Below are 56938 nucleotides of genomic sequence, written 5' to 3'. Positions count from 1 at the left end.
TCTTTAAGACAACATCCTTTGTCATTAGCAGGTTAGATAGATTTTATTTCCTCTATTACAAATAAAATGTCTTGCTGAAATAATTTATGATAAATATTCCAAGCTATTTGGACTCATAAGCCCAGTCTGCCATTTAATGCTAAATCCCTTGCCTCGTTTCACATTACTTCCTAATTTTCTTAGATCAGATTTATTTATTTACCTCTTCAATTTTACATATCTAGGGTATCACTGTTCTAACTACTGTACACTGGAATAGCTTGGCTAGACACATGATTAGTTGTTGAGAAGAAGCGGCACAGTGGCGCAGCGGTAGAATTACTGCCTTACAGCGCCAGAGACCCAGGATCAATTCTGCCTATGGTTGCTGTCTGCAGGGAGCATGTACGTTCTCCTTGTGACAGAGTGGGGTTTTTTTTTGGGTGCTCCTGTATCCTACATTCCAAAGATGTGCAGGTTTGTAGGTCAATTTGCTTCTGTAAATTGTCCCTAGTGTGTAGGATAGAACTAGTGTACGGGTGATCGCTGGGCGGTGCGGACTCGGTGGGCTGAAGGGCCTGTTTCCACACTGTATGAGGCCTGAGGTCCCACATTACCAAGTTCAGAAACAGCTACTTTCATACAACCTTCTAGTTCTTTAACCGATCTGCATAAGCCTAATCATAACTCAACAACTATGGGGCGTCTATTGCGCTACCATAGATTTGTTTCTAATTGTGTTTTAGTAATGATGTCTTGTTTTGCACAATCTTTTTCTGTTTGCTACCTTGTATAACTTAAATTATGTTCTGTGTGTTGTCTGAATCTCTGCTGCTGCTGCTGCAAGCAACCCTTTCTTTGCAACTGGAGCTAACCGCACTTGTGCATATGACAATGAATTCGACTCGAGATCATCCACTCAGCACTTCTAGCTGAACATGGTTGTGAATGTTTCAGTCTTATCTATAATACATACAGTTTGGGCCCCATTATCATAGAGGATGAGCATAAGATGCAGAGGTTCAATATTTCCATGCATGCATGTACTGAATTCCTAAACATTCTGAGAGCTGTTGACTGTCAGTTCTGCAGATGTAATCCTGTGTTGGCAGAGCATGAAGATGCAACATTTCCCCAGCATTTCACTGAGGGGTTCACAGAACCAACATGTGCCAGTTTAGATCTGATGAAGACAAATTTCCTCAAGCACTCCACCTGATGCCTTTCAATTTATGAATACTTTTTCAGGGCTTTCTTGTCAAAAGGAGACTGCAGTGGTCACAGTAGTGATGTTAATGTGACTACTTATATGTTTATTTAACTCCAGGGAAAAGTGTGAATGAAAATTATGTCATTGCAATAATGTGTCATAATCACCAGACTGAAAATTCCAGCCACTGCATATCAGTGAGAATAATTCAAATAAATGCCAAGGAATCAATTATCAATGTGTCTAAATTCTGCTATAGATATGTTTTTATTATTATCAACAGCTAACTAAGGTATCAATTTTGAAAGATATATCAGAAAAAGTACAATAGATGTAAAATTGTTGACCATGTTGATGCCGATCCAAGAAACACAATTAATAAGTTGATAATGTGTAGGAAAAGAACTGCAGATGCTGGTAATTTTGTTTGCCTTTTAAATCTTGTATTTTAATTCACATTGTGTGACAAAAATGTTTGTGGATCTCACAGAAAATACTTGTTTAATATGCTTAATATATTTCTGCTTTACGTCAAACATGTTCCCATCAATTGTCCAATAGCAACTGTATTGATAGGAAAGGTCTCTGTTAAGAAGGTGGATCATATTCAACAGTGTTTTTGTGATGATCAGCTAGTTATGAATGTTAGTGGAGATATGAGAAGATCTTGTGCCATGTTGCATTAGAAATGATCTTTAATGATAGGAAACTTTAGGGAGGAGAGAAAGAAAATATATATTTTTGCTTCATTTGTAGAAAGCATAGGTTTTTTTAGTTTCGAATGGTTGTTTGTTGGGTCTGCCTGTTTTGGGAAATTTTCATCAATGCACAGAATGACGGTGGAGATTATGATTTTCAATGTGTAGGGAAGAACTGCAGATGCTGGTTTAAATCGAAGGTAGACACAAAATGCTGGAGTAACTGAGGGACAGGCAGCATCTCTGGAGAGAAGGAATGGGTGACATTTTGGGTCAAGACCCTTCTTCAGACTGATGTCAGGGGAGTGGGCGGGATAGAGATAGAATGTAGTCGGAGACAGTAAGACTGGTGGAAGAATTGGGAAGGAGATGGAGAGAGAGGGGAAGCAAGGGCTATTTGAAGTTAGAGAAGTCAATGTTCATACCGCTGGGGTGTAAGCTACCCAAGCAAAATATGAGGTGCTGTTCCTCCAATTTGTGTTGGGCCTCACTCTGACAATGGAGGAGACCCAGGACCGAAAGGTCAGGTTGGGAATGGGAGGGGGATTTAAAGTGCTAAGCAACTGAGAGATCAGGTAGGTTAAGGCGGATTGAGCGGAGGTGTTCAGCGAAACGATCGCCGAGACTGCGCTTGGTCTCGCCGATATACAGGAGTTGACACCTGGAACAGCGGATACAGTAGATGAGGTTGCAGGGGGTGTAAGTGAACCTTTGCCTCACCTGAAAAGACTGTTGTGGTCCTTGGATGGAGTCGAGGGGGGAGGTAAAGGGACAGGTGTTGCATCTCCTGTGGTTGCAGGGGGAAGACCTGGGGAGGGGGTGGTTTGGGTGGGAAGGGACGAGTCGACCAGCGAGTTGCAGCGGGAACGGTCTCTGCGGAAAGCAGAAAGGGGTAGAGATGGGAAGATGTGGCCAGTTGTGGGATCCCGTTAGAGTTGGCAAAAATGTTGGAGGTGGCAAATATGTTGTATGCGACAGCTGATGGGGTGGAAGGTGAGGACAAGGGGGACTCTGTCTTTGTTACGAATGGCGGGAGGGGAAGCAAGAACGGAGCTGCGGGATATCGAGGAGTCCCTAGTGAGACCCTCATCTATAATGGAAGAGGGGAACCCCCGTTCCTGAAAGAATGAGGACATCGCCGATAACCTGGTATGGAAACCCTCATTCTGGGCGTAGATGTAGTGTAGACAGAGGAATTGGGAGTAGGGGATAGAGTCTTTACAGGAAGCAGTGTAGGAAGAAGTGTATTCTAGATAGCTATGGGAGTCAGTGGGTTTGTAATAGAATTAATTATAAAACATAATTTTCAATTGCAAGTTCTCCGAATTGCTGCATTTTGTTCAGATATTGAACAGCTTTGATTTTCCTTCTCTCATATAATTTCTCTGAATCGCTGGGAAATCAGTGCCTCAGTGCAAGTGCTCAAGTGCCGTTTGTAAAACAGGAAAGATAAAGCTCTGAAACAGTGACAAGATTTCAAGGAATTCAGCATTTCCACTGTCCATTGCTGGGAATTCTTCCCATGACTGATTGATCTGAAAAGTCTTTGTCAAGCATCATTCACTGTAGAGAACCGTCATTGAGCCTGGGGTCAGGTCTGTAGGTAAGACTTGGGAAGCAGAGGGTATTTCATCTCACTTGTGGTCATTGCGAAAAGGCTTCCCACCCGTGCATTGAACTCTTCTCCCACACCTCTGCCAAGAATAATTGAACTAATTTTACAGCAAATTATTTCTTATGTTTAGACATCCTTGCCTTTCTTCCTTATGTCACTATTTTACAATGGTAGTTTTCATCTTTTTTATATTTTTCATTTATTTTTTACTCTCTTTACAATAGGTGCCATAGAGACATGGTCCTGCTATTCTATCCACTCCTGACACTCGTTTTGTTTCATCTAATCAAGTCATAGCTACATTTTGATTTCTAAGTCGGAAGCACTCGTATCCAAAACATCAATTTGTTTGCCAACAAATGCTCTTGTGCCTTGTTAGAAATTCATTTTATCTTACTAATTTGTTGCTTTATCGGTGCCAGTCCTAGAGGTTTCATCCTGCTCAAAACATTCATTGGCATGTGTAATGAACCTATAATAGAATTACACTGTCATTGGTGCGGATGAAACTACATCACCCTGAAATGGTAACTGTTTTTCTCTATCCACAGATACTGTCTGATCTCAATTCTTTCAGATTTCCACAATTTGCAGGATTTTGTGTTTTCTAATTTGGTTTAAGAAAGAATTATATTGATTTACTAAATCAACAGCTTTTCAATTCTGATGAAACTTTCCATCTTACACAGGACCCTAGTGAGATCACACCTGGCGTATTGTGCGCAGTTTTGGTCTCCAAATTTGAGAAAGGACATTCTTGAGGGAGTGCACCGTAGGTTCATTAGGTTAATTCCCGGAATGGCGGGACTGTCGTTTGTTGAAAGACTGGAGCAACTGGGCTTGTATATTCTGGAATTTAGGAGGATGAGAGGGGAACTTATTGAAACATTAAGGGATCCCTGATTATTAAGGGATTGGACGCGCTAGAGGCAGGAAACATGTTCCCGATATTGGGGGAGTCCCGAACCAGCGTCCACAGTTTAAGGATGAGGGGTAGGCCATTTAGAACGGAGAAGAGGAAAAACGTTTTCACTCAGAGATTTGTGAAACTGTGGAACTCTCTGCCATAGAAGGCAGTGGAGGCTAATTCCCTGGATGCTTTCAAGAGAGAGTTAGATAGAGCTCTTAAGGATAGTGGAGTCAAGGGATATGGGGAGAAGGCAAGAACGGGGTACTGATTGTGGATGATCAGCCATGATCACAGTGAATGGCGGTGCTGGTCGAAGGGCCGAACGGCCTACTCTTGCATCTATTGTCTATTAACAACCAATTTTTCCTCTTTCAAATGTTGACTGACCTGTTCATTTGAATGCTTGTTCATAGTTCATGTTTGTTATCTTTTATTTTCCTTTAATCCTTTCTTTCATCATTGTACATTTTTCTTTGTATGATTTGTGTTATGATTTGGGGATTTTTAATAAAGCCATCCAAAACTGTAAACCTAGATAAAAGCACAGATTAAGGGATGTTCGAAAATGAACAAAATAGATGTAATCCTATTAAGTTTTTGTTACAGAAAATGCTATTATTGGTTTTCAAAGAGTGGGCTCAGTTCCTTTGTGTTATTTTGAATTCACACTATACAGCCACTGTGAGATGAGGCATGGCAATGTATTTTAAGCAAATAAATTCTACTTTGTGCCTACTCAGGTAATAGCATCTCCAGCAATAGGCATTATAGATCAATGCCCACCCATGGGATTGGGAGGTACAAGTATCTACTGCCAAAAGAAATTGTAAGTACTGTTTGTATATCTGGATTAAATTCATTAAGATGGCGATTGTAAAACAGATCATTTAATGGTTGCGATTTAGTATTGTTGAAATAGGCTGTTGATTTGCTTTCCTTCCTTAACTTACTGTTGTCTGTCTGCCTCTGCGGAAAGGTTCAACTCTTCCAGCTTTATCATTTATTTGGAGATCTTGCCACTTATTGCCACTTACCTGTGTGACGATGCTGTGAATGCCATGTGACAATATGAATGGAATACTGTAGACGCAGTCCTGATTATGTTTTTAGCAGTTATACGTCATGTCCTTTCTTTATCACTCTTTAAATTCAGCCCTTGTAGAATTTCTGGAGCTTTGTTTTCCACCTTTGGTTTTCTCATCATCTTGTGGATGAAGGAATTTGTTCTTAACTGATTTCTTTCATGTCCTCAAAATATCATAAAGCTTTTCACATTCAATGCTGAACTTTAAAAATTGATCCATTGTAAAATGCTACAGACTGTTTGCATACAAATCCTGACAAACAAGTTCCAATATTTGTAGAGAAATGGCTGCTTTTCATTCTTGGTGTTCAGATTATTAATTTTGGTAAGGTATTTTCTACTTGAATTTGTTTCATCCAATAATCATCAAAAAAAAGGTTAATGTTAATTTTTCAGTTGTCATTGGTTGGCAATCGGGAACAGAGACACTACTGGGTTTTTTCCCTCCTGCACTTGGCTGAGGCATTGAGCTCAATCATCATGCAGCCATTGGTGGCATGGCTCCAATTCCATAACCCAGCATACATTAGATTGTACCTGGAATTTTCCTAATCTGCTTTCATTTGATGGCCAAAAACATGACCTCTGAGCCATTAGGCAGCAAAAGCAGCTCCTGTTATTCCTCTACAATACAATCTTTCAGTCTGGGCAATTTGCATCGTAAATCGATTAAAAAAAAAGCATAGAGTTGATAGTGGTAGCAGATAGATCTGTAAAATCAGTGACTGGTAGCATTCTTTTGGTTCTGTGTGGCTGGTATGAGAAGAATTTAAGGTTCAAGCTCTGCTTCATCTTAGTCTATTTCTGGACTGTTTGTTATGAAGACTCTGAAAAGGTTTGACTAAATTATTTACATTGCTAATATTATTATGTAGGCTGCCAGTCAAGAAGAAGATATTCAAATGCTGCTTTTTGCTATATGAATAACTCAAGTTTAAAGAATGCCTACAAGAAGGCAGTGGTGAAGGTCTTTGTGACCTTGGACACATTTTATTGCAGGATTCTGCAAGATTTGTGTCTCTTAATTCATTTGACCATCTGATTACAATTCAGTAATTTCAGTGATATTTATGGCATATAGAATCCCATTTGAAGCAGCTTTCTGTACAGGGTTGCAAGATGATGGTGACCGGCACCCAGGTCAATAATCCCGATAAACCTGCTGGTAATCTTTGGTGTGACTCACCCATTTTGACATGATTCACCTTTTGAACTAAAGCTCCATATCCATTTTTAGTGTGGCTGATGAATAAAATCTGCAAGTTGCACAACAGCATTACTGCTGGGGTTTAACCGGTGAGAACAGCACAATTGCTGTCATAAATCACAAGCAAATTATCCAGCTAGGTTTACCATATCTTACAATGTTGGCACACTGCTTATCTAAAGATAAATGGTTGAACCAGAAATTCCCTATAAATTAACCGCCAATTAGTTAATCAGTAAGTGTGCTCTGCAAAATAGTAGACCTACCTGAAATAATAGATTTTAGAGTCATCGTGGATTTGGCGGTCTGACATGCTGTGAACTTTCATGATTTTTGTGATGCTTCTGGCTACTGCTTCTCGCACCTTCACGGTGTGTGGAGATTGGCGCATTATTTGCTGTAGTCTTCTAGTTGAAGAAGCAAAGCCAAAATAATTTTTGCTGGAGCACCATTGACTTGTAGAATAAGGAATTGCTGCATCTTATCGAGTAATGGGTCTAGCAGTAGGAGGTTAGCCAGGATCAATCACCTTTGGACTATGACAAATATTGTTGCCTTAATTCTCAGTGAATATTGTCTAAAGATTGCAAATGTTTTTTTATTATTCATCAGCAACGGAAGAAAAAAGAGAAGCTACAAATGAAGCAACTCAAGATGGGCACTGATACAGAATATGGCGTCCTAAATTTCCAAGTCACTGGCCATGACATGACAATTGTGGAACACTACAGTCAGTACATCCATCGACTCTGCAACCAATTGAAGATCAATGTTGAGGAAAGGTAGCAAAAAAAGGCCATATGCAATGGCAACAATTTATATTTATGTAGCACAAAGAATACTCGAAAGAAATTGAATCGACAAAGGAGATGAACCAAAGATTATAAAGCGTGATCCAGAGTTTTGACCTAAGAGTTGGATTATGTGATATATTTGAGGAAGAGATGGGTTGAGAGCTTAAGAGGCAGTGTTTAGTAAGTAGTGCGGCTCAAAATATAGCAATAGATTCAGGGCCACTTAATCTTAAAGGCACTTAAAAATTTGGAAATAGAGGTGTAAGTGACTTGGAAGAGAGTCATGGATTTGACCAGTAGATCAAATGATGATTGAAAGGTTTTCTTTTCCAGCGTCTGGAAAACCAACCCAAAGTCTTATGTAAACAAAAAGTACAAATTCTATATGAATAATGCGATTGATCTTCTCAAACTAATTCAGTGATAACATTAATCTTGAAATCCATTCCACTATTACCTTTGATGTTTAATTTTATTGGAATGTTGAAGTAATGGGTAGAAATATTTCTACTTTTCTCTTCCACAGCTATGCATTGCCCACCAAATCCACTGAGATCTCACAGTTACAGGAACAAGGCACCAAGATGAATGTGGAAGCTCTGATTCTCACTCACGAGAGAATTGTACAGGTATTGCGTGTTTCATCACTAAAAATATCCCAAACTTACTATTTTAAAGTTAATTATGCGTGGCATTTTGTTTAGCACACAAGAAATGAATTATTCTCCTAAGCTGTGCTACTGCTACTCACGAGCATTTCACTGGTTGATTCACGAGAATATAATGGACTTTTTATTAACCACCTCTTATGGGGGCATTTCAGAAATCGGGAATATGCCAGTGGGGAACCGCAAGTGTGGATTTGTGGACTAATTGACACACTAAGTTAAACAATTTGTTTTTATTTAATTTATATAAAGTCTTGTAGAAATTTTTAAGGTAATCAATTTTCTCACCTACAAATTAATTTTGAATCAGTTCTAAATACAAATTTTACTTTACATAAGTTCCAGGAACAGAATAAGGCCAAATAGAAAATCTGACATTTTTTTCCAGATTCTAAGAATGAACATTAGTTTATTTGCAACATAATGCATGAACTGTGGATAAGGGAGGCTTTTTGGTTCTTTTACAATTGATCCATTCATAATATCATTAGTGCCTTGTATTCCATTTTATCATCTATTTCTTTAATAGGAATTCCACAGTTTTTGTTTCCTACATCATCCAGGATGATATTCAGTAGCCAGTATTTTCCTGTAGATACACAATGAAGCTACCGACAGTCACTAGTATGGAGAAGTTAATTGACAAGATCTTCCATCATTTCTGCATGCACATTTAAATGTAGACATGTTAAATGTAGTTGCTATCCAAGTTCTCTTGAAATACTCCACGTCACCACCTTGCCAGGAATTGTAGGTAGGGTATGAAATTGCAATAGTTGCCCATTAAATGACTGCAAAGCACACCAGAACATATTAAGGATTTGCTATGTTTTGTTTTTATTTCAGAAAATCTTGATTTTTCCATTTGCTTATAAATATTTTTTTACAGCTTGAAAATTTTTAATTACAGCAACTCAATTTTTTTCTGAATTGTGGAGACTTGTTCCTGCAGATTCTAATATTTTTTTTAAAAGTAGATAACCTTTTAATTTTGATTTAATTTTATGATATTGGCTTCCTGTCTTCAATTATATGCCTTTGAGGGTTTTATAGTCTGAATGATTGAGTGGGGCACGCTGTTGCGTGATCCTTTCATACAAGTCATACACACTAAAAAACAGGTACCCTACAAATTATTAATTATTATATGTTACCACAAAGTACCTCATTGATTGATGATCAATGAGCATCTAAATCAATGAGTATCAATGATCAATGAGTATCACTGCTAAATTCAATCCCATGTATTCCTGACATTTAAGAATATGCTAACATAATTCCTGTTTTTTCTTTTATTCCCATTATCCTACACTCACAGTTCAAGTCTAGTTTAAGTCAAATGAAGATAGAGACAAAATGCTGGACTAACTCAGCAGGACAGGCAGCATCTCTGGAGAGAAGGAATGGTTGACGTTTTGGGTCAAAACCCTTCTTCAGGCTGAGAGTCAGGGGAGAGGGAGGTATAGAGATATGGATGGTTAAGGTGTGAAAATGAAAATGTGTCGTAAGGAATGTGTATGTCAGTTTGACATAATATGTAAAAAGAATATTTAAAAATAAGTTAGTGGTCATCTCTTGAGTACAAGTTTCCAAACTCCATTCATGTTTCTGACGCTAAGGACACTATAATGCATTTATTTGAACAATCTGCTTTATTTAAATGACACCATGGCTGGAATAAGACACAATATAAAGTGAGTTGAACGTGATGTATGGTTCAGCATTAGTTTCTCTGGCATGTCCTTCAATTGTAAATAATTTATTTTGCCGATGGCATCGTTTAAATGTGGGACAGTTTGTTGACATTGAACTGATATTCGTCCAGTGCCCATGGTTAGTTGCTGCTTGGCTAACATGTAACGTGCAAATGTGTGAATCTTCGCACTGCTTTCCATTGCATTGCAATAGTTTCTGTGATAAGCAATGGTCCTTATAAATTAATTGCATACCTACACTTCAGTGATTCAACCGGGACTGAAACATCTTTCATGTATAAAAGGATCTTGCTGTGAATTGTCTGACATTTAGTTATTTTAATATTGTGCAAAATTAATTTGTACAGTTTTTATTGTGCTTTCAATTTTTAGGTTAGTGGTTTGAGTTCAACTCTCCTGCCAATTGTTGTGGAAGTCCTTCAGACTAATCAACCAGAAGGTCTGCATCTGTGCATCAAAGAAGTAAGTGTCAAGGCTGATCACGTTGATAATTTTCACAGCATAGTCCAATTAACCTCCAAGCGCATATGCTGTTTCACTTTGTGTTGCATTTATAGTTTAAGAAAGAAAACAAAAGCACCAGGAGTCACAGACATTAATAGAACTAATCAACATATTTTAAGCATAAATAGCATGGAATCTATAGCACAGAAACAGGCTAACAGAGTCAAGTCAGTATTTTTACTAGAATTATCTGACCTCCAGTTCAAATTATGTCTTGCCACATTGTGCCCACATCCCTCCATTGATTTTTTCCCTAAGTGTAATATGCCTTTTTTTTTAGCATTTGCCAAAAATTCTGACTGGCGCGAATAAGATCTTAAATAAAGGGGCGACCACAGTTAAATGATTCTACTTGCACAGACATATGCATTTCTTGATTAAACAAATTGCTAGCAGAACTCAGCAGGTCAGGCAGCAGTTAGATTCCAACATCTGCGTTCTCTTGTCTTTCCATATGCAAATCTATCTTTAATACTTCTGGTCCCTCTGTGTATGTACTTGAATGCAGTCTTTTTCCTCGCTCTGTTTGCTTTTCTTGCTGGTATTCCCACGAGATGTTTATTCCAATACCTTCTGTCAGTATCCCCACAATAATTCCACTGCTGACAAAAACAACCAGATCTCAGGTAATGGAGCTTTATACCAGGCAGTCAGGAGTGCAGCTGAGTGAAGCGATTGTTATTTCTCCTGGCTCAGCTGAAGTATAAAATCGGCAGTTGATCGTCTATCCCTTTTCGTCCTGCTACCACATTTTGACTTGTGTTGTAGACATCTTATTTGTTTTTACGCTGGAGTATTGTAATATCAGACCAGTTTTTATGTTCCAAATAATAACGTCAAGCACAACATCTCCCTGGACTCCATCTGTCTCTGATTTTCAGATTGTTTAACTGACATCAAGTAGTGAATAAACTCAAATTTCCTCCAACTACATACTGGTAGAACCAAAGCTATCTTCTTTGATTCCCATAATAAACTTCGTACCCTTTTAATGCTTTCGTGTCTCGCCTAGTACCTCCTGACATTCAACGACACGATTGCAATCTTTGTGTCATATTTCACAGATAGGTGAGTATACAACCACACATTCACATCATCATTTGAATTAACCATTTCCATCTCCACTATGTCTAATACTGGATTTTTGCCTCTGGGCCATTCCAATCTATTCCAAGCCAACCTCTTTCACTCCATCCTCTAAACCTATAGTCGTTTAACACTCGGCTGCCTTTATCTTAATTTGCATCATTCCATTCACCTCTGTGCTTCTGTCCTTTTTCCACTCTCAGTTAAGCACTGACCGCTTTAAATTCGTACTCTTGCCTTCAAATCGTCCAAGGCTTCACTATTAATTGTCTCTGCATTCTCTTGTGGCTTTATAACTTTGTAAAATAAATATGTTCCTCCAATTCTGGTATCTTAAGCACTCAAAAATGTAATTTATGCCCATGCTACGGCTGCTAAAATGGTATGCTCAGGAATTCCCTTCCGAAACTTCTCTTTCCTCATTTAGCCAAGCTTTTGGTCACTTTCGCCAATATGTCATTAAGTAGCTTATTGTTACTTTTTAGTTTTTATAAAGCTTCTGTGAAGTATCTTGCTACAATAAAGTTGTTGCATGCATTACACAAAACTCCACATTTTGTTGTTTCTTATGTTTGGGTTCTCGATTCTATCTGCATTCCTCTTTTGATTCACCTTTTGCATATTGATTAGTTTAAAAATGCAGGTAAAGGAAACACAAAGAATAAATTATTTGAAAAAAAATAGTCACGCAATAAAAATATGAAAGGAGAAAATTTTAAAATGTGATCGTTCCCCAAAAAAGCAGAGAGGGTTTTAAAAAAAGACCAAAGATTAAATTTGATGAATTAGTTTGAAAAAATAATTGTGAGCATAAATTCTACCAGAATGAAATACTCAGTATTTGTATTAGCTTTAGATTTTGCAGTCAATAGATTTTTACTATTAAAGAATAGTCATTAATGGAGGGGATATATTACAGTGCATCAGAAGCTATTATTAATTCCAATGGGAAATTCTGCAAGGCCACTGCACTGATGTTAAGGAGGAGGGAGTCATAAGGATATCCCTTACCTAGCATTAGCTGCCCTGCACTTTAGAATTTAACATGCCAGTTGTTGTATGGTTTGTCTTTTCAAGGCAAACCGTTTTCAGTTATACATCAGAAATAGCACTGTTGCAGTTACTTAGGATGTAAGGAATTGGAAACACAAAACATCATTCAGCTCATAATTGCATTAAGGACTCTGTATATTCATTTAATTTACTGCATTATTTTTCATTCTGTCGTATACTTCTATGCAGCAACTGAAATGCCAACATAAATTATTTAGTCAAATAATTTGGGGTTTAGCATTAGGTTTCTAACCTTTGGGCGCAAAATAAATAAAGTTAAACAAGAATTCATAAATCTTGAAGAAGAGGAGAAAATTGACATTAGGGTTTTGTGCTTGTGCTTTTAGTAAACATCAATGGTGTGTGTGTGCTGCTAGAAACGTGCCAATTGACTTTTGCAAATTACTGCATTTAATAACATTATTATTTTGTACCATGTCGTCTGCCCCGTTCACAACTCAGCTGAAATTCTGAATTTTATCACCTTAACATTTGTTCATTTAATCAGTAGACTGTATTTAATGCACATGGATGCTGTGACTTATTCAAATCTAGATAACTTCTGGATTTAAAAGAAAACGAAGGGCATGGGAATTACATAAAAAGCGGTAAAAAAGGACAAGGGCTTAAGTAGTCTATATTTATATTCCACACAAACCTTATCATCCCTTCCACATCCATTCCCTTTCCTGTCATGTATGCATTGTTTCCTCTTAAAAGCATAAAGCTACATCAACCATTTTTTGTGCTATGAAGTTCCATCTCATTACTCGTTGCATACAGACATTTATGTAAAATCCTTTCATTAAATTTGAGATGTTATCATTTTCTTCTGCGCCTCACTTCAATTTTTTCCACAAATAGTGGTGGTTTCTCCACCTCAATCCTAGTGAATTCCTGCATAATTTTCAAGGCCTCAAAGTTAACTTGGTCTTTTCCTTTCCTTGCCTCAATATTATTTATTTGGTCTGGAGACAACACTATTCTCCATTAGTCAAGTGTGCTGTAATGTTCTATTTTGCTTCAACATTACTTCTCTATTAATGCTATTCCATTCCTCTAAATATGAACTCTGGCTCATTGCTTTCATTTTATGGTATTATAAATTTACATTGGTTTTAGTGATTTAGTTTTATGCTCCTCCTGTGCATTCATTTTCAAACTTACCAAAGAATAAATGATAAGAGATGTACATCACCGAAACAGACCCTTCGGGCCACTGAGTGTACGCCAACCATCAAGCACCCATTTTACTGCAATCTTACACTAATCCTTTTTGTACTCTACGTTTCCATCAACTCTCCACTGGTTCTACCACACACCTACATATTACGGGTAGTTTATGTGGCTCAATTTACCTTCCAACCTGCAAATCTTTGGGATGGGGATGAAACCGGAATATCCAGAGGACATCCATGTGGTCACTGGGAGAACATGCAAATGCTACACAGATAGCACTGGAGGTCAGGAGTGAACCCAGACCACTGGCACTGCGATGCGGTGGCACTGTTAGCTGCTTCACTGTGTCATCCAATCTCTCCCTTATTTTTGTTAAAAATAAAAGTCACTTACACTTTGCTTTATTGTTGTGCTGAATTTTATTTGACACACAAGCCTTTTCTAGTATTGTACTTTGGTGCATTCCTTATTATTGTCGTCTGTATTCCCAATTGAGCATCATGGTCAATTTTTTATGTCACACTTTCATTTAGCTTGTCCAAATAATTAATGTATGTGATCAAGGGCGGCACGGTAGCGCAGCGGTAGAGTTGCTGCTTTACAGCGAATGCAGCGCCGGAGACTCAGGTTCGATCCTGACTACGGGTGCTGCACTGTAAGGAGTTTGTACGTTCTCCCCGTGACCTGCGTGGGTTTTCTCCGAGATCTTCGGTTTCCTCCCACACTCCAAAGACGTTAAGGTATGTAGGTTAATTGGCTGGGTAAATGTAAAAATTGTCCTTAGTGGGTGTAGGATAGTGTTAATGTGCGGGGATCGCTGGGCGGCACGGACTTGGTGGGCCGAAAAGGCCTGTTTCCGGCTGTATATATATGATATGATATGATAAGCCACAGGGATCTCAGATTGGATCATTGTAGAACAGTTTGTTTTACTTTCAGCCTGGCTAGAAAAATGTTCTTTTTCGCTTTGAATCTTTAAAACCCACTTGCCACTTGATCTCTGAATTGACTACACTCAAGTAGTCAAAAGTATTTTATACAACACCTTATTGAAAATCATCTGAAAGGCTATGAATTCCACATTCGCAGATTTGTCCTTGCCATGTCTTGCTGTTATTTATATATTATAATTAATAATTTGCCGAATGGGTCTGGTATTTGCTGGTAAAATATGCTCAGTCATGATAATTCTCAATCTGCAGATTAGCTGTAACCATTAGAGAAAATTCCTTCATTTAGCCTGCATTTGATGCAAACTTCACACTCGTGTGGAAGAACTATCTGTGCCTCAACCATAAAAAAAGAAAATAAATACAAACCTAAATTTAAAATGAGGATTTTGTTTTAAAAGATTATTCCATATGCGAGATGTATTTTAAAAAGTGTAGCCTTAGAAAAAGTGATATTTCAATGTGGCCTGAGTTTGCAGCCTAATTAAATTTCTGCTGACAAGAGATAAATGACGTAAAGTGACATTCCGGGAACTTGAGTAATACGGAATAAATTGAAATTCAGCTGGAATTTGTGTTTGTATAGTGCCCCTAACGTTGTAAAATGTCACAGTTTGCGTTGCAGGAACAATATATTAAAAAAATAAGGATATAGGTTTAGACAGGAAGATAGAGGGAGATCTGGGAAGGAGGAGGGGACGGGAGGGACAGAGGAACTATCTAAAGTTGGAGAAGTCGATGTTCATACCATCTTCCTGTCTAAACCTATATCCTTCCTTTGTCCCGCCCCCCTGACATCAGTCTCAGGAAGGGTCTCGACCCGAAACGTCACCCATTCCTTCTCTCCCGAGATGCTGCCTGACCTGCTGAGTTACTCCAGCATTTTGTGAATAAAAACCTTCGATTTGTAACAGCATCTGCAGTTATCTTCTTATATTAAAAAAATAATTTGACAGCAACTCACCAAAAGATCTTTTAAACAAATCACTTTGACAAAAAGCTTTGTCAAAGAGAGAGGTTTTAGGAAACATCTTTAAGAACAAAGATGACGTACAGAGGTTTAGAGAAGGAATTTTATTTCTCTGGCTGGAGCAATGGTTGTGAGCAATTAATATTAAATACTCAAGAAGCCAGAACTGGAGGAGCTTTGAGGACTAAAGTTTTTTTGAAGAGGTGACAAGGATGATTGATGAGGGTAGGGCCATGGAAGAAGGCTACATGGATTTTAGTAAGTCGTTTGATAAAGTCCCACATGGTAGGCTGACCCAGAAGATTAAGATGTATCGGATCTTTGTCACTGCTGGTTTGGATTCAGAACTGGTTTACCCATGGAAGACATCCATGGGTCAGGAATCCATGTTCCTGAGCTGTACTGTTCAATGTTATATGACTGGAAAAGACAAGAAGACAATGCTATGGAGAGGTTTGAGAGCAAGGATGAGAATTTCAGCATTTAGGCGATTGTGTGAATGGGTGTTCCAAAGATTGGAAATGCTTTGCTTCACCTGCCAGGAATAGGTCAGATTCAAGGATAAGGAATATAGTGTGTGACAGAGAACTGAGGCGGGCTGCAGCTTGTTGCTTAATGATAAATGTGTACCATTAAGTGGCAATAAATACAGAACTGGTGCACATACAGGGTTGAAGACAGAAATCCTGGACTTGCTGAAAGATTGGGGAATTCAAATTTAGCTTGCTGGACTCGAGTGGCTAAGTCCACATTTCCTTGGGGTCCCAAGCATTTTTTGCTGCGGACAGTGGGGCTGTGAATTAGAAGGAAAAGGAACGATAAGTTTTTAATTAATTTTTGTATCGTTTTAATAATCATCATTTTTTAGTACATTTTAATATTTAAATTATTTTTAAAAATATTTTAAAAGCTTTGCTAACTGTTAAAGATGTTAGGGGGAGGCTTTCTAAAGTTGTTTGTCAAAGTGTGCTGCCATTGTTCAGACTATACTGATAGCCAGGGGGATGTTTCAGCTAAGCTAGACGGGTCCACCTATCTGAAGAAGGTTCTCGACTCGAAGCGTCACCTATTCCTTTTCTCCAGAGATGCTGTCTGACCCGCTGAGATACTCCAGCTTTTTGTGTCTATCTTAGGTGTAAACCAGCATCTGCAGTTCCTTCCTACACATTTTGTTTCCTCCACATAAGTATGGGTGTGGAAAGAGGGCAGAAAGATTGAAAGAGTAGACTTGAGAGGAATGGTGTGGTCAACTGTGTCAGTTTATCACATTAATATTTTGGGTCTGTCACTACTTGCATTTATTTACAATGGAGATGAGAAGGAATTTCTTTAGCCAGAGTGTGGTGAATCTGCCAGAGTCACTGTGGTGAACTGTGGTGGAGTCACTGTGGCAGAGTCCAGAACCAGGGGCCACAGTTTAAGAATAAGGGGTAGGCCATTTAGAACGGAGATGAGGAAAAACATTTTCAGTTGGAGAGTTGTAAATTTGTGGAATTCTCTGCCTCAGAAGGCAGTGGAGGCCAATTCTCTGGATGCTTTCAAGAGAGAGCTAGATAGAGCTCTTAGATAGCGGAGTCAGGGGGTATGGGGAGAAGGCAGGAACGGGGTACTGATTGTGAATGATCAGCCATGATCACATTGAATGGTGGTGCTGGCTCAAAGGGCCGAATGGCCTACTCCTGCACCTATTGTCTAGTGTCTATTGTCTAATCTGTGGAATTCATGGCCACAGCCACCTGTGGAGGCCAAGCAATTGGGTATTTTTAAAGCGGAAATGGATAGGTTCTTGATTAGTAAGGACGTCTAAAGTTAAGGGGAGAAGGCAGGAGAATGGCGTTGAGAGAGAAAAATGGATCAGCCGTGATCAAATGGCAGAGCAGATTCAATGAGCTGAATGGCCTAATTCTCAATAGTTCAATAGTCCTTTATTGTCACGTGTACCCTAAGGTACAATGAAATTTGATTTACCATACAGTCACACCAAAAAAAGCACCAAGACACAATATTACATCAAAATTAAACATAAACATGTAATTCTGGTCTTACAGTCTTATTTTCCAAGCAAATTATTAACTGCCCAAAGATGGAAAGAAGCACTTGATTTCAATTATTAACTCTTTTAACACTCATTTGTTCAGTTGCAAATTGTTTCGATACGAAATATTATTAGCTTTAGGCATTTCTTTTGATATTGTTAAATACATTTGCAATTTAGATTTTTTTAAGTCTTCCGTCTATTTTGTAATATAAAATATATGGTGTAAATTTGGGTTAAACTAATTGTAACGTATGCAATAATATCTTGGTATTTGCTGGACATGTATTAAATCAGCATATTTTGCTTTATTTTCATACATTTTAAATATTTAAGCTTAACTGCAGTCAGGGCCACAGCAGGTACATCTACCACTTTGTATTGCAGAGGATGGTAAACAGACTCGTGTCTATATTAATGTCCTTGAGGAAATAGAATTTGATATTTCTCGAGGTCTGGTTGATACATGATTCCAATCCTACATTATGTAGCTGACTCCTAATTCTTGCAGGGTAACTCAGGTTGGGAATTTGATATAGCCCTGCAGTATTGCCTATGTTCTTCGAACGAATTGTTATATTAAAAAATATACTCAGTTAATCAGTTCAATCCGATGAACTTTGGCATCTCTTCTTCGTACAGTGGCAAGAATATGCCTGGCTGCTCTAATAAATATTTTCTGTTACAATTACAAACCAAAAAAGACTGGAAGAATTTATTTTCCATAGTTTGAAGAACAATGCATAGGAAGTGAATGTGAGCAACAAGGAGAAACTATGTGTATGTGGTCATGTACGCAAGCCACCGTCGGAACAGAATCTCATAACACAGCTTTCTCACATCTATCCCCTGTTTCGCATTCAATTGATCCTTACGAGATCATGTAACTTTTATATTCATGGTTTACATGTCAGGACTTGGTCTAGGTGAACAATTCATTGCAGTATGCAAGAGCAGTAGCTTCATGAAATATTAAAGTGAGCTCCCGTTTCCCTACTCTATCATCTTGCAGGCTATTCTCCACGCTCTTTACCAAACCTCCAAGTTGTTGTCATCTGAATCTTGATATGCAAATCCAATCCAGTCACCTTTGATTTATTCGTCACTAAATGGATAAGAGAGGGCAAATCTCACTCGATTTCTGGTCAAAACTTCCCTCCCCTCTTAGTGATGAACTTTATGCACCAGCAGTCAACAGATCAATGGTTCATGCTTAGTAGTTTAACATCATGAAAGAAAAACAGCTTGGATGCATGATTAAATAAATACTTTTTCCCATTGCCATGACGGCTCTTGTATATTAGATCTATCAGCAATTTAAACATGGCTGAATGCACTCAGAGCTTAAAAATAATGATCAACAATTTGTTGGTCATTATTCAGTGGGCCAGGCAACATCTGTGGGGGCAAATGGACAGTCGACATTTTGGGTTGGGACTTCATCTGGACTCCCAGTCCATTTCCCTCCACAAATGCAGCACAACCTACTGAGTTCCTGTAGATTGTTCCAGATTCTAACATCTACAGTCTGTTGTGTCTTCATTTGACAATAAAAATACTTAGCTTAAACTCTTTCTGTACTTCAGACAAGTTTGCATCTTTGTTGCCACAGACCTTTTTAATCTATGGACTCGATATCACTTTTAAGCCTGAAAGGATGGCGGCGACATGCCTTTCAAAATGGAATTGGACTAGGAATGAAACTGAATTGCTTTTGCAAGGATTCGATTCTGATTCTTTGGTCAAATAGTCTCCTCCTACAATAAAACAATGATTTTATTTGTGAACATTTTTTCCTTGTAAAAATATTGTTTAAAATGTTTCAAAATATTATTTATCAAAGTGCTGCTGTTCCAGATCTAGAAATTTGAATGTTGAGTTTTGACATTCCAGACAATAATTGTTTTTTACTGTTTCCACAGCACACGGAAGCTGATTTTCATGCCCGTTTCAAGGCTAGGCCAGAATTAGAAGGACTAATAGCACAAATAAATTGAGAAGAAATCTAAAGACTGACTATTTTGGATGACAGTTTATCAATCAGATTATGGGCTACTTTGAGTAGTGACATCGGGGAACTATGATGGAAAATAATATGTAATAATCATTGTTTCAAGAATTCCCACACAAGCAGGTAAAAGTGGTGTACTTGGATACCAATTAATAAATAAAACAAATTCAATTTTTTTGTAATCTTACTTTTCCTGGTGAATTTCATTGTCTTGAAATTTGTTTCCCACAATTCACAGGCAGCCATTACTGAACATGAACCTGATAAAGTGCTCACATTAGTGAAATGTGAGAAGTACACAATAGGATTTCAGTTATTTCATAGTGGTTTATAACTTTTGGCTTACCATCTACAGTGGTAAAATTCTATCCAACAGAATACAGAATACCTTTATTGTCATTCGATACCGAACGAAAATCATTTGCCAGCAGTCACAGAACAAAAAAAAAGAACACAAGACACAACCCCAACACAAACATCCATCACAGTGACTCCAAACACCCCCTCACTGTGATGGAAGGCCTGATGTTAGATGTTATTTGCAACCAGTGGACTCCTAATTTGACTTGTTCTATTTACAAATCTATTATGAAAAATAAATGAGATGTGAAGTTAGATAGATGAATATAAACAAAGTAGTCAAAGGAGAAGTAATAATGGGAAATAACAAAATGGCAGACGAATTGAATACTTTTTTTGCGTCAGTCTTCACAGCGGAAGACACCAACAGCATGCCAGAAATTCATGACAGTCAGGGGTCAGAAGTTAGTCTAGTTGCTATTACTAAGGCGAAGGTGCTTGGGAACCTGAAAGCTCTGAAGGTGGATGTCACCTGGACCAGATGGACTAATCCCCAGGGTTCCAAAAGAGGTAGCTTTAGAGATTGTGGAGGCATTAGTAGTGATCTTTCAAGAATCACTAGAGTCTCGAGTGGTTCCAGAGAACTGGAAAATCGCAAATGTTACTCCACTGTTCAAGAAGGGAGTAAAGGCAAAAGAGGGGAAACTATAGGCCTGTTAGCCAGACTTCAGTGGTTGGTAAGATTTTAGAGTCCATTATTAAGGATGAGGTTTCGGAGTACTTAGAAGTACATGATAAATAGGCCGAAGTCAGCATGGTTTTGTGAAGGGAAAATCTTGCCTGACAAATCTGTTGGAATTCTTTGCAGATGTAAATAGCGGGATAGACAAAGGAGAACCAGTGGATGTTGTTTACTTGGATTTTCAGAACCACACGTGAGATTGCTGAACAAGATGGGAGCCCATGGTATCTTCCATGGGAAGATACAAGCATGGATAAAAGATTAACTGACTGGCTGAAGGCAAAGAGTAAGAATAAAGGTGATTTTCTCTGGTTGGCTGCCGGTGACTGGTGGTATTCTATCTACAGGGGTTGGCATTGGATCCGCTACTTCTCACAATTTATATTATAATGATATGGATGATGGAATTGATGGCTTTGTGGCCAAGATTGCAGATCAGACAAAGATAGGTGGAGGGGCAGGTAGTGTTGAAGAAGCAGGGAGTCTGCAGAAGGATTTGGACAGGTTGGGAGAATGGGCAAAGAATTGGCAGATGGAATACAGCGTAGCACTTTGGTAGTATGAATAAAGGCATAGACCATTTTCTAACTGGGGAAAGGATTCAGAAATCGGAGGTGCAAAGTGACTGGGGAGTGCTGGTGCAGTATTCCCAATAGGTTCATTGGCAGGTTGAATTGGTCGTAAAGAAGGCAAATGCAATGTTAGCATTCATTTTGAGAGGACTAGATATGAAAGCAGGGCTGTAACGCTGGGGCTCTATAGGACTGGTCAGACAGTATTGTGAGAAATTTTGGGCCCCATATCTGAGGTGGGAAGGGGTCCAGAGGCGGTTTTCGAGAATGATTCTGGACATGATTGGGTTAAAGTATGATGAGTGTTTTGTGGCTCTGGATCTTCATTCACTGGAGCTTAGAAGGATAAGGAGGAATCTCATTGAAGCTTACCGGTTAATGAAAGGCCTGGATGGAGTGGATGTGGAGAGGATATTTCCACCAGTGGGAGAGTAGGACCAGAGGGCTCAGCCTCATAATAAAAGGACATATCTTTAGAAAGGAGGTGAGGAGGAATTTCTTTAGCCAGAGGGTGGTGAATCTGTGAAATTCATTGCCACAGACCGTTGTGGAGGTCAAGTCTTTGGGTATTTTTAAAGCGGAGATTGATAGGTTCTTAATTAGTAAGAGTGTCAAAGGTTACGGAAAGAAGCCAGGAGAATGGGGTTGAGAGGGAAAGATAAATCAGCCACGATTGAATGACGGAATCAACTCGATGGCCAAATTGGGCTCCTATGTCTCATGAATTGATGAACACATAGTTTATTCTCAGTACATCAAAATTATATTAATAGGGTAATGCTACAACATTCAAACATACACTTTAACATAAACATGAATAATAGCTACTTGGTAGAGTCTCATATTTTACATAGCTGCAAATGCTAAATAATAACCTGAAAAGTTTTTTTTAAGTTACTTCTAAAAATTGGGCATTGCAATACAGTGAGAGAATGGTGTTTGACATTTCTCGGTAAGCATCAGAGAAGTTGTACAATAGCGATTGTAATAGCCATAGACAAATTGGTGAATGATTCTTGATTAGTACAGGTATCAGAGGTTATGGGAAGAAGGCAGGAGAATAAGGTTAGGAGGGAGAGATAGATCAGCCACGATTGAATGGTGGAGTAGACTTGATGGGCCGAATGGCCCAATTCTACTCCTATTCCTTATGACCTTATGACAAGTTTAGCCTCGTGCACAAGTGTTAGTAAAATGCCTTGCACATGAATATAATTGCACAAGGGAGAGATGGAGGCAGGTACTCTCACGACATTCAAATATTTAGATGGACATCTTAAATGCTATGGCATGTGGAGCTCCGGGCCAAGAGATAGCAAGGGAGATTGCCATTTTGATTGCCAGAATGGATGCGGTGGGCTGAAAAGATGTAAGTTGCTCAGTGCTGATACAAGGTCTCACCGTGAAAGATCGACCATCCGTTTGCCTCCACAGATGATGCTTGACCTGCTGAGTTCCTGCAGCAATTTTGTTTGCTTATTTATTAGTCTGCTCAGATAACCCTAACTTTAATTAACCACACATGTTATCTATTGTATTGGACAACATTTGTACTAGAAGAAAAAAACATATTTTGAAACAGTATAGACTGCATGCAATGCATCTGGGTAATTATTCATAAAATCAAGCTTTTTTTACTCATCAAATATAATCAGCAATGTTATACACTGCTGTTATACACTGATTTAAAAGTATATATACACTCACTAAAATTTAAGGTCATAAGTGATAGGAGCAGAATTAGGCTATTCGGTCCATCAAGTCTACACCGCCATTCAATCATGGCTGATTTATCTCTCCTGCCTAACCCCATTCTCCCGCCTTTTCCCCATAATCCCTAACACCTGTACTAATCCAGAAATTTGTATGTTAAAGTGTGATTAAAAATTTGAAAGGTTCACTCATCCTAAACCATCCGTTCCCCAGATATTTTCCCATGCAACTGCAAGAGATGTAACACCTGTCTTAATACCTCCTCCCTCGCCTCCACCCAGGGACCCCAGCAGTCCTTGCAGGTAAAACAGAGGTTTGCATGCACTTCATCTGCTACATCCAGTATTCCAGATATGGCCTCCTTTACATTGGCAAGACTCGGCATAGACTCGGCGACTGTTTCACTGAACACTTGTGCCTGGTTCACCAAAGCCTTCTAGATCTCCTGGTTGCTAGCCATTTTAACTCCTCTTCCCATTACCACACTGACTTGTCTGTCCTGGACCTCCTCCATTGCCAGAGTAAGGCCAAAAAAAAAGACCGTAAGAAATTGCAGAGAGTTGTGGACATAGCCCAGACGTCCACAGAAACCAACCTCCCTTCCATTTACTCCATCTACACTTTATGCTGCCTCGGCAAGGCCGCCAGCATAATCAAGAACCAGAATCATCCCAGTCACTCACTCTTTCTCCTCTCCCATCAGGTAAGCGGTACACAGGTTTAAAAACTCATACCTCCAGATTTAGGGACAGTTTCTTCCCAGCTGGTATCAGGCAATGGAACGGTCCTCTCATCAGCTAGTGTGCGGTCCTACCCTCCAGTCTATCTCATTGGAGACCTTTGAACTATCTTTAATCGGACTTTATCAGACTTCAATGTTATATCTTGCACCAAATGTTGTATCCATTATCTGTGCACTGTGGATGGCTTGATTATATTAATGTATAGTCTTTGACTGGATATCACGCAAACAAAAGCTTTTCACTTTATCTCGGTACATCTGACAATAATAAATTAAACTATTTAACCAGAAATTTCAAGACTATTGGTTTAAAGTTAAAATGAGAGAACTTTTTTATCAAAAGTCAAAAAAAGGGAAAGCAAGACAGATGGCTCTGTGGATCCAGCTGGTGGTTTGATATGTAAATTACTCAGGTTGCAATGTTGGCCAAGATTTTCATGAGTCTTTTGGAAATGCAGCTTTCCCGTGTGATTTTGCAAGCGGCCAAGTGTATTTTCCCTGGAGAAAGAAGCCTACTTTCAAATGCCAAACAGGTTTAATGTGGCTATTTCACTTCTAACTGCTGCTCTAGTTGGAGGAAGGTGCAGGGAAAACATGATTTAGCTGCATTATCTAAAAGGTTGCACGGTCTTGCAGATTAAGGAGTCCCTAGGTGTAAAGAAGTGTACATAAGATGTAAAAGATGCTGAAGCAGCTTCAGTGGTATCTGTGGTAATTAAAGTGCCACGGGTCCCTTACTTTTTGGTTGAGAATTAAAAAGATATCCTTAAGCTTCGGAGCAGACATGATTGAAATTGACAGGAAAAATTAAGCTTGACGGGAAGATTTACAGGTGCAGAATTTAGAATAGATTTCCAGATAGTTTGAGAGAAGTGAAAATCTTGGAGTTATTGCATGTTTTTTTTGGATGAGCTATGATCTTTCTATTTATGTTTTAGCCTTGATTTGTTTTTAAATGACAATTGAGAGAATTATGTAGATTTTCTGATAGTTCCAATTGTGTATTAAACAGAGATTGATAGGTTTTTAGATATTAAGGAACAGAATTGTCTATTGAATTAGGCCATTTGGCCCATCGAGTCTGCTCCACCATTGGATCACGGCTGATCTATTTTTACCTCTCAACCCTATTCTCCTGCCTTCTCCCTGTATCCTTTGACACCCTTATTAATCAAGAACCTATCAATCTCTGCTTTAAAAATACCCCCAAACTTGGCCTCCACTGCCATCTGTGGCAATGAATTCCAGATTCACCACCTCATGGCTAAAGAAATTCCCCCTCATCTCCATTCTAAAGGTAGAAGCATGAAACCGCAAATGCCGTATTGCAAATAAAAGGCACAAAGTGTGGGAGTAACTCAGCGGATCGGGCAGCGTTTCTGGAGAACATTGATAGGTGACGTTTTGGGTAGAGATTCTTCTTCATTCTAAAGGTACTTCCTTTTATTCTGAGGCTGTGCCCTATGTACTGATGGTATTGACACACAACACAAATTATGTCTCATTAGAACTCTTCTATTGAACTAATAACTCCCACACCACCACTCAGAGACACAGATTTAGAAAGTTTAGTTCAGTTTATTTTGCCATGTGTACCGAGGTACAGTGAAAAGTTTTTATTGTTGCAGTCAGCAGAAAGATTATACATGATTACAATCAGGCTGCAATATAAAACACGTGGCTCATTTTAAAATATTGCTCTTAAAAATGTATTGTGTGTGTATAATATATACACGCAAAACATTTTAAGTGCTATATATATTGCATATATAGGCATACACATGTACATATATATGCATACACACACATTATATATACACACAAACACACTATATAATATAGTGCCCTGGGAGACACTCCTCACCCAGCAACGGGTCCATGCCATCGCCGCCGCAGATTGCAGCCGAGCTGCAGGAGACGCTTCGGCAGGAGAGGCCTGCAGGAGAAACGGGCAGTGCCTTTTACCTGTCCCCCCTTGCCCGCCTATGGCCACGGGGGCACTTCCCGCCTGGCAACGGGTCTACGGTTGGGCTGAGGGGGGAAGGGGGGGGGGGAGAGGGGGAGGTAGGGGGGATGGATGATGGGGAGCGGGTCGGGGGGAGGGATGAAGGGGATGGGGAGGGTCTGGGGGAGGGATGGGGAAGGGGTGAACGGGGAGGGGAGTGAGGGGAGAGGAGGGGGGTGAGGGGATGAGGGGGGATGAGGGGAGAGGAGGGGGATGAGGGGGGATGAGGGGAGAGGAGGGGGGTGAGAAGGGATGGGAGTGGAGGGAGGTGGAGGGGGAGATGGGGGAGGGAGGGGGAGGGATGGGAGGGAGGTGATGGGGGTGGAGGGAGGTGGAGGGATGGGAGTGGAGGGAGGTGGAGGGATGGGAGGGAAGGGAGATGGAGGGGAGGGGAAGAGGAGGGAGGGAGGGAGGGGAGATGGGAGGGTACTGCACCAATGCAGGAGAGGTTCGGGTCCACTTGGTCTAGTATATATGTAATATATATTGAATGTAGCTTAAGTACCTTTTATATATAAAACACATGGCTAAATGTAAAATACTGCTCAATAATAATGTATATTGAAAATGTAACTAGTTCCGTGGTGTGGTTTCACTGTAAATGGGAGGAGTATCAGAGTCCATGTTACAGCTGCATCCAAACGCTCTCCCACTGACAGCTCTTCAGCAGCGGGGAGGGAATTGCAGGCAGCGTTTGCGACAGTCGCTGCGGTTTGCGACAGTCGCTGCGGCGTACGGCAGTGTGGCACCGCAATGGCAGGAGGTCGGATCTTCATCCAGAGCGACTGGGCGAAGGCCTTGTGGTAAATCTAATGTGGAGCTGATGCCAGATTGTTTCTTTGTAGAATCCTCACTCTGCCGACGGGGCTCTTATTATGTTCCTGTTTTTGTCCCGACAGGGAGAATGAGAGGGAAGCCTGGGTTTCCTGTAAAATTCCGGGTAAGCGCTAAGACAGAGCTCAATGTAGTTTAAAATAAACACCTGAGAATGTATCAGCCCAACAAGGCTTACAGTGTTGACCCCTGTCTTGTTGTCGCCCCAACTCCTCTTTAAACAATAAGACCTGGTGGAATAGTGAATATACATCTGCATTCCATATCACAGCAACAAACAAACTCTGATCATCTGCAATCCTTTTGACAACTGTGCCCTCTTGTCCCCTGAAGACTTTGTTGCTGAGTGAACAGACAGATTCTGGCTCTTGGCCAGACAGAATCATTAAACATCACTGAGCCTTGTTCCCCTTAGTAGTTAGTTTGCACGTCAACCATAATCCTAATTCTACCATTTTCCATTTATCACCTTTCCAACCCCTGTCTCTATCTTACCCCACCTGACTCCACTTGCACATTGGTCAAATATAAATTAATGTTTTGCTGACCAGTTGTGTGGTTTAGGTGGATGTTATAGATCCCAAGCTTCTATTTGAGGAATAGAAAATATGGGGGCCATTACCGATCTTTCAAAGCATTCATTATCTTTGATGCTATTGCTGTTGTTCGTCCTTCGGGTTCGAAGATGACCATGACTTCACTTTCAGTTGGAGGATTGGTGACTGTGGGTCCGGAAGTGACTGGTGAGGCCAATCCGGGCCCGTAAGGCTTGCCCACACAAAGGACACAAGTGGATGGGTGCTGCAGTGGAAGTGGAGGTAGCCCGGGCCTTGCGCGCGGTGCGTTTCCTCTGGGCCTCTGCAGTGCATCCGTTCTCTGTTGCACGGGCTCCTGTGGTGAGCTTGCTACGCCAGGTTGGACGGTCCACAGCAAGAGATTCCCAAGTGCTGAGGTTGATGTCAAGTCTTTGAGAGACACTTTGAGGCAGTCCTTAAACCGTTTCTTCTGTCCTCATACTGAGCGCTTGCCCTGACACAGTTCTCCATACAGAAGCTGTTTTGGCAGTCGACTCTCGGGCATTCTGACGACATGGCCTGCCCATCTGGCTTGGGCTTTCCGTAGGAGGGTGTGGACGCTGGGGATTCCGGCCCGTTCCAAGACCTGTGTCGGGAATTTTGTCCTGCCACCTGATGTGAAGGAGTCTGCGTAGGCAGCTCAAGTGAAAGTTGTTGAGCTGTTTGGCATGTCTGCTGTAGACAGTCCAAGTCTCACTGGCATAGAGAAAAGTGGTGAGTACCACTGCACGGTAGACCTTCAGCTTGGTGGTAAGGCTGAGTCCTCTCCGCTCCCAAACATTCTCACGGAGTCGCCCAAAGGCAGCGCTGGCCGTGGCAATCCTGTTGTTGACCTCAGCGTCAATGTTTATCACTCGCGAGAGTGTATTGCCCAGATAGGGCGGCACGGTGGCACAGAGGTAGAGTTGCTGCCTTACAGCGAATGCAGCGCCGGAGACTCAGGTTCGATCCTGACTACGGGCGCCGTCTGTACGGAGTTTGTACGTTCTCCCCGTGACCTGCGTGGGTTTTCTCCGGGATCTTCGGTTTCCTCCCACATTCCAAAGACGTACAGATATGTAGGTTAATTGACTGGGTAAATGTAAAAATTGTCCCTAGTGTGTGTAGGATAGTGTTAATGTGCAGGGATCGCTGGGTGGCGCGGACTCGGTGGGCCGAAGGGCCTGTTTCCGCGTTGTATCTCTAAAATCTAAAAAATCTTTTTTTTAAAATAGGTAAAGCTGTCGACTGCCTATAGATTCTGCCCTTTCACCGTGATGTGTGGTTCCTGGTAGGGCTTTCCAGGTGCGGGCTGGTACATAACTTCAGTCTTTTTGGTGCTAATGGAGAGACCAAAGTTGTCACAGTCCATTTCATGCTGCATCTTCTGCTCTGTGCTGCCGTTGAGGGTGCAGTCATCAGCAAACATGAAATCTCTGATTATGGTCTCCTTCACATTTGTAACAGCTTGCAGGTGCCTGAGGTTGAACAGCCTGCTGTCAGTCCTGTACCTGATGTGTATTCCATCCTGGCAGTCACGGAAGGCATCAGTCAGCATGCCATTGAAGACAATGCTGAAGAGTGCAGGGGCAAGAACACAACCTTGCTTCACGCCGTTTGTCACTGGAAAGGCTTCCGACTCGTCTCCATCATCTAACACTTTCACCATCATGCAATCATGGAACTGCCGGACAATCGTGATGAACTTGCTGGGACAGCCAAACTTCTGCAATATCTTCCACAAGCCATCTCTGCTGACAGTGTCGAAGGCCTTTGTCAGATCGACAAAGGTCACGAACAGGTCGCTGTGCTGCTCTTGGCATTTTTCCTGGAGTTGGCGTGCAGCAAATATCATGTCAACAGTTCCACGTCCAGCACGGAAACCGCACCGGCTTTCTGGAAGGAGACCCTGCTCAAGGTGTTGAATGAGACAGTTGAGCAGGATACGAGCCAAGACCTTCCCAGCTATGGACAGGAGGGAGATGCCTCGATGATTGTTGCAAGACTGGCGGTTGCCTTTCCTCTTGTAGATGTGGACAATGCTGGCATCTTTCAGCTGTTGTGGGACCTTCTCTTCATTCCACATGGACTGGAAGAGTTCAGTCAGCTTCTGCATCATGACAGGGCCTCCTGCTTTGTACACTTCAGCAGGAATTGCATCTGATCCTGGTGCTTTGCCACAGGAAAGTTGCTTGATGGCCTTTGTGACTTCTTCTTCTGTCGGGAGGTTGTCAAGGTCCTGGTTGATCTCCATCTGAGGTAGGCGAGTGATGGCCTCGTCGTTGATATTAGCAGGGCGATTGAGGACCTGGTTGAAATGTTCAGCCCATTTCTCCAGAATCTGCTTCTCTGTCAGCAACTGGGTCCCGTCTGCACTGAGGAGGGGAGAGGAGCCAGAGGACTGGGGTCCATACACAGCCTTCAATGTGTCGTAGAAACGCTTGGTGTTGTGACTGTCTGCATAGCCCTGGATTGCATCGGCCTTCTTGCTATACCATGCGTCCTGCATCTCACAGAGTTTCTGCTGTACTTTTTGTCTTGCGCTGGCAAAGGCATCTTTCTTCGCTTGTGATGTGGGGCCATTTGGGTGTGCTCTGAACAGTTGGTGTTTCTCTGATAGCAGTGCCTGTATCTCTTCATCGTTCTCGTCGAACCAGTCCTGATTTCTGCGGGATGCTGGCCCGAGGTGTTCGAGGGCAATGGAGTAGACTGCATATCTTAAGGCCACCCACTGTTCTTCAGTGCCGTCCTGGTCATCATGGGGTGTGTCCACCAGCTTGCCATCAAGGTCTCTGGAGATTTCTTCTGCAACTTTGCTGCTCTTCAGCTTGGAGACAAAGAGCCTCTTTGCAGTCTTCTGACCTTGGGGTCTTCTCATGGGCAGGATGCGAAGCTTGAGTTTGGACACAATGAGGCGATGATCAGTCCAGCAGTCGGCACCACACATGGCCTTTGTCACTCTCACGTCCTGCCTGTCCCTCTTCCTGCTGATGACATAATCAATCAGATGCTATTGCCTGGAGCGTGGGTGCTTCCAAGGTGTCTTTTTACGGGTGGGGAGGCGGAAGAGTGTGTTGATGATGACTAGGTCATGTGAGGCACACATCCTCAGGAGTAGAACGCCGTTGCTGCTGCACTTGCCAGTGCCGAGTCTTCCAATGATTCCTTCCCAAGTCTGGTGATCTGTCCCCACTCTGGCGTTGAAGTCCCCGAGGACAATAAGCTTCTCTGACTGTGGGACTGCTGCAATGAGGGAGCCAGGCCCCGCTCTCCCCCTACCCCAGGCACCGCTCTCCCCCTACCCCAGGCCCCGCTCTCCCCCTACCCCAGGCCCATCTCTCCCCCTACCCCAGGCCCTGCTCTCCCCCTACACCAGGCCCCGCTCTCCCCCTACCCCAGGCCATGGATCCCCCTACCCCAGGCCCCGCTCTCCCCTACCCCAGGCCGTGGATCCCCCTACCCCAGGCCCCGCTCTCCCCCTACCCCAGGCCCCGCTCTCCCCCTACCCCAGGCCCCGCTCTCCCCCTACCCCAGGCCCCGCTCTCCCCCTACCCCAGGCCCTGCTCTCCCCCTACCCCAGGCCCCGCTCTCCCCCTACCCCAGGCCGTGGATCCCCCTACCCCAGGCCCCGCTCTCCCCCTACCCCAGGCCCCGCTCTCCCCCACCCCAGGCCCCGCTCTCCCCCACCCCAGGCCCCGCTCTCTCCCTAAACCCCTTTACTTCTTGGCGCTCATCACCACCACGTACATGAAGCGGGAGGCGGCCGGCCGCTCATCCTCATCCTCCCCGCCCAGAGCCGCCAACTGCCCGTCGCCCACCCCCTTCCTTCCGCACCCGACCCTCCCGGGGCAACAGCAGCCAGGAGGCGAGGCCGAAGCCGAGCACTAGGCCCAGCAACACGCTGAGCCAGGAGCGCCGCGCCATCCGGGCCCGGCCGGCAGTAGATCGCTACAAGACGGTAGGTAGTTATTGAGACAGACCACTGCTTTTCTTGGGGGCTGGAGTGATGGAGGTTTCCTTGAATCTGATGGGGTCAGAAAATTGTTGAAATGAGAGATTGAAGATGTCAGCGCAGACTGTGGCCAGTTGATTGGCGCACAATTTCAGAACCCGTCCAGGGACTCCATCCATGCTGGCCTCTTTCCAGGAGCCTACCCTGTGAAAGCTGATCTGACTTCTGCCACCTGAGCTAGCGGGGGATATCGGACTCGCCAAGGTGGAGCTTAGTTTTCCTGTTCAAAACAGGCGTAACAGACTCGGAGCTCATCTGCTGGAGATGTGTTGTTGCCAGAGACTGCCTCCAATTTTGACAAGTGGTCCATTTTACTAATTAATAATTTAATTACCGATGTTACTAATTAGGCAAAGTCGACCATTTTTCAAAACTCTGTGTCAAATATGTAAAACAGAACCATTGGTTCCAACATTGAATATGGTAATCACTATATGGTAATGTTTGAAAAGCAAGGTGATATGAAGTGGCTCCCTATCACACTAGTAACATTAAGCATGCAATTATTTCAGGACTTATTCTGGCTCAGAAGGTCAGTTGACTGGTGAATCACTTAAGCTTGCAGATTACCTGGTTTCTGGGCTTGTTCTTATTTGTAGTGAGATTGAAAATTTAACCTCCAGAAGCTGGTTGCCAGCTGTGTGACACAAGCAATTTCCGACTGTGTCAAACTCTCCCAGAATTGCTCTGAGAGTCCAATATACCACACCCACAAACTTACTGAATGTCAAAACCATCAAGGAGTTTTAATTGTCTTCAAATGACATTCACATTCAAAGTTACTCAAATGATTAAATGTTGGAAACATTTCTTCCAAAGTTATCGTTAAAACAAAGAATAAATAAGACAGTTAAACACCAGGGAACAATTAACTACCATTAAATCAATTCCATTAAATAATAACGTATCTATTTGCTTTGTACTGGTGCATCTGTTTCTTCCATTTAAGGTCAATGGGTGCTCTCGACGAGGTGCTGATTTGAAAGAGCAGCAATCAGCAGTGGGGAAGTTCAGAACTTCTGCATTCACTCATGTGCCCCAAACATCTGTCCACTTTGGAGAACTGCTTTTAAGCAAAATAGTTGGGCCAATATGTTTCAGTTTTAGTTAGTATCAGGTGTACTGGGGTACAGTGAAAAAGATATGATTAGGCAGAGTCTTTGTTTTTTATTTATTCACAAAATGCTGGAGTAACTCAGCAGGTCAGGCAGCATCTCGGGAGAGAAGGAATGGGTGATGTTTCGGGTCGAGACCCTTCTTCAGACTGATGTCAGGGGGGCGGGACAAAGGAAGGATTATAGGTGGAGACAGGAAGATAGAGGGAGATCTGGGAAGGAGGAGGGGAAGAGAGGGACAAAGGAACTATCTAAAGTTGGAGAAGTCGATGTTCATACCACTGGGCTGCAAACTGCCCAGGCGAAATATGAGGTGCTATGTTTGTATGTTTGTTTTTTATTTGATTGTAAATAGAGTGGCAGATAAAGGACAATCTAAATGTAGGAATCAATGCGTGGAGTAGATATTATTAAAAGGCATTTCCTAAGCCACCTTTCAGAAAATTGTTACGTAAAATGAAATCTCATAGAATTGGGGTTGGAGGATTGGTTAAAGGACATAATGTAGTGAACAGGAAGAAACGGGACATTTTAAAGCTGGCAGGTTTTTACAAATGGAATGCCATGGTGATCAAGCCATTCAGCCATTCGTAATTTATCTTAACAACTTCACTAAAAGGGCAGAAGGGATAAGTTGGCTGGATGGGCAAATGAACCTTGCGGTGCACTCAAGTAATCTATTATTTATTTATGGTAAATGGTCATTGCCTGTAGGATCATCAATTACTGCCTTTGAGTAGGTGTTCTTCAACCACCTTTTGGAAACATAGCACACCCCATGGTTAAAGTACTCCCACAGTGCTGTTAGATGGTAAGTGATATGATTTTAAATCTAGCAAAAGATAATGCAATTCCAAGGGAGTATAGTGTGCAAACTGGGGAGCTTGCAGTTGGTGGCATTCTTACGAGTTGTTGCCTTGTCCTTCCTATCAGCAAGGAGACGTAGACAGTTAAATGGGGGAAATTGTGAGATTATAGGCAACCAGGTGGGATTATGGCTATCTGGATAACAGAAATTCGCCCTCAAGGGACTCACAATTAACTAGCGAAAAATTTGAGATACAGAATAAAATTAGTTGCCGTGGAATTTATGTGGGGAGGAAATGTAATTAAATAAATACAAAATGTATTCTTTTCAACTCGTATTTTTTGATGCGTGTGCAAGCAAAGTAGTTTTGCTTTACGGAAAATAGTAATAAGAACCATTTTCTAACAGCAACACCAAAACCCTGCCCCTCTGCAATAGGGGAGGAAGGCAGAGGGGGGGCATCTGTATTCACATTGGTACAATGAATAGAGAGAAGGGAAATGTTAGAAACATTAAGAAACTAATGCATATTGGTATAGAGAGGATCTTAGAAACATAGAAAATAGACGTTTTCTAAATAGATCTCCCTCTATCTTCCTGTCTTCACCTATATCCTTCCTTTGTCCCGCCCCCCTGACATCAATCTGAAGAAGGGTCTCGACCCGAAACGTTCAGTCCTTTCTCATTTAAATTAATCATAGAAACAGAAAATAGGTGCAGGAGGCCATTTGGCCCTTCGAGCCAGCACCGCCATTCATTGTGATCATGGCTGATCATCCACAATCAGTAATTCATGCCTGCCTTCTCCCCATATCCCTTGATTCCGCTAGCCCCTAGAGCTCTATCTAACTCTCTCTTTTAAATTCATCCAGTGAATTGGCCTCTACTGCCTTCTATGGCAGAGAATTCCACAAATTCATAACTCTCCGGGTGAAAAAGTTTTTTCTCACCTCTGTTTTAAATTGCCTCCCCTTTATTCTTAGACTGTGGCCATTGGTTCTGGACTCCTCCAACATGGGGAACATTTTCCTGCATCTAGTTTGTCCAGTCCTTTTATAATTTTTTACGTCTCTATAAGATCCCCTCTCATCCTTCTAAACTCCAGTGAATACAAGCCCAGTCTTTCCAATCTTCCCTCATATGACAGTCCCGCCATCCCAGGGATTATCCTCTCGTTATGAAGGCCAACATGCCATTAGCTTTCTTCACTGCCTGCTGTATCTGCATGTTTGCTTCAGTGACTGGTGTACAAGGACACCTAGGTCTCGTTGCACTTCCCTATTTCCTAATCTGACACCATTGAGATAATAATTTGCCTCCATGTTATTGCCACCAAAGTGGATAACCTCACATTTATCTACATTATACTGCATCTGCCATGCATCTGCCCACTCACTCCACCTGTCCAAGTCACCCTGCAACCTCCTGGCATCCTCTTCGCTGTCCACACTGCTACCCAGTTTTGTGTCATCTGCAAATTTGCTAGAGTGTTACTTTTAATTCCATCATCTAAATCATTAATATTTATTGTAAATAGTTGAGGCCCCAGCACCAAGCCTTGCTGCACTCCTCTCGCCACTGCCTGCAATTCTGGCTACAGTGCCCTCCATAATGTTTGGGACAAAGACCCATCATTTATTTATTTGCCTCTGTACTCCACATTTTGAGATTTGTAATAGAAAAAAATTACATGTGTTTAAAGTGCACATTGTCAGATTTTAATAAAGGCCATTTATTGGCAGTGGGGGCGTGGCTGCGCCTTGCGACTGCGTCTCTGTCTTTTTTCTGTCTTTGTCTATTGTTACCGTTTAAATGTATGTATTGACCTATTTTTAGCTGTGTATATGTGTGGGGGGGTGGGGGAAACCTTTTTTCTAAATCTCCTCAACGGAGATGCGACCTTTTTCCATCTCGCATCTCAATTCGCGCTACGGCCTAACACCGTGGAGTTGGTGGCCTCCAGCTGGTATCGACCTTGAAGTCTCCGGTCGCAGGGCCTGGACTTACCATCTCGGAGGCTTCGGCCGCGGGCCCTGTAGACCGCAACATCGGGAGCTCGCAGGTCCCTGGCTGGCGACCGGATTTTTGGAGCTCCAGCCGTAGCAGCTTCGACCACCCCGAATCGCGAGGCTCGATCGACCCGTCCGCAGGATCTTCATCGCCCTGCGTGGCTCGGCCGCGGCACTTTCCATCGCCCGTTGGGGGCTTAAGACCTTCATCGGCCTGCTCGGCTCGGCCCTGGGACCTTCCATCGCCCGGCGGGGGTTTCATAAGTCGGGAGCCTCAATCGCCTCGAGGCAGCAGTTTGACTGTCTGACCGTGGGAGAAGAATGAGGAGGAGATAAGACTTTTCTTTGCCTTCCATCACAGTGAGGGTGTGCCTGGAGCAATCACTGTGATGGTTGTCTGTGTTAAATTGTAATTGTGTGTCTTGTGTGCCAGACCCTGACGTGAGAGGACGCTGGCGCTGTTTGTTCGCCGCTTCTCCGTCTGGATAAATCTTTTGTTTGTTTTTATGTCTTGTTTGCTTTGTAAAGCGTCTTTGAGTTTCCTGAAAAGCGCTATATAAATTAAATGTATTATTATTTTTATACATTTTGTTTTCACCATGTACAAATTACAGCGGTGTTTATACACAGCCCCCCCATTTCAGGGCACCATAATGTTTGGGACACAGCAATGTCATGTAAATGAAAGTAGTCATGTTTAGTATTTTGTTGCATATCCTTCGCATGCAATGACTGCTTAAAGTCTGCGATTTATGGACATCACCAGTTGCTGGATGTCTTCTCTGGTGATGCTCTGCTGGGCCTGTATTGCAGCCATCTTTAGCTTATGCTTATTTTGGGGGCTAGTCCCCTTCGGTTTTCTCTTCAGCATAAAAAAGGCATGCTCAATTGGGTTCAGATTGGGTGATTGACTTGGCCACTCAAGAATTGACCAATCTTTAGCTTTGAAAAACTTCTTCGTTGCTTTAGCAGTATGTTTGGATCATTGTCTTGCTGTAGAATGAACTGCCAGCCAATGAGTTTTGAGGTATTTGTTTGAACGTGAGCAGATAAGATGTGTCTATACACTTCAGAATTCATTATGCTACTACCGTCAGCAGTTGTATCATCAATGAAGTTAAGTGAGCCAGTACCTTCAGCAGCCATGCATGCCCAGGCCATAACGCCCCCATCACAGTGTTTCACAGATGATGTGGTATGCTTTGGATCTTGAGCAGTTCCTTCTCTCCTCCATACTTTGCTCTTGCCATCACTCTGATATAGGTTAATCTTCGTCTCATCTGTCCACAAGACATTTTTCCAGAACTGTGGTTGCTCTTTTAAGTACTTTTTGGCAAACTGTAACCTGGCCATCCTATTTTTGTGGCCAGCCAGTGGTTTGCATCTTGCAGTGTAGCCTCTGTATTTCTGTTCATGAAGTCTTCTGCGGACCGTGGTCATTGACAAATCCACACCTGACTCCTGAAGAGTGTTTCTGATCTGTCAGACAGGTGTTTTTCTTTATTTAGAGAGAATTCTTCTGTCATCAGCTGTGGAGGTCTTCCTTGGCCTGCCAGTCCCTTTGCGATTAGTAAGCTCACCAGTGCTCTCAAAAACCTATGCAAAATAGAAGCTTTGGTTTTATGGAATGTCTTGTATAATCCAGAGTTATCTCAAGGCATTTAGAGCAAATTACATTTTTTTTCATCTACTGTTAGGCAATATGGCTCACAACCTGTGTACAGTGAGGCGATACTGTCCAGATAATTTGTTTAAATTGTATAATTTCAGGGATAAACATTATCAAGTACACTGGGGAGAACTTCCTTTTCAAAACCATGTCATATTTTTCAGGAGTCACCAAGTAGCATTTAGGCTTAATGTCTCATTAAAAAGATTGAAATGTTCAAAAGTATTTTTTTTTTAAATTTGCAGTTGACATTCTGCAAAAATTCTAATTACAAGTAAGAGCCATTTAATTTTTGGACAATATTCATTTTTGATCGTTTTAGGAGCAACCACTTCATATGGCTGCATTAAGTGCCAAGGTCTTGGCAAAGATGGCATACCTGTCGTCACCGCTTCAGAGGGATTTGAAGTAACTGAAGTTACAAAGGTGAGATTCTACTCAATATCATTTTCCTTCATATTATCATTAGTGAAGATGCAGTGTATGATCTGTGAAGCATTCCATTTTTAAAAGTCTATATTTTCTCTTGCAGAAAAGCATTTTAATTTCCTGCCCAGGTGGGAATGCAGCCTCAAAATTTCTTGTGCCTTACGCAATATTCTCTAGAATACACACCAAAAGTGTAAGTTCATCTTTTTCTGAGATTCTCCTTACCTACATAAACGGAGAGATGTTAGTATGTTTATTGGGCCAAGAGCAGTCGTTGCTTTGAGCCTAATTTGACTGCAATGTTCATTTGAAAAATTGTGTATTTTAATAATCTCATTGTGACTTTATGAATATTTTGGTGAGCATCTCTGGTTCCTACAATGTTAGTGCTGGCTGTAGATTTTTTTAAGTACATGAGAAAAGGATTCATGGATTAATGAAATTTAATCGACTAGTTGAACATTTTTTTTTGGAGAATGAAGTACTGTAAAAGTTTGTTTTAGGTGATTTAGACTTTCTGATGTTATTTCAATTAATATCCCCACACACTTTTAATTAACATGTTTTTGGATATAGTACAGTAGAATAATACATTTTCCAGTGAACCAAATAAGCTTCAAGGGAGCATGGGGAATAGGACTAGGTGAATTTCAAGCGACCTCTGGAAGTTACTGGGCAAAGATACAAGAGGAGCAAGATAGACCACTCGACCCGAAAAAACCGTAGTATGTCACGGCACCATTTTAGTAGGCAGAAACTTGCAGAAACATTTAAAACGAAAAATAACAAAAATCTGTGAATTGATAGATGAGATATATTCTGCATTTTAATGGTACCATCAAACATACTGTTCCCCCAAAACACTGATTACACTGCGGGAGGCATAGCGAACAGCGGGTTTTGCCTACTAAAATGGCGGACGTTACGCTCCTTTGCGTACTGCACTTCAGTATAGGCGATTTCAGTGGAGTGGCCCATCTTGTTCCTCTAGTATCTTTGTTACTGGGTGAGTTTGAAGGGTGTGCAGGAACTGGGGCCCCAGTTGGTGAAAGGGAGCATGGGAACCTCGGGATCTGGTGAAGGAAAGGATGCGTGATAACAAGCTGCTGTACATTAGGGAGCACAGGAATTAGCATTCAGTGAGCCAGATGGGAAATCCAAATAGTGCAGTGGTGGATTATCGGAATTTTACTTATCCATCAAAAAGAATTATTTTGTATATTTTTTCTCAACTATTACAACAGATCTTTTGCTGAACCCTTCATGCCATATATGCTTTTTTTTTAAAAATCTCACTCTTGTGTAGAAGAGAATAAGATTGTCTGAAGAAGGGTCTCGACCCGAAACGTCACCCATTCCTTCTCTCCCGAGATGCTGCCTGACCTGCTGAGTTACTCCAGCATTTTGTGAATAAATCGATTTGTACCAGCATCTGCAGTTATTTTCTTATACATAAGATTGTAACACATTGCTTGCAGTCTTGTCGGTCACAAGTCTTGGGCAAGGAAGTCTTCCCTCAAACAAAGCCGTGAAAGCTATTCCAATGGGAGTACTCTCAACTAATGGTGTTATTGCACAAGATTGTACGTTTTATTTATTGGTCATACCCCCTGATTACTTGGTATTTACGTAGTTGATCTTTCAGTGCCAAGGTATTAATTGCATTTTTGAGAGATGGACTCCAGAATTTAATCAGACTATTTCATTGCCTGAATACAAATTCACCCTTTACAGAATAAAGTGAGCAGCATTAAAAAAAATTGTATGCAAGAATTTCTTTCATAAATTATTACAATCTTTATCACGCCGCAGCTACTAAATTTTGACAATAAAAGATTTAGATCTTTCATAATTATGATGAAATGTGTAATTATATAAACATCTCCACCTAAAACTATGGCCAAACAATATTAACAGTGAGGCAAGATCTTTAATTCACTCAGATTCCCATCCTTCCTGGAATTTATCCATATGCCTCTGCATGTTTCAGAAATAATGTGTATTATGTTAGACTTAAGTACAGCATTGCTTCCTATAATCTTCCATTTAGATAACCGGCATGGATATATCTAGTGGTGGCGGACTGGGGGTATCTTGCAGCACAGATGGAACAATGAGAGTCTGGCAGGCCAACACTGGAGAATTGAGGGTGAGTGTCTATTTAATGACTTTTCAAGTTTTAGTAACACAATACACAAAATAATTTTGTCACGACAATTTTATTTTTCTTATGTCGGTTGGTGCTGGACTAAGGGGTAAACATATTTTGGTTCAAAGACTGTCTTGATCAGATTCCTTAGAGAGATTGAGTGACCTTTTTGTTCTGAGTTTATTTTTGAATCCTATTAAATATCACACAAAATTGAACATGCATTTTTAATAACTAAGAGGGCTTTGAGAGATTACGTAAATAAAATTTTGCTTTGTATGGACAACCTGGGGAGATTATGAAACTGTAATGACATCTGCATTTTCCAGTAACCTCATAAGTGAGGAAACTGATGCGGAATCAATTTATTACAGTTGTAATAAAACCTTGGTATAAGATTGAGACACAAGAAATTGCAGATGCTGGAATCTTGAGCAAAAAAAACAAAGTACTAGATGAACTCTGCAGGTCAGGAATGGACAGATGATTTTTCGGGTTGGGACCTTTCCTCGGACTGATTGGGGTTGGGTATCTTAAAACAAACTGGAAGAACATATTCCACTTGATTAGCTTACAACCCATTGTGAACATTGAATTCACCAATTTCAAGAAGTAACCGCCCCAACACCAGCGCACACATATTTCCCTACCATCTTCCACCACCCCTGTCACGTTGCCCTTTTCTCCTCTTCCATACGCTCATCTTCCATCCTCAAGTCACATTTCCCTTTTCTCCCTCCTCTTTCCTCTCTCCCCCCATCCTTTTAACCCATATCGCTCCCTCTGGCTTTACATTTCTCTTCTCCTCCTCTTTCCTTATCTGACACCTCCTTGTCTCCTTTTCACCTCTAGTGCTTGTCACTTACTTCACCCTTCTGCCAATCACCCACCTCCCCTTACCTGTATCCACCTATCAATTAAGATAGACACAAAATGAAGTAACTCAGCAGGACAGGCAGCATCTCGGGAGAGAAGGAATGGGTGACATTTCAGATCAAGACCCTTCTTCAGGAGAATCAGGGGAAAGGGAGACTAGAAATATGGAAGGGTAAGATGTGATAAGGACAGATTAAAGCAGATGATGCTCAAGGAAATGTAGAATGGTTCATCTGGCCTCCTCTCCATCCATCACTTGCTGGGCTTTGTCCCTTCTCCATCTCTCTTTGTTAGGTTTCTCTCCCCTACTCCAGTCAGTCTGAAGAAGGGTCCCGACCCGAAACATCTATTTCCACTTCCACTTCCACTACATACGCTGCCATACCCGCTAAGTTCCTCTTGCATTTTGTTTCTTGCTTCTTGTAAGATTATTCTCCTATAGTCATTCTGATATAGAAAATAAAGCTTGTTAGAACTGATCCTTATTGTGCAGGTAATTTAATTACCTTTTGTTGTATTTGTGCTGGGCTCCAATGGAAATGCATAGGCAAGATGAGTGACATAACAATCATTAAAGATTTGGATTATTACAATGTAATGAGTTGATTTCTTAGAAATAATACTGCCAGTGTTTCAAAGCATGTGCATGTTTTGTTTATAAATAAATGAAAAAAATTATCGTATCTCTAAACCTTGATAAATGTTCACTTTTAGAGAGAACTGGTTGGCCATGTGTCCAACGTGAATACTTGTAGATTTTTTCCATCTGGCATTGTCGTTCTAAGTGGGGGAGTGGATGCTCAGTTAAAGATCTGGTCCGTTGAAGATGGAAATTGTTCTGTAACTTTAAATGGACACAAAGGAGGTAAGCAGCTGATAATGGAATTTCTGCACAAACAGAAGGGCAAACCATTGAGAAAAATGGATTCTGAAGAAAAAAAAATCTAGTTTGGTTATTGTAAACCTCACTTTAGGCTTAGACCTTTGAATTCATTGACTGTTAAGATTTATTCTTCAGTAAAATATTCTACATAAAGTGAAAACCTCACTTGCAGGTATCCTTGAAAATGAAATAAAATTGATTCTGAAAACTGAAATAAAAATAGGAAATAATGGAAACTGTAGTAGTTAAGGCTGCACCTGCTGTATGTTGTTCCCGATGTTGGGGAAGTCCAGAACGAGGGGTCACAATTTAAGGATAAGGATAAGGAAGTCTGTTAGGACCGAGATGAGAACGTTTTTTTTCACACAGAGAGTGGTGAATCTGTGGAATTCTCTGCCACAGAAGGTAGTTGAGGCCAGTTCATTTGCTATATTTAAGAGGGAGTTAGATGTGGCCCTTGTGGCTAAAGGGATCACGGGGTATGGAGAGAAGGCAGGTACGGGATACTGAGTTGGATGATCAGCCATGATCATATTGAATGGCGGTGCAGGCTTGAAGGGCCGAATGGCCTACTCCTGCACCTATTTTCTATGTTTCTATGTCTTCAACCAATGTCCAAAACATTATATCTCTGTCTACAGATTCTGGAGGCCTGCTATTTTCCAGCAATTTTCTATTTTTTAGTGCAGTTTATCTTTGTTTTTTCTCACCCATTTTCCTAGTAGCTCCATATGTTTTTTAAAGCTGCTTTGAAAATTTTTTAAACAAAATTAAACAAACCCAATAAGGACTTGGGCTAATGGCTCGGTGTTGAAGGAAGGAACTGCAGATGCTGGTTTAAACCAAAGATAGACACAAAATGTTGGAGTAACTCAGCGGGACAGACAGCATCTCTGGATAGAAGGAATGGGTGACGTTTCGGGTCCAGACCCTACTTCTGAAGATGCGTCTCGACCCGAAACGTCACCCATTCCTTCTATCCAGAGATGCTGCCTGTCCCGCTGAGTTACTCCAGCATTTTGTGTCTATCTTTGGGTTAATGGCTAGCTGTTTAAGAGTCATCTTTTGAGTTCTCAGTTGTTTCTTCAGTTCCAGCATATTAATGCTCTAAATTTTAAAATCAAAGCAAACAGCTTACCTATACAGAAGTAATTATTCTTTTTTTTTTAAATTAACAATTCAAAATGTGTTTCATGAAAGAAAAATTAAAACTGCCAATCGTGAAGCTTTGAAAGAGGACATTACCCAGGGGTGGAAGGATAAATGCCAAAAGGAGGATTAAACCCAAGAAAACTGTAAGAGTCAGTCTCGAAGTCCGCAGTTCTGCTGGCTTCCTTACAGTCATTCTTTCATATTTTGCAGGTGAAGCAAGTCTCGTATCTCTTTTTACCAACATGTGTCTTTGTTGGACATCTCCTGTCACTATTTTGCATTTGGCTAAATAATACACAATAATTCATTGCAGTTGAATGTTTCAAGAAGATATAAGCATCGCTTTAACAAAATATCTCAACTGTGCAGTCATCCTTCTATAAAGAGACTTGGCATCGGGGCTCTTACAAGTGCTTGAGGACATGGCAAAGCAGGGTAGCTAAGTGCTAAATCTTATTTGTCTTGCTCCTACAAAGTTGAATCAGTTATTCAATTTTGAAAATAGTTTTGTTTATAGATTGTATTGAAGTAGAGGAAAATGCTTGTTCATGGTATGTTTCCTTTTAAAAAGGTATTCTCGATACAGCAGTTGTAGAGCGTGGAAGAAATATCATCTCAAGCTCGAGAGATGGAACAGCAAGATTGTGGGACTGCGGCATGTCCACTTGTCTTGCAGTTTTAGCAGATTGTGGAACTCCAATTAATGGATGTTCAATTGGTGAAGCTGAAAATACACTGAATTTGGGTTCTCCTCAGCATCAACCAAGTGAGTAAATTGTTACGGTAGGCTGTTGCAAGCTCCTCTACAGCTTGTGTTTACTCTGTACTTGTAATATATATAACGCAGAAAGATCCTTGATTTATTCTCTAGTTATGCATGAAACCAGATAAAGAGGCAATGGTGAATATGTTATAATTAGTCCTGGAATATGGAAGGATTAGTCTAGGGGGAGGAGAATTAACTAGTCCTGCACACTAACTAATAAGTCATACTCTCCTGAGTTGAGCAAGATTTAACAAAGACCACAGTGTAGAACGAAGGTTTAATATTATACCGGCTAGGATTACATTACATGCCTTCAATTGCCTTAACATTAACTCTGAGACTTTTTGCCTGTCAACCTAGCTCCACCCCTACTACATCCCGTCAAGTTGCTTCCTGTACCCCACCCCTTCTCCCCATCTCTCTTCTTATCACCAATCCTTCCAGACTCCATGTACCTACGTCTCTTCTTTTATCTCTGTTTGCTTTGATGTCACCTTCTCCTAGCTAACAATTATCTATTCTACATTGTCCTTCAACTTCATCTTTTTTGGTGTCTTGTTTTCACACCTTACCCTTCCTTATCTCTGTGTCTCCCTCTCCCCTGACTCTCAGTCTGCAGAAGGGTCTCGACCCAAAACGTCACCCATTCATCCTATACACTGAGTTACTCCAGCATTTTGTGTCTCTTCTTTCCTCTTTCCTAGGGGCTAGTGGAATCAAGGGATATGGGGAGAAGGCAGGCACGGGTTATTGATTGGGGACGATCAGCCATGATCACAATGAATGGTGGTGCTGGCTCGAAGGGCCGAATGGCCTCCTGCACCTATTTTCTATGTTTTTATCTATGTTTTCCAACATGCTTCTGAACCTCCACCTTCTTTGTCCAATAAATGCAGATATTTGACCAGACCTTTGGTACTTATTGTCTATTGCCTTGGCCCACAATCGTTTTTGAAATGACTGTTGCTTTGAAGAACCTTGTGATACTTTTTCCACTCCAAAGCAAATGCAGGTTGTTCGACCTCTTCACCCAGATAATATTGCCACTCTTCTGGTGTTTTATCTTTTCTATCACTGACGCTATGGCAGGTAAATGGGGATTTCCTGTAAAGATTCAGTCACAACCTTTATTACATCTGCTAGTGAAGATTTAAGTTACAAGAAAGATTTAGTGAAATTTTCAAATTAATTGCTTTTACTTAAGCACTAGTTTGCTTTTGCATTATGATGGAAGCAGTTAAGTCTATGAAACGCACTCCAGGATTTAGGGTTGCAAGTCAGCCGCATATTACCTGAAGCAAAAGTCATGCCTCGGGTGGCTGGAGCCATGCAGAAATGAGCAGGGATTAAAGTTTAGAGGCCAAAGAGACAGGGATGAAAAATTGTCACCTTGCTGTTAGTTCCTGAGGTAGGAGATCATTTTCTCTCCATATCTATGTTTTCTAAAAAAAAGTAAAACTACATTTAGGTTGAGATGGTGATCTTTTACATTCTTTTTATTCTGCTTTTCTTTCAAAGTTAATCATATATCTAGGCAAATTCTGCAAGTTTGAACCTAATTGCAAAATAATTATTCAATATAACTGCATTATTTGAATATTAATGCATTAATGGCAGCTGCTTTATAACCTTGCAATTTCCTCAGTCTAATACACATTTCTTTGTAAGATCCTTCTGAATTTGGTGGTTGATTCATTTGGCTGCCCTGCTTTGGCATGTCCTCTAGCACCTGTAGAGCTAATAGTCGATGCTATCTCTCTATATTGGAGATATGAGCTGTTTTAGGAAGAGAGGTTTCTGCCTCTGTTATGCAGAAACCAGGACCATTGTCCCTGGAAGTACATATACATAGAAAACAAGGCTTATTCAATCCAAAGAAGAAACAGAGTTGCAAAATGTGATTCCAAGGTACTAATAAAAATCCAGGAATCCAATGCAATAAAAATTAACTTAATTTATTCCATTACCTTCAAGCAGTGGCCTTGAATTTGTCTTTCAATAGCCTGAATTCTTGGCTACTTTCCAGCTTTAAATGTTTTGGATTTGTCAGGGTTTATGAGGCTATGTCAGCATTTCAAAACAATGTTCATGTGTTTTTCCTAAGATTTGTAGCTTGCCCTCTGCAGTTCAACAGTGGCAGTATTAAAATTCCGGTGATACGTCAGTCACATGCATGCAAACAATCTGTCAACAGCAGTTATAAATTCTAAGTCTTGACCCAAGTAAAATTTTCAGGCGAAAATGCAAAACATCCTTCAGGAGAAATCTTGATCAGCCATTCCTTAAAAGAAACACAGAATTTTGGAGCAGGGGTAGGCTATTTAGATCTTCGAGCTTACTGCCATTCAATATGAATTATGGCTGATCATTCCAATTTAATACCCTGCTCCTGCTTGCCTCCCTTATTCCTTGATCCCTTTAGCTGAAGAACTATAACTCCGTCTTGAATATATTGAATGATTTAGTTTCAACTACTTTCAGTGATGGAATTCGACAATATCACCAGTCTCTGGGTGCAGAATTGTCTCCTCAATTCAGTCCTACCTGACTTACCATTATCCTTAGCAATTGGCCTTTGGTCCTGGACTCACTCGCATCGTCTGTCTAGTCCTGTTAGTATTTTGGAGGTTTCTTTGATGTTCATCTCATTCTCCTAAGCTGCAACAAATGTAATCAACCCAATTTCTTCTCAAAAAACAATGTGCTGGAGTAACTCAGTGAGTTAGGCAGCATCTCTGGAGGACATGTTTAGGCGATATTTGGACCAGGACCTTTCTTCAGACTGTCTGAAGAAGGGTCTCAACCTGAAACGTTGCCTATCCCAGTCGTTCAGTCTGACCCACTGAGTTATTCCAGCACTTTAAGTTTTATTTGCCAACCAGCATCTCCAGTTCCTTGTGTCTCTTCTCAATGTCACTCCTACAAAACTAGGAATCAGGCTGGTGAACATTTACTACTTTCCCTCCACAGTAAGAACATCCTTCCTCAAATGAAACCAAGACTGCACACAACATTCAAGGCTGGTCTCACCATGATATTGAATGATTGCCTTACTGCAGTAATGAATGCTCTTATACTCAAATCCGCTCATGGAAGACTAACATCCCATTTTCCACCTTATCCGTCTGCTGCGCTTGCACGATTACTTTCAGGAACTGGTACACAGGGATTCCAAAGTCTCTTTGCACTTTCCCTTTCCCAATCAATTGTCATTCAGATAATCGGGTTTCCTGTTTTTTTTCTACCCAAATCAATAACTTGCATCTGACAAGTGGAATCAATGGTGAGGGGGTGATGGGCTGATGAAACCAGGTAGGGGGAGTGCAGTAGACAAAGGTGCGGGTAAACCTCTGCCTCACTTGGAACCCTCAAGTGAAGGGGAGCTTGCAGACGACAATCCCAAACTCTGCCGCCTTTGCCCTTTCAGGTGGTAGAAGTCGTGGGTTTGGGAGATACTGTCAAGGAAGCCTGGGTTTAATGCACTTTGTAGTGTAAATGGTGCACACTGCAACCATGAAGTGCCATTGATGGCAGGAATTAATCCTTATCATGGTGGATGGTTACCAATCACGTGTAGCTCTATCTTAGATGGTATTGTCATTTTTAAGTGGTCTTGAAGTTGCACTATTCCAGGTAAATTGAGGGTAATCTAGGTTTTCTCTAAATGTTAATATATTGTATGTTGTCATGTAAAGTAGAAAAAAGTATGTAAAACAATGTGAAGAATGCATAATAGTTTGTGGTTAATTTTGCAGATTAGTTAATGATTTTCAAATAATATTGTGGAGCTTTTAAAATAAAATCTCTAGCATCTATATTTTGTAGATGTACGTATTCAGTACTATATTTTTAAAATAAATTATGTACTTAGGTGAACGTGAAATAGGGACTGAAGGAAAATTGTTATTACTAGCTCGTGAAGATAGAAAACTGCAAGGAATTGGACTGCTTAGCAGGGAACCAGTAAGTGCAATTTATTGTTTGTTACTACTGAAGTTCTTTTTTTTAAATGTGGTAATTGTAGGAATCTAACAGCTAATGCAGACAGTAAATAACAATGAAGACCAACTGCTGTTGTGATTTTATTTACAAGTAAATATTTGATTATTAAGAATGTCATTAACTTTTCTGCTATGTTTGAGACATTTTCTCATAATTTTTCAGAAGAAAATTCCAAATAATGCACTCAGTTAGGTTAAACCAAGAATGTTGTCAACCTCATTAAGAGACAAAGAATAATTATACAGTCAAAATTGCACTGGTAACTGCGTATGTCTGGGCCTTACTAATCACCAGGCCAATTGTAATAGTGAGATTCTAAAGTCAACGTGATTAAGGGTTAAAAATAGTTGGTTAGACTATAAAAGCAAAAAATTCGTGCAGCACATTCAGGAAATAGTTAATGAGAACCAATCTAGAGAGTTGTGTGCGATATTGGGCTCCATGCCATCAAAAAGATCCCAGTGTGGCGGTCCCTGGTGGTGAGCCACGCGTGATGCGAATCCTCGGCATGGGGTCACGGAACTTGGAATGGGGAGGAGTTCGCAGTGCCTCGCCGGTGCTTTGACCATGTTCACGTGGATATCGTGAGGCCGCTGCCTCCATCCCTGGGTGCCTCACATCATCTGATGGTGGTGGACTGTGTCTGTGGCTCGTTGGAAGCCGGCCCATTTGGACCTTAGCGAGCCAGTGCAGGTGGCCCAGCCTCATCGTCGGGGGCGTCCGCCGTCCCGGTTGCTCCCGAATTCGTCCGTACCGGGCGTGTCCTCTGTGCTTGGGGACGTATGCACGAGGTCCGGCTGCCTCGTTCGTTTCCATGCCTCTGGTTCTGGGGGGGGGGAGGAGGGCGTGTCCTGTGGCGGTCCCTGGTGGTGAGCCACGCGTGGTGCGAACCCTCGGCTAGGGGGGGTGGGGTCACGGAACTTGGAATGGGGAGGAGTGGCTGTTGGTAGTGGGGTTCCAGGAGGAGGTGAACTGGTTGGGGGTTTGGGGAGCTGTATGGTGCTTGAGGAATAAAGAAAACTTTGCTTGACACGTGTCGCGCTTCATTGGCTTTGCTTGACACTCGTGCCCCGATCACCAGAACCTTATAATGGCTTCCGTAAATCTTACTAGCATGGTATCAGGTATGTACTGTACACTGGGATGAGATTAGAGAAACGTGGACTGTTCATTTTACAGCAGAAGAGTTGAAGGGGGGGGGGGGGGGGGGGGGGGTGTTGGTATTCAAAATCATAAAACATTTTATTATAGCTAGTAAGGTGAAGCTATTTTTAGCGGCAATAGGCAGAGGATTTTGATTTAAACTGGTTGCCAAAAAAAACCCAGATATGAGATTAGAATTTCGTATTTGCACCAAGTTATGATCAGGATTGCACTGGCATAGCATGATGGGAGATTAACATGACCAAAGTCATGCATTGTGAATCTATTAAAGATGAGGGTAGGATGTTAGGATAGAGATCCAAATAAAATCAAATATTTGAGGGATTGAAATGTTGATTCACTGCTTTATTCATTGTCATCCTTTACAGAGGCACCGTGAAAAGGCTGTGGAGGCCAAGTTAATGGATATTTTTAAGGTGGAGATTGATAGGTTCTTGATTTGTATGGGTGTCAGGGGTTATGGGAAAAATGCAGGATGAATGAGGTTGAGAGGGAAAGATAGATCAGACATGATTGAATGGTGGAGTAGACTTGATGTGCCAAGTGGCCTAATTCTGCTCCTATGACTTATGAACTTCTGAAAAGCTTATTTTACATGCTATCCAGTCAAATCATACTATACATGAGTACAATAGATCCTCTTCTGGAATAGCATGCAGAGAGTCGCCACGTTCTGGCGTCATCTTGCAAGTTCCAAGTCTCTGAAAAGTGCGATCTTGGCATAAGGAGATGTGCAGTTTCTTATTTTCTCACTTTAAGGCCTGGTGTCCTGGCTGCACTGGATGGTTGGAAGTAGGGGAGGGCCTGGCCCAGTGCGATGTCATCGGCTCCTTGGTGGGACAATGGAAAGATAGCACAATTGAAAGCTAACCCTGTCTCTGAATGCAATGTTGCTAAAGAGTATGAATGAAATAGATCCTTCAGTGAAAATGCGTTGGGGAGCAAAGAAGTCATTGCTGGAAAAGTACTCGGATGAATGTGTGTGAAATGTGCACGGTCAATCCTGTGGAGCTGAACAATGAAGACGAGAAAGGAGGGTAGCATCATTCACTATATCAAGTGTCGATTTGATGAGTGCCCAAGCTCCAAATCGCAATTATGATTGCCTGAGGATATTAATGTCTTCTCGGTGCTATGAGAAGGATGATGCTATGAGAAGTATTCTTTGAATTTCACCAGGGAGCTGGGAAGAAAGGGTGGATGCAGGCCAGGCAAGTGAAATGAGGGCACGATTGCTTTCAGATGGGTAACTATACCAATCCCTCAAGGAAATGCATACATGACTATGTTGGAAAATGTGTGGTGTGGGGAATAGAAAGCTGTGGCCAACAACTACAATAAAAAGAAGAGCCAAAAAACAAATGATATTTAGCCTTTTGTGAAGTTATTTCATAAGGTAGAAATTGGCTTTACTTTTGAACTGGTGGCAAGTGTCACTGAAATGTCTATTCTCCAGACTATTTTTTAAAAATCCGAGAATAGTGGCTCAGTATCTTAATAACTTCAGTGTACTTAAAAATTACAGATAAATTTAATATAATTCTTGGTTATATTTCCAGATTTTTATGTTTGAGGGATCCGATGCCTTCAACTGTTGTACTTTCTTTTCAAGTACGTATGTCCTTGCGGGAACACAAGATGGTAAAATTTATCAGCTGGATGTTCGAAACACACAGTAAGTATGCTGTACAACACTAAGATAAATTAAACTGATGATTGACCTGATGCCCCCTTTCATTGGCTTCATATACTTTTATTGATAAATAGAGTATTTGATCAGTAAATCATAAACAGAATGAAAGATTAATGATAAGCATTTTTATATGTCCCACTTGCCCATATAATCTATAAGTATATATGTATAAGTATCTGTCTGAAGAAGGGTCTCAACCCGAAACGTCACCCATTCCTTCTCTCCAGAGATGCTGCCTGTCCCGCTGAGTTACTCCAGCATTTTGCGTCTATCTTCGTATAAACAAAACTACTTGCAATTCAATAGAAGTAGTTTGTACTATTAGAAGAAAATATTACTAACTAAAGGGAAAATAGACACTCATCAGGTTTAGTCATATAAATCCTGAGAGATTTTTAAAGATGAAAATGAATCAAATGTACAGTTGCAATAGTAGCACAGAGTTCACTGAATGTTTTGCTACAGCTGAAGGAATATGGGGAAGATCGAGCAAAGGAGTAAGAGTGAATAAAGAGTGATAGGAACAGAGCCTTCGCGAAACAGAAAAGAAGGGCTGTGGCTGTAAATACATTCAGATGGGGTTTTCACAGTACCTTGGTCCACGTGACCATAATAAACCCAGCCTAATCTCAATGAATGCAGCCATGCAAGGAGGTGGACTGCAGATAATTTAAAGGAGATTTCTGAGGCCAACCACATTACCAGCCGCAAAGAGAAAGAATAATGCTCCAGATCACTGTTTGCTTAGAAGGGTCATTCATACTCTTTAATTGATTTGGAGGATGTGAGAAGAATGAAAAGTGAATTGTAAATTTCACTGAAGATGGGCGTGCAGTTGAAAAGTTTGCATGTGGGATAGTGAAAATGAGAGTAAGATTTTTTCCCCCCAATATAACCATACAAGTTGGAATAGGAGAGGAACAGTTCACAAAGAAAATAAACCATAATTTACATTGTGAAATAAGAGGGCCTACAAGTAGAATTTAGCAGTCAAGAATTTAAATTCATAACTTTACATAGAAGAGAAACAGTTTTTGCTAGAATGTGCCACATTCTCCTGACGTTTGTGATTACAGTCAATGTTAAGAGCTTTCAATTTGATTTGTCTTTTTGCAGAAATCCCATACAGATTATCCATCGATCAGGGGCTCCTGTGCTTTCGTTGTTGCCCTGTAGAGAGGGCTTTATGGCTAGTCACAGTAAGGCCTCCTTTCTTTCTCTAAATGCATACCTAGATTATATGGAAGCAGGGTGGTTACATTTGTGGCCTGGTATTCAGTAGCATGAATTATTGATCTAGAGACGGCAGCTAGAGAAATTATACTGAAGTAAATAAATAAAGTCATAGAGGCTTACCATGTGGAAACAGGCCCTTCGGCCCAACTTGGCCACACGGGCCAACATACCCCATGTACACTAGTCCCACTTGACTGCGTTTGGACCATATCTGTCTAAACCTATCCATGTAGCTCTAAATATTTGTTAAACGTTGTAAAGTACCTGCCTCAACTACCTCCTCCGGCAACTCGTTCCATACACCCACCACCCTTTGTGTGAAATTTGGAATTAAAAAACCACTATCGGTAATGGCGACCATGAAACTGCTAGATTGTTGTTATCTGGTCATCTTGGTGTGAATCTGCCACCCTTGCCCAGTTTGATCGATATGTGATTCTCGTGTCATCAATGTGGTTATTAGCTGCCCTGTGAACATTGTTTATCAAGCCACTCAGTTGAAGTAACATCAGGAAAGAACAATAAATGCCAGCCTTGCGAATGACGTCCACATTGCAAAAACATTTAAATAGCATTTTTTTGGTAATAGCGCAAGTCTGGTTTGTCATTCGAAAGATCACGCCCAATTTCATGTTTATAAAATAAAATATCCTTTACCAGACATCTCTTCTGCTTCACTTGTATTTACGTGTTAATTTTCCAGGTTGCTTGTACAGTACATCCACTGCCATTGCTGTTCTGTGAAAGCTGAATGTGAGCATTTGACTGCTTGGTCACTCACTCGAAAATTGACTGAATTTTCTCAACGGTTATGACACTTTGAACATAAATGACCGAGATTTTCCAGCTGAATTTCATGCATTCTGCTGCTTGGGAAAGCAAAATAAAACGGGACAAATAGTAATAAAGATGAGTGCGATTATCTAGCATTCAGATTGTTATCACGTTCTCTGTATTTTTACTGAGAATTGATATTTTGTGGAAATTAGCCCCCATGTAGCTCCCAGTCTAACTTGTAAAGTTCACCAACAATTAATTATTAGACGTTCAATAAGAAAAACAGCTGTTTAGGTGAATCGCCAGAATATTTCTTGAAACAGTGAATCTCTGCCCCATATAGAAATTAGCATCTTTAGTAGATAGAGAAAATATATGTTCACAAGAACCAGGAATTAAAATATATTTACTTTGTTCAATAGAAAATGGGTATGAAAGTGAATAGTTAGTTCTACTAAAACTGTCGCAGACATAAATCAACATTTGAAAATAGCTAATCTCTAACTACTTTAATCTTTCAGGTGATGGAAGTTGTTATATTATTCAACAGGATCAGGATTATGTCGTTGAATTTTCAGGGCCTGATTGTGACCCTATTTATAAGGTGACCACAACAATTTTGTCTTATCTTGTACTGGCTATGTTTAACTGTTATCGGCATGAACATTATGAAATATTAATTTCTCTCTGAGCTAGATTTTCCATTCATGACTATGAATGGTTGGAAAATCTGATCATCAAGTGTTCCCGCACTGTAATCATTAATGCATTAATAAATCATTTTATGTACAACATTAAGTATGGGGGAATGTCCTCATACATACTTGTAAGAAAACTTGTGCTAAAATCTCTTCGCTTTACTGACACATTCCTCAATGCCATAACCTCTCTATGTGTATTCTTTGCATTTCAGGTCATTACAAGGGAAAAGTTTGTCTACACATGCTCCAGGGATAGCGTTGTTCGGAAGTATCAACTATTGAATTTCTGAAAACTTTAAAGCATTTTTCGTGGGAGAGTGCTGCGATCTCACTAAATCTTTCATTTATCCCTATAAGTACAGAAGATTTTAAAAACTCCGAGTGTATTCAGAGACTAGAGCGTAATGCCATATCTGTGAATTGTTGTATATCATTTGCATCAGCAAACAGAAGATGAATTACACACAATAAAAGAAGCATCTGCTTTGTGATAATTACATTGTGTTATTTACTATGATTTTTTTTAAATGTTACGGTAAAATCATACAGTCTTTAATCATTTAAATTCTATGAATAGACAAGGCTGATTAGTTCACTAAGTTATGTTCAAATTATAACTGAGGCAATAAACAGTTCTTTTTCCACTTTAAAAAATATATATAATTCCCGGTCCTGCTAAAAAATTTAATTGGCTGGGAATGGCTAGTGCTCATTTCTCAGCCTTTTGACGTGTTATTATGACATGCATATCATCCATCATTTATTGATATCCAAACAATTTCCCAACCTCCTTATCTTAGACATTTCATACGAACTGTCATTTTCTTGATGGCCGACAGTGAAAATGTGCCATCTGCAAACAACAGAACAATGTGTTACATCAACAGGGCATTGATTTCACCAAAAGTTTTGTCCTTCTGCTTCATTGAACAATTTACAACATGCACTGCAGGGCATCCCACAAAGGTTCTTCAAGAACATCTCTCAAAGCTGTGATTTCTGAAGGAACAAGGGTGGCAGGTATATTGGAACATTATCAACGAAAGTTCCCCTTCATGAGTCACATTGAGGACATGGAAATGTACCATGTTCTTTCATTGTCATTGTGTCTAAAAATTGGATCTCCCAACCAAACAGTATAGCGAGATGCACTGGAGTGAACATGCTCTCAATGTTCACTCAATGCTAGTTAGGATTAGATTAGAATAAAGCTCTCATTAATAAATTAAATTAAACACTAGACATCTCTATTGATGTAAAATAAATAAATAGCATTGGGGTTAAGATCCATTCTTCCAACTCTACCAAACAGTTGTAAATGGAAATTAAAAACTGCAGATGCTGGAAATACAAAGTAAAAATGTTAACTCTGTTTCTCTTTTCACAGTTGCTGCCTGATCTGCAGATCATTTTCCAGCATGGAATGTGTAGGAAAGAACTGCAGATCTGGTTTAAACCGAAGATAGACACAAAATGCTGGAGTAACTCAGCGGGACAGGCAGCATCCCTGGAGAGAAGGAATGGGTGATGTTTCGGGTCGAGATCCTTCTTCATACTTGTCAGGGAAAAGGGAAACGAGAGATATAGATGATGTAGAGAGATAAAAAACAAATGAATGAAAGATATGCAAAAAAGTAACGATGATAAAGGAAACAGGCCATTGGTAACTTTGGCTGAAAACAAGAAGCTAATGCGACTTGGGTGAGGAATGGATAGAGAGAGAGAGAGGGAATGCCAGGGTTACTTGAAGTTAGAGAAATCAATATTCATACCACTGGGCTGTAAGCTGCCCAAGCGAAATATGAGATGCTGTTCCTCTAATTTGCATTTAGCCTCACTTTGACAAAGGAGGAGAGCTGGGACAGAAATGTCAGTGTGGGAATGGGAAAGAGAATTAAAGTGTTTAGCATCCGGGAGATCAGGTAGGTTCAGGCGGACTGAGCGAAGGTGTTCAGCGAAACAGTCGTGATCGGAGTAGAATTAGGCCATCCAGCCCTGTCTACATTTAGACTTGCCGATGCATAAGAGTCTTACACATCTTATACTCTTACACATCGGCATGTGCACAAGGATTTAAACAGTGAATGTAGAGACAAAGAACTGCAGATGCTGGTTTCTACCAAAGATAGACACAAAGTGCTGGAATAACTGTGGAGAAAAAGGATGGGTGATGTCTTTTGACTGGGAGTTTGGAGATGAGTAGTCTGAGAAGGAGTCAAGGCTCGAAACGTCACACATCCATTTTCTCCAGAAATGCTGCCTGACCCGCTGCGTTACTCCAGCACTTTGTGTCAAAAACAATAAATGATAGGGTACTAAGGCATATTCATGAATAGAGGGACCTGTGGTTTGTCCATAGTTCCTGGTACAGGTGGGTTGGTTAGTGAAGAAGGCATTTTGAGATGCTTGACTTCATAGGTCAGGGCATAGAATATAAAAGTGGGAGGTTTTGTTACAACTTTGCAAATCCTGGTTAAAGTGCATTTGGAGTTTTGTGTGTAATACTGGTCACCATGCTATAAGATGGACGTGGTTGTGCTGGAGAGAGTTCATCAAAAACAAGAGCACATTGGTTTAAAGTGAGAGGAAGAAATTTCAAACAGGATTTGAAAAGAAAATGTATTTGGCAGATATTGGTTGAATACATAGAACAGTATAGGACTAGAGCAGGCCTTTCGGCTCATAATGTCTGTGTTGAACATGATGCCAAGTTAAATCTCTGCCTACAGGTGATCCACATTCCTACACTCTACATATCCATGTCCCTGTCTAAAAGCTACTTTATCGTATCTGCTTCCACCACCACATCTGTTCCAAGCAGCCACCATCTCTGTGTAAAAAATACCCCACATATTTTTTATTTTTGCCCTTGTCACCTTAAAGCTATGCCTTCTGGTTTTTGACATTTTCACCCTTGGTCAAAGGTTCTGACTGTCTATCTATGCCTCTCATAATTTGATTTACTTTTGTCATGTCTCCTTTCAGCCTCCGATGCTCTAGTGAAAACAATCCAAATTTTGCCATCCTTATAGCTAATACCCCCTAATCCAGGCATCATTTAGGTAAACCTCCTCGGCACCCTTTCCAAAGCCCCCCACATCCTTCCCGTAATGAGGTGATCAGAACTGCATGCAGTATTTCAAATATGGCTTAACCAAAGTCCTACAAGCTGCAACATGACTTTCATGACTTCTTACATGAAGGCAAGTTTTACCATCCATTTGTGAACTTGAACCCCAAGATCCCTCAATACATCAATGGGCATCTGGATCTCTGTCAAACGAGGCAATGTCATAAGGGATAGTAGAATTAGGCCATTTGGCCCATCGTCTACTCCCCCATTCAATCATGGCTGATCTATCTCTCCCTCCTAACCCCATTCTCCTGCTTTCTCCCCATAACCTCTGGCACCCGTACTAATCAAGAAGTGGTGACTAAGTAACCAAATACACTTGAATAAGATCAGATACAATCACTACTTTTGGGAGAGATTCAAACAGGCAGTTGAATAGGCAAGGCTTAGAAATATACGGTTTTAATGTGGGCTAATAAGATTAGTGTAGATGGGCATATGGGTCAATATGGGCAGTTGTGGGCTGAAGCATCCGACTTAGTGCTTTCCATCTCCATGAGGCTATGACTTTATAACTAACTTAATTGATGTAATATTTTAACTATTTTCAGCGACAGGGGAGCAATCTTTCACCAATTTCTGCATAGTAATTACAACCCTATCTCCTAAAGGGATTAAAGAAATTAGGTTTTAATTAGAATGATTTTGAGAAATGTTCCTTCAAACATGGTAACCATTTGCTGTGTGCCAGTTCTATTAAAAATAGAATTTAAATTATTCAGGATTGCTGGACTAGCTCCATTTAGCACAGCTATGATTTTCTTTGTAAGAACTCCAATATTTAAGGGTGAAAGCTCTCTATTTGCAAAGCTAGTGTCCGTATGCAACATCTTCATTTAGCAAGTTATTTATATATATATATATATATAATTTGGAATTATATTCATTTTAAGTTTGTAATGAAAAGCTGTATAAATATATATATATATATATATATATATATTATATACACACACACAGTGTATATGAGCATATCTAAGAAGTATCTAAGAAGTTGTACACACACACTTATATATAAAAATAAAATACTTTAATGGAGATGTGCAGGGCGTTTTTTTTTTAACACAGAGTGGTGGGGGCCTTGAATACATTGCCTGGGATGGTGGTGGAACCAGATACAATAGTGGTGTTTAGGCGACTTTTAGATAGGCACATGGATGTGTACGGAATAAAAGGATATGGATCATGTACAAATGTACTGGTAAATTAGATCAGTTTAGTCAGGCATTAAGGT

The 56938-nt window shown here is 40.9% G+C and overlaps 2 protein-coding genes across 6 annotated transcripts in view; both read left to right on the top strand.

Moving 5' to 3' along the window:
* mrpl48 (mitochondrial ribosomal protein L48) overlaps positions 1–19839 on the top strand; it is a 25544-nt gene extending 5705 nt beyond the window's left edge. For 2 of the 3 annotated variants that reach the window (XM_078402995.1, XM_078402996.1), the window contains exons 3-7: positions 5153–5238; positions 7316–7485; positions 8024–8126; positions 10253–10342; positions 19580–19839. In XM_078402995.1, coding sequence (XP_078259121.1) covers positions 5153–5238; positions 7316–7485; positions 8024–8126; positions 10253–10342; positions 19580–19654 — 524 coding nt within the window. In that variant the 3' untranslated portion in view covers positions 19655–19839. Of the gene's footprint in view, positions 32–5152; positions 5239–7315; positions 7486–8023; positions 8127–10252; positions 10343–19579 lie in introns of all 3 variants that reach the window. The other variant, XM_078402993.1, reaches the window with a different exon arrangement.
* Positions 19840–26481: 6642 nt separating this feature from the next.
* LOC144595099 (proteasomal ATPase-associated factor 1-like) lies at positions 26482–53059 on the top strand. Of its 3 annotated transcripts, XM_078402151.1 has the most exons (12): positions 26482–26545; positions 26642–26682; positions 37066–37169; positions 37276–37365; positions 39223–39321; positions 40912–41062; positions 42804–42998; positions 46870–46961; positions 49724–49839; positions 50974–51056; positions 52392–52474; positions 52784–53059. In XM_078402151.1, the coding sequence occupies exons 1-12, from the start codon at positions 26496–26498 to the stop codon at positions 52859–52861; spliced, it is 1182 nt and encodes a 393-aa protein (XP_078258277.1). In that variant the 5' UTR covers positions 26482–26495; the 3' UTR covers positions 52862–53059. The 3 variants fall into 3 exon arrangements, with proteins under 3 accessions (XP_078258277.1, XP_078258278.1, XP_078258279.1); XM_078402153.1 differs by lacking the exons at positions 26482–26545; positions 26642–26682 and adding an exon at positions 30852–31088; XM_078402152.1 differs by lacking the exons at positions 37066–37169; positions 37276–37365 and having other exon boundaries at positions 26498–26545.
* Positions 53060–56938: the final 3879 nt, after the last annotated feature.

The sequence above is a fragment of the Rhinoraja longicauda genome, chromosome 7 (genome assembly GCF_053455715.1).
Source record: "Rhinoraja longicauda isolate Sanriku21f chromosome 7, sRhiLon1.1, whole genome shotgun sequence".
NCBI classification, from domain to species: Eukaryota; Metazoa; Chordata; class Chondrichthyes; order Rajiformes; family Arhynchobatidae; genus Rhinoraja; species Rhinoraja longicauda.
Note: the sequence above shows the minus strand (reverse complement) of the source record. Positions and strands in the feature narration are given on the sequence as shown.

Coding starts and splice junctions, on each gene's coding strand:
- LOC144595099 (XM_078402151.1), top strand. CDS start 26,496: ATGGCAGGAGGTCGGATCTTCATCCAGAGCGACTGGGCGAAGGCCTTG. Junction 42,999..46,869: donor TTCTCCTCAGCATCAACCAA/GTGAGTAAATTG, acceptor TTATGTACTTAG/GTGAACGTGAAATAGGGACT. Junction 49,840..50,973: donor CTGGATGTTCGAAACACACA/GTAAGTATGCTG, acceptor GTCTTTTTGCAG/AAATCCCATACAGATTATCC.